The 72,089-nt window shown below is 40.3% G+C and overlaps 3 protein-coding genes and 3 long non-coding RNA genes across 8 annotated transcripts; 4 read left to right on the top strand and 2 right to left on the bottom strand.

The window, feature by feature from the left end:
* Nucleotides 1-3,793: 3,793 nt before the first annotated feature.
* LOC125380862 lies at nucleotides 3,794-6,224 on the top strand. 2 transcript variants are annotated; one of them, XR_007221510.1, is made up of 2 exons: nucleotides 3,794-3,948; nucleotides 6,000-6,224. It is a non-coding gene; the product is annotated as an uncharacterized LOC125380862 (long non-coding RNA). The 2 variants fall into 2 exon arrangements; XR_007221511.1 differs by having other exon boundaries at nucleotides 5,990-6,224.
* Nucleotides 5,931-10,192, bottom strand: LOC125380863. The gene is made up of 3 exons (XR_007221513.1): nucleotides 9,644-10,192; nucleotides 7,569-7,571; nucleotides 5,931-5,964 (listed from the first exon to the last, which is right to left on the bottom strand). It is a non-coding gene; the product is annotated as an uncharacterized LOC125380863 (long non-coding RNA).
* Nucleotides 10,193-15,929: 5,737 nt separating this feature from the next.
* Nucleotides 15,930-18,240, top strand: LOC125371718. Its single transcript, XR_007221512.1, has 2 exons — nucleotides 15,930-16,036; nucleotides 18,025-18,240. It is a non-coding gene; the product is annotated as an uncharacterized LOC125371718 (long non-coding RNA).
* A 4,209-nt stretch (nucleotides 18,241-22,449) lies between these two features.
* LOC125380861 lies at nucleotides 22,450-24,829 on the top strand. The gene is made up of 3 exons (XM_048396606.1): nucleotides 22,450-22,592; nucleotides 23,013-23,065; nucleotides 23,272-24,829. The coding sequence occupies exons 1-3, from the start codon at nucleotides 22,568-22,570 to the stop codon at nucleotides 23,527-23,529; spliced, it is 336 nt and encodes a 111-aa protein (XP_048252563.1). The 5' UTR covers nucleotides 22,450-22,567; the 3' UTR covers nucleotides 23,530-24,829.
* A 3,979-nt stretch (nucleotides 24,830-28,808) lies between these two features.
* On the bottom strand, nucleotides 28,809-40,005 carry LOC124142092 (zinc finger protein 93-like). Of its 2 annotated transcripts, XM_046510364.2 has the most exons (7): nucleotides 39,901-40,005; nucleotides 37,394-37,421; nucleotides 36,521-36,698; nucleotides 35,599-35,742; nucleotides 33,632-33,723; nucleotides 31,706-31,805; nucleotides 28,809-30,517 (listed from the first exon to the last, which is right to left on the bottom strand). In XM_046510364.2, the coding sequence occupies exons 1-7, from the start codon at nucleotides 39,969-39,971 to the stop codon at nucleotides 28,977-28,979; spliced, it is 2,154 nt and encodes a 717-aa protein (XP_046366320.2). In that variant the 5' UTR covers nucleotides 39,972-40,005; the 3' UTR covers nucleotides 28,809-28,976. The 2 variants fall into 2 exon arrangements, with proteins under 2 accessions (XP_046366320.2, XP_048252562.1); XM_048396605.1 differs by lacking the exons at nucleotides 35,599-35,742; nucleotides 36,521-36,698; nucleotides 37,394-37,421; nucleotides 39,901-40,005 and adding an exon at nucleotides 34,352-34,811.
* A 4,656-nt stretch (nucleotides 40,006-44,661) lies between these two features.
* Nucleotides 44,662-65,752, top strand: LOC124142093 (protein phosphatase PTC7 homolog). The gene is made up of 6 exons (XM_046510365.2): nucleotides 44,662-45,018; nucleotides 55,903-56,082; nucleotides 57,287-57,485; nucleotides 57,860-57,983; nucleotides 62,560-62,689; nucleotides 64,884-65,752. The coding sequence occupies exons 1-6, from the start codon at nucleotides 44,796-44,798 to the stop codon at nucleotides 64,943-64,945; spliced, it is 918 nt and encodes a 305-aa protein (XP_046366321.1). The 5' UTR covers nucleotides 44,662-44,795; the 3' UTR covers nucleotides 64,946-65,752.
* Nucleotides 65,753-72,089: the final 6,337 nt, after the last annotated feature.

The following is a 72,089-nucleotide window of genomic DNA, read 5'->3' as shown; positions in this document are numbered from 1 at the left end:
GGTCCTGACCACCCGATCCTCGTTAGTTGCCTTTTGAAAGCTTGTTTGCTTGTTTGTTTGTTTTCTTGTTTGTTTGTTGTTTAACGCCGCACTCAGCAATATTCAAGCTATATGACCGCCGTCTGTTAATAATCGAGTCTGGACCAGACAATCCAGTGATTGATATTATGAGTATCCTTCCACGAAATCGGGATACGATGACATGCATCAACAAAGTCAGCGAGCCTGACCACCCGAACCTGTTTGTCGCCTTTTACGACAAGCATAGTCACCTTTTACGGCAAGCATGGGTTGCTGAAGACCTCATCTACCTCGGATCTTCACGGGCCCAGATTACATTGAATCCATGCATATACAAACATGTACTATCAACACAAGACTTGTAGTGCACATGTACGCAAGCACTGGCACTACTTACTGTCATCCAAATGAAAATCCAATTCTTCAGAAAAAATGTGTTCTGTCTAATCGCTGTAGATGAGATTTCTCTTGAAAACATGATGTCACCATTAGATGATTTCACTCATAGTGGTATGTGGGGCAGCCAATTGTCTGAATCCCTCGCCCGTTAGCCTGAACAACTTGGTTCCATTATTTGTAATATGGGTATACAGCGGTAGAAAGTAACAGTTTTAGTGATATAACTTATAATGATAACATATAGAAAAAACCTTAAAAATGGAAAATTTCTACTAGTCCTTATGATACCTTAACTATTGGGCAGTTTGGCAAGGACCACGGGACTAGTGCCAATTTGTAACGCTGGGTTTATCAGAAAAGTTGGCAATTTCAACTCCTACTAAAATGCACTGAAAGGCAAAGGAAAGAAGCCACCAATTTCGAGGACAAATAAAGTAAAAATTTCATTCGGTAAATATTAAACCTGTTTAATTCATAGACAAAACAGGTTCTTACAGGATCACAATAACTAATTTTGTCTCACAAGCCACAATCTGTCACTGTTTCATTGAAGGTGATGAAAGATGGCAGGGTCTTGAACAGAAGTTCAACAAAAACAACCAAGTAGAAGTTTTAAGCTCAACAATGTCATCTTCTCCAAAATCAGACTTCGTTCCTGTTCTGGCGTTATAGTCTCCGCCACAAATAACAATAGCATCTCTTAATTCTGATAAAATGTCCCACAAACTGTTTGGAAATATTATGATGCCATTTTTACAATCAACAGATAAAATGTTATAACAGCTAGATCCCTCAAGATGGATATAAACACATGCATATGATACGTCAGATTGACGGCAGCGCAAGGAATTATCTATATATATATATATATATATATATATACACACACACACACACACACACACACACACACATACAATTTTCCGTTATTTTACATCGTTTAATATATTTTGTAGTTGCTTCTTTACAAGTACTGTTATCACACCTGAAAGTCTGCCTGTCTTAGACAGCCTATCAGCATCTTTAATATAAAGGGTAAAGTCTGTGAAAGTGACCTTCACATCCTCTACATTCTCCAACCAAGTTTCGGTTACACCAATTATATCAAATTTGTTCACATATTTGACAACGTCATTATCTGTTAACACATATATTATGCCTGAGACTTTCCAGAAGAGAAAGTTAGTGAAGCTATTATTACTGTCGCTTCTCTCACTTGATGGGTTCTCTTGATGAGCAGTAAAATCAGCGTATAGGCCCTGGCCACACCCCTTTCTCTGTCTCCCTACTGCTGACCTCTGTGACCTCGAGCGCGTATCCTGTCTCTCATCCTGTTGTCTTTCCTCTCTCTCACCCTCTGTGCCTCCAGATATGCTTTCCTGTGCAGCTTGGGGGCACGGGTGGCCCAGTCGTCTAAGGTGCCGCGATTCGCTGTGCAGAGTTGCGTCCCTCGGACACGCCAGAAACCTATTATCGTAGGTTCGAATCCCGGTTCACCCCGATTATGTTTCTAGGTTTGTCAGCACCATACCCCGTGCTCGTCGGTTTCACCGAAGTGGTAAACGTCTTAGACCTGCATCACTTCGGGCTTTCCTCCCACATTAAGCTGACACGCCGTGATATAACTGGAATAATGGTAAAAGTGGTGTTAAACCCAACTCACTCACTCACTCACTCCTGTACATCTTCATCTTTTCTAGTATCTCTCCTCTCTTTGGCTTCCCTCACTAATTTCCCTTCTTTGTAGTAGAACCGTGTGTCTGGTTCGTCTTTTCTGCATTTTAGTAATTCCTGTCTCTGATTCAAAGTCAAGTCATTAGAGATGCCATATCCTTTATCTTTAAGGACGATCCACATTGACACAGCTTGCATTTTGTCGTCCCAGTGCAGCATCTTCACGATAAGGTTTATTAGGCTTCTTCGTCGGCATACGATGTGCACGTTTCTACATCTCTGGAATTGAGCGGGGGAATTTCTTCTCTATCTTCAGTACTTCCAGAACTTTCTCCTTACACACCATATATGATTCATGTTGTAATTCAGGCACTCCATATAATATTACATTATTTTTCCTGTTTCTGCGTTCTTGGATTCATAGTAGATGTATTATAAATTCACAAAGTTTTGAGGGAATTGTTCAATAAGCATAACTTAAAAGTTGGGTGGGCCCAGTCGCCTAAGGCGCCACGATTCGCTGTGCAGAGTTGCGTCCCTTTGGCACGCCAGAAACCTATGATTGTGGGTTCGAATCCCGGTTCGCCCCGATTATGTTTCTAGCTTTGTCAGCACCATACCCGTGCTCGTGGGTTTCACCAAAGTGGTAAACGCCTGAGACCTGCATCACTTCGGGCCTTCCTCCCACGTTAAGCTGACATGCCGCGATATAACTTGAATACTGTTAAAAGCTGCGTTGAACCCAACTCACACTCACTCACTCACTTAGAAGTTGACGGATGACAATGTACACACAATTTATGGATAACAACTTCTTTATTTTACTGTAACATCGACGTTTCGGTATAGATCCTTATACAGTTGTCAAGCAAGGCTGAATAATGAAAATGGTACAAAATATATATAGAAGGTGGAGGATTAACAGTAACAAACAATTGCATACATGAAAGAGATAAACATGAGTAAGTTAAATAATACACATGATAAGGAAGCCATTTAAACAGGATAAGGATACATAGGAGGGGTCGTTATTGTTTAATGAGTTCACAGTAGGCTGATAGGATGCAATGGCCTTGATCTCTGTTGATTGATGGTTGTGGCGGCGAATGTGGACTGCTTCTCTTTGTTTGCTTTTTGTGAAGTCCTTGAGTTGTTGGAGAGGATTTGGGCGGTTCATGTTGTGATTAGGGCAGTTGCTGATATGGTCCGAATGGCTGATTTACTGTCAGATTTGATGGTTGAAGTTTTGTGCTCTTTGATTCTGGTGTTGATGGGGCGGGATGTTTCACCTACATAGGATTGCCCCATATCATCAGCCTTCAACCCCAATATTGACCCCGACTTCGCCAGATCAACCCCCCTCAATTCTCTAAGAAGGGACAACGGCAGAAACACAACTAAACGCCAAGAACCTAAAGGTGTAGTTCATAAAATTGAATGTAACTGGACAGTCCTATATAGGGAAAACATCCCGCCCTATAACTGTTTGCATTCATCTAGCACCCCCACATTTCTAAAAAGAAAACACGAAAAAAAGATTCAATAATTGTAGCCTTTTCCTGTTCACAAATCCTAAAGTGGACACTCATATATTAATTCGACTATGAATTAATTAGTCATAGAATATTAAATACACGTAACGCCACATCAAATTAGCGGTATTAACTTATACTTTGAAACTGAGAGTTATCTCCCTTCCGTTAGTGCCGATCGTTGCCAAGCTACCGATATCAGCAAAACGACGCCATTTTATGCTGCCGCATCTGCTGTCTCTTTGTTCTCAATCTATAACCTGCCTTGGATTTTGAGCATCGCTTGAGTTTTTAAACATGCAGTCAAGTAGCTGTGTTCAAGGTACCAATGTGTCACAGTTTTATGTTGATTACGTTTCACCGTGTGGTTATATAATCGGCTACCGTCAGGTTGATGCTAATGTTTCATCACTAAGGTCTATAACTAGGCCTGTAGAAATCTCAACGTACTTCTACGTTTCTTAAGATATACTATACGCGTTTCCTCGCATTTTATATTTCTTTTTGGTACTTAAATTTCCTCAATGGCCAATGCTTACATAAATAGTGATTTTGTCCTGACCCCAGGTGAAGCGCACTAACAAATAGAATAAAATAAATACAACTGACACGAACGTGTATACATAAGATGATACCTATAAGGTATATACTTACAAGCTTACGTTTTTAATCAATGACTTTACAGTGTAAATAAGAATGTGCATGTTTTATTTATTTTCACTTCTCCCCCACACAGAGAGGATGTTTCACCAGGCTTTCACCCCTGCTGCCACCCCTGTCCCACGTCGAGTAGGTGTGCTAGGGTTGTAGAAACAGAATATGACTAACTTTTACAACAGATCCTTGTCTAAATCTCAGTGAGTCAAAGTGTTGATGTTCCATAACCTACTGTATTTCCACTTTCCTAACTCAAGATACACCACACCCTACCTATCACTAGTATCAGTATCACGTTTGTCTCATCATTTCTCTCTTTCCACTTCCCTCCCCACCAGCGTCCGTGTGTGTACCACCCTGAACCCCTGTCCACCCTCCCCACCTCCTACACCTCTGTCCCCGACCCAGCCCCTGTCTCTGTTTCTGTCAACATCACCGGCCACGTCATTATGGTTGACACCGACTTTGTGGAGATCGATCTCGGCCGTGAGGAAGACACACAACCCCTCCCACCCCAGTCCTTCCTGAGAGCCTTGCTGTCCCGCTTCATCCATCTGGTCAAGAGAGTCTTCTCCTTCAACAAAAACGACGCTTAAAGTGATAATTTGTAACAATCTGAGAAGTCCCCTTTCCTCTTTTTTTATGGTCACTTTAGCAAATTAGTTATCATTCCCATTTGGTTGTTCTTTCATTAGCATGATTAGTAAATTTTGTTGTTGTTCAAATTGTTGTTGGTTGCTTTATTCTATTATTAGTGTAGGAGCCTCCTTATGTATGGAACAAACTCAAACATAACCTGAAGCTACGAGTCACATTACACAATTCTGCATTCTGATTCTACATTTGTAGATCTGCTTAGGTCTGTGACAACTTGGCGAATATCGTATGCAATAGTTACAACAATAGGTTTAACAAGTTACTCGAACCAGAAATCGAACCTTGATCAGGGTGTGACGAGCGAACACTAACTGCTGTGCCATCCTTCAGTCAATCTGTTTTCAGATTTGCCAGTTTAAATGTTCAAATATTATGGAACACTAAATGAAAACCCCTCAAAAGATTACTAGCCGAGTGTGTGTAACTATATATGGAATAAAAAAATATATAATGTGAGCTCAGCAATTTGTTTGTACAAACCTGAGGACAATTATTTCCCCCACCCCAAATTCAAACACGTGTTTAAAATAGGGATGGTAAGAACATGAATATTGATGTATCAGGAAAGTTTTTGAAGAGAAGTCCTAACTCAGTAGACTATGGGCCATAAGACCTGGACATGATTTTCAGCACCTGTCTCCCTGGTCTTGAAACAAAATTGTATTTAATGTGCTCTTGATGCTGATTTTGTGGAACATCACAGGCCATGTTATTATGGTTGCTCGGTAACAGTATGCTATGAAGTTCTCAAACAATTTCTTACCAAAACAGGCCTAGGCTTCCTAACATTGAATTGAATTTGGTGAAACAGGTCAATAATATACTGGTATACTATATACCTGCAGAACTAATTACAGTTTACAGGATAATTATGATAATAATTTGTGTAATGTACCAGCAAAATTCAATTCGGAAATATTTAGGAAATATTTCTTCCTTGCCAATTATTTCCTAGCTTTCATAACTTACCTATGAATAAATTGATTCAATCTTTGTGATGGTCATGACAATATTATGGTTGACACTAACTTGAGACTGACTTATTTGAGATTTTGGCAGTGAAGAAGAAACAGAAACCCTCCCAGCCGTCCTTCCTGAGAAGCACGATGTCCCGTCCCGTGTCATCCGAGTGGTCAAAAGCGCCTTCACCTCTAGCAAAAACGTTTAATTAAAGCTTTCCTTGGAACAAGTTCCAGGATATTTTGTTGGGTTCATGAACTTTTCATCTTGTTAATTATTTCCATATGGTTTCAGTTGTATGAATAAATGTTTTTGTTGTTCAAACTGTTTTTTGCTGTTATATTTTATCAATGTTAGTGCCTCCTAAATTATCAAAAGCGTGAATAACATCCTAAAACGATGCTACAGAATTCTGGTTCTTGTCTAGTAGTAAGTCTAGGTTAGATCTAATAACCAAATAGGTTTATACATTATGAGGTATAGATTAGCGCATCTTTTTATATTGTATGCACAATCATTGACGTTATTTTTTATGAAATATCATCAAGAATGAATTCCACCTCTGAGGACAGGGATGATTTTGAAATAACTAAAGTGCTTGACAAACCTAGCCTGACTCTAGATATTGAATCACAGCTCTTTATTAAAAGAATGCGACCAGACGATATTGACACTTCTAATGGAATGTCTTCATTAAAGAAGGTTTGTCGCCATTCCAAATGAACCCTGTAGGAAACTAGGAATTCCACAGAGTAGAATAGGTCCTTGGTATCCATTGCTGGCCATAAGAGCCAAAAACAAGATTCTTGCTCATGCTTTCAGTCACTGGTTTGTGTGATCATGACTTGATATCATATACAAGCCGGCGTGATACAGCTTACTTTCGTGTGGTCACAGATATCAATGTATATTTTCCGTTTACGAGAGTAAATAAAATGAGAAATTTGCAACACTGTTCAACCTCAATAGTTTATGCTTCGAAAAGCTTGAAGCTTCTGTCATAGTTATCACAAGTGACAATTGTCCTATCTGACATTTTATTGAAAAAAGTCCAACTATTCTTTGGCCATACTTTGTATTGTTGATTTTTTGTTTTGTTTGTTCTTTAACGCCGCACTCACCAATATTCCAGCTATATGACGTAAGGTATATGACATGTAAATAATCGAATCTGGACAAGACAATCCAGTGATTGACATCATGAGCATCGATCAACGCAATTGGCATACAAAGACATGCATCAACCAAGTCAATGGTCCTGACCACCCGATCCTCGTTAGTTGCCTTTTGAAAGCTTGTTTGCTTGTTTGTTTGTTTTCTTGTTTGTTTGTTGTTTAACGCCGCACTCAGCAATATTCAAGCTATATGACCGCCGTCTGTTAATAATCGAGTCTGGACCAGACAATCCAGTGATTGATATTATGAGTATCCTTCCACGAAATCGGGATACGATGACATGCATCAACAAAGTCAGCGAGCCTGACCACCCGAACCCGTTTGTCGCCTTTTACGACAAGCATAGTCACCTTTTACGGCAAGCATGGGTTGCTGAAGACCTCATCTACCTCGGATCTTCACGGGCCCAGATTACATTGAATCCATGCATATACAAACATGTACTATCAACACAAGACTTGTAGTGCACATGTTTGCAAGCACTGGCACTACTTACTGTCATCCAAATGAAAATCCAATTCTTCAGAAAAAATGTGTTCTGTCTAATCGCTGTAGATGAGATTTCTCTTGAAAACATGATGTCACCATTAGATGATTTCACTCATAGTGGTATGTGGGGCAGCCAATTGTCTGAATCCCTCGCCCGTTAGCCTGAACAACTTGGTTCCATTATTTGTAATATGGGTATACAGCGGTAGAAAGTAACAGTTTTAGTGATATAACTTATAATGATAACATATAGAAAAAACCTTAAAAATGGAAAATTTCTACTAGTCCTTATGATACCTTAACTATTGGGCAGTTTGGCAAGGACCACGGGACTAGTGCCAATTTCTAACGCTGGGTTTATCAGAAAAGTTGGCAATTTCAACTCCTACTAAAATGCACTGAAAGGCAAAGGAAAGAAGCCACCAATTTCGAGGACAAATAAAGTAAAAATTTCATTCGGTAAATATTAAACCTGTTTAATTCATAGACAAAACAGGTTCTTACAGGATTACATGACCAATTTTGTCTCACAAGCCACAATCTGTCACTGTTTCATTGAAGGTGATGAAAGATGGCAGGGTCTTGAACAGAAGTTCAACAAAAACAACCAAGTAGAAGTTTTAAGCTCAACAATGTCATCTTCTCCAAAATCAGACTTCGTTCCTGTTCTGGCGTTATAGTCTCCGCCACAAATAACAATAGCATCTCTTAGTTCTGATAAAATGTCCCACAAACTGTTTGGAAATATTATGATGCCATTTTTACAATCAACAGATAAAATGTTATAACAGCTAGATCCCTCAAGATGGATATAAACACATGCATATGATACGTCCGATGGACGGCAGCGCAAGGAATTATCTATATATATATACACACACACACACACACACACACATACAATTTTCCGTTATTTTACATCGTTTAATATATTTTGTAGTTGCTTCTTTACAAGTACTGTTATCACACCTGAAAGTCTGCCTGTCTTAGACAGCCTATCAGCATCTTTAATATAAAGGGTAAAGTCTGTGAAAGTGACCTTTACATCCTCTACATTCTCCAACCAAGTTTCGGTTACACCAATTATATCAAATTTGTTCACATATTTGACAACGTCATTATCTGTTAACACATATATTATGCCTGAGACTTTCCAGAAGAGAAAGTTAGTGAAGCTATTATTACTGTCGCTTCTCTCACTTGATGGGTTCTCTTGATGAGCAGTAAAATCAGCGTATAGGCCCTGGCCACACCCCTTTCTCTGTCTCCCTACTGCTGACCTCTGTTGTCTCATCCTGTTGTCTTTCCTCTCTCTCACCCTCTGTGCCTCCAGATATGCTTTCCTGTGCAGCTTGGGGGCACGGGTGGCCCAGTCGTCTAAGGTGCCGCGATTCGCTGTGCAGAGTTGCGTCCCTCGGACACGCCAGAAACCTATTATCGTAGGTTCGAATCCCGGTTCACCCCGATTATGTTTCTAGGTTTGTCAGCACCATACCCCGTGCTCGTCGGTTTCACCGAAGTGGTAAACGTCTTAGACCTGCATCACTTCGGGCTTTCCTCCCACATTAAGCTGACACGCCGTGATATAACTGGAATAATGGTAAAAGTGGTGTTAAACCCAGCTCACTCACTCACTCACTCCTGTACATCTTCATCTTTTCTAGTCTCCTCTCTTTGGCTTCCCTCACTAATTTCCCTTCTTTGTAGTAGAACCATGTGTCTGGTTCGTCTTTTCTGCATTTTAGTAATTCCTGTCTCTTATTCAAAGTCAAGTCATTAGAGATGCCATATCCTTTATCTTTAAGGACGATCCACATTGACATAGCTTGCATTTTGTCGTCCCAGTGCAGCATCTTCACGATAAGGTTTATTAGGCTTCTTCGTCGGCATACGATGTGCACGTTTCTACATCTCTGGAATTGAGCGGGGGAATTTCTTCTCTGTCTTCAGTACTTCCAGAACTTTCTCCTTACACACCATATATGATTCATGTTGTAATTCAGGCACTCCATATAATATTACATTATTTTTCCTGTTTCTGCGTTCTTGGATTCATAGTAGATGTATTATAAATTCACACTTGAGACTGACTTTTTTGAGATTTTGGCAGTGAGAAAGAAACACAAACCCTCCCAGCCATCCTTCCTGAGAGCCATGATGTCCCGTGTCATCCGAGTGGTCAAAAGAGTCTTCACCTCCAGCAACAATGTTTAAAGCTTTCCTTGGAACAAGTTCCAGGATATTTTGTTGGATTCATTAACTTTTCGTCTTGTTATTTATTTCCATATGGTTTCAGTTGTACAAATAAATGTTTTTGTTGTTCAAACTGTTGTTTGCTGTTATATTTTATCAATGTTAGTGCTTCCTAAATTATCAAAAGCGTGAATAACATCCTAAAACGATGCTACAGAACTCTGGTTCTTGTCTTGTAGTAAGTCTAGGTTAGATCTAATAACCAAATAGGTTTATATATCATGAGGTATAGATTAGCGCATCTTTTTATATTGTATGCACAATCATTGACGGGTTTTTTTATGAAATAACATCAAGAATGAATTCCGCCTCTGAGGACAGGGATGATTTTGAAATGACTAAAGTGCTTGACAATAGGGCTGGGACGAGTCCAAATTTACTACCCAGGTACCCACCCCCCCTATAACCCGACCCTACCCGGGTACCCACTGTAAGTCTCAGGAGATGTCACAAAATGTCCGAATGGGAACATTTTTAGCATAGCCCTGGCAAAACGTATTAAGATACATGTATTGAACAATCTGGTCATTCATACACTAAAGTTTTAACTTTATTCCACCATATGAAAAATCAGAAGGAATGGGTTCATATTCAGAAAGAAATGCGAACATTAGTGGCTTGTAGTGTAACCATAGATAATTTTTTCATTAAACAATATATCACGTGACTAACCACGGGTCCGGGTAGTCCTGTGGGTACCCGGATCCTACTCAGTACCCACCTGACCCGGGTACCTGAGTTACCCATCCCAGCCCTACTTGACAAACCTAGCCTGACTGTAACTATTGAATCACAATTCTTTATTAATAGAATGCGACCAGACCATAATGACACTTCTGATGGAATGTCTACATTAAAGAAGGTTTTTTGCCATTTCAAAAAACCCTGTAGGAAACTAGGAATTCCACAGAGTAGATAGGTCCTTGGTATCCATTGCTGGCCATAAGAGCCAAAAACAAGATTCTTGCTCATGCTTTCGGTCACTGGTTTGTGTGATCATGACTCGATATTATATACAAGCCGGCGTGATACAGCTTACTTCCGTGTGGTCACAGATATCAATGTATATTTTCAGTTTACGAGAGTAAATAATATGAGACATTTGCAACACTTTTAATCCTCAATAGTTTCTGCTTTGCAAAGCTTGAAGTTTCTGTCATAGCTATCACAAGTGACAATTGTCCTATCTAACATTTTATTGAAAAAAGTCAATATCCATTGGCCATACTTAGTTTTTGTTGATTTTTTGTTTTGTTTGTTCTTTAACGCCGCACTCACCAATATTCCAGCTATATGACGTAAGGTATATGACGTATGTAAATAATGGAGTCTGGACAAGTCAATCCAGTGATTGACATCATGAGCATCGATCAACGCAATTGGCATACAAAGACATGCATCAACCAAGTCAGCAATCCTGGCCACCCGATCCTCGTTAGTTGCCTCTTGAAAGCTTGTTTGTTTGTTTGTTGTTTAACACCGCGCTCAGCAATATTCAAGCTATATGACGGCGGGTCTGCAAATAATCGAGTCTGGACCAGACAATCCAGTGATTGATATTATGAGCATCGATCCACGAAATTGGGATACGATGACATGCATCAACAAAGTCAGCGAGCCTGACCACCCGATCCCATTTGTCGCCTTTTACGGCAAGCATGGGTTGCTGAAGACCTATTCTACCCCGGATCTTCACGGGTCCAGATTACATTGAATCCATGCATATACAAACATGTACTATCAACGCAAGCATTTGTAGTGCACATGCACGCAAGGACTATCACTACTTACTGTCATCCAAATGAAAATCCAAATCTTTTGAAAAAAATGTGTTTTGTCTAATGGCTGTAGATGAGATTTCTCTTGAAGATATGAGGTCACCAAAAGATGATTTCACTCATTAGTGGTATGTGGGGCAGCCAATTGTCTGAATCACTCGCTCGTTAGCCTGAACAACTTGGTTCCATTATTTCTAATATGGGTCTACAGTGGTAGAAACTAACAGTTTAGTTTAGTAAATTATAATGATAACATATAGCAAAACCCTTAAAAATGGAAAATTTCTACTACCTTAACTATTGGGCAGTTTGGCAAGGACCACAGGACTTGTGCCAATTTCTAACGCTGGGTATATCAGACAGGCCAAAGAAAGTAGCCACCAATTTCGAGGACTAATAAAGTAAAAAATTTATTCGGTAAATATTAAACCTGTTTAATTCATAGACGAAACAGGCTCTTACAGGATCACACGATCAATTTTGTCTCATAAGCCACAATCTATCACTGTTTCATTGAAGGTGATGAGTGAGTGAGTGAGTGAGTATGGTTTTACGCCGCTTTTAGCAATATTCCAGCAATATCACGGCGGGGTGAAGGCGATGAAAGATGGCTGGATCTTGAACAGAAGTGCAACAAAAACAACCGAGTAGTAGTTTGAAGCTCAACAATGCCATCTTCTCCAAAATCAGACTTCGTTCCTGTTGCGGCGTTATAGTCTCCACCACAAATAATAATAGCATCTCTTAATTCTGATAAAATGTATAACAAACTGTTTGGAAATATATTGATGCCATTTTTACAATCAACAGATAAATAGAGGTTATCACGCGAGTGTGTTCGGGGATAGTAAATATCCTGCATTAGGAATAAACATTGTATTTAGCGGGCCTTGGCCAGCTAAATACATAGTGTTTATTCCTAATACAGGATATTTACCATCCCCAAACACACAAGCGTTGATAACTTCTTCATCATATAATGTCATTCTTTAATTCTGTGCTTCAAAATCGCTTTCCCTCTTTCACAAACATTACCTAAACATTGCGAGTTTTCCTTGAATGCGCGCATTAATATATATTACGTCACAGGGTAAGTGATGTGTCAGTCGGACAGTGACAGTAGCCAATATAGTTCCAACTGAAATCTCTTTCTTAAACAGTGGCGAAGCAACATATACTCAAAACAACTATTGTTTTTAATTGCCTTTCGCGACAATCCATCGGTCTGTCCGCTAGAGTAACTGCCCTTTGTCAAAGGGAAGCTACTCTAACCCTAGCCTATGAGACGTCACGGCCACGGTCAGACGATGTTGACAGTCGGTCTGTCCTGTCATAGTTAAGAAGTGTAGTCAGATGTACACAAAGCGTCAAAACGAAACAAGGTAACAATACAAACATATTTCGGCCAAATCCAACTGTTTTAATTTGAGGGGAAGGTTTCAAGCCGCAGAGGTCTACAAACACAGATGTGCCCTCGCAAAATTGTTTGCTAAATTTATATCTCCAAAGTTGCCAAAACTTATAAAATGCCTTAGCTACATTACAGTTAGACACTGATTTTCAGTATATTAGACTGTTCTTTTGATAATGATAGCAATTATCCCTGTAGTTTATCCAGATTCCCGATGGTTAATTCTGACTCGATCGCCGAATGACGAGGGCGATGCCATGTTTGTTTATAAACAGTGAAAATAAGTCCCTACTCGACCTTTGATATTTGTATCTCTATCCGCATATGACCCCAACGGATATCGTTTTTATCCGTTGGCTTTATCCTGTCGAGAAACCTACCCATTATATGATAAAATGTTATACGAGCTAGATCCCTCAGGATAGATATATACACATGCATATAATACGTCGGATTGACGGCCGTGCAAGGAATTATCAATATATATATAATTTTACGTTATTTTACACCGTTTTATAATATATTTCTGTAGTTTCTTCTTTACAAGTACTATTATCCCACCTGAAAGTCTGCCTGTCTTAGACAGCCTATCAGCATCTTTAATATAAAGGGTAAAGTCTGTGAAAGTGACCTTCACATCCTCTACATTCTCCAACCAAGTTTCGGTTACACCAATTATATCAAATTTGTTCACATATTTGACAAAGGCATTATCTGTTAACTTAAATATTATGCCTGAGACATTCCAGGAGAGAAAGTTAATGAAGCTACATGTATTATTACTGTCGCTTCTCTCACTTGATGGGTTCTCTTGATGAGCAGTAAAATCAGCGTATAGGCCCTGGCCACACCCTTATCTCTGCCTCCCTACTGCTGACCTCTGTGACCTCGAGCGTGTATCCCGTCTCTCATCCTGTTGTCTTTCCTCTCTCTCACCCTCTGTGCCCCCAGATATGCTTTCCTGTGCAGCTTGGGGGCACGGGTGGCCCAGTCGTCTAAGGCGCCGCGATTCGTTGTGCCGAAGTGGTAAACGTCTTAGACCTGCGTCACTTTGGGCTTTCCTCCAACATTAAGCTGACATGCCGTGATATAACTGGATTAATGGTAAAAGCGGCGTTAAACACAACTCACTCACTCACGCACTCCTGCGCTGCTTCATCTTTTCTAGTATCTCTCCTCTCTTCGGCTTCCCTCACATATTTCACTTCTTTGTAGTAGAACCGTGTGTCTGGTTCGTCTGTTCTGCATTAGAGTAATTCCTGTCACTGATTCAAAGTCAAGTCATTAGAGATGTCATTTCCTTTACCTTTAAGGACGATCCACATTGACACAGCTTGCATTTTGTCGTCCCAGTGCAGCATCTTCACGATAAGGTTTATTTTAGGCTTCTTCGTCGGCATCCGATGTGCACGTTTCTACATCTCTGGAATTGAGCGGGGGAATTTCTTCTCTATCTTCAGTACTTCCAGAACTTTCTCCTTACACACCATATATGATTCATGTTGTAATTCAGGCACTCCATATAATATTACATTATTTTTCCTGTTTCAGCGTTCTTGGATTCATAGTAGTGGTATTATAAATTCACAAGGTTTTGAGGGAATTGTTCGATAAGCATAACTTAAAAGTTGGGAGGGCCAAGTCGCCTAGGGCGCCGCGATTCGCTGTGCAGAGTTGCGTCCCTTTGGCATGCCAGAAACCTATGATTGTGGGTTCGAATCCAGGTTCGCCCCGATTATGTTTCTAGCTTTGTTAGCATGATACCCGTGCTCGTGGGTTTCACCGAAGTGGTAAACGCCTGAGACCTGCATCACTTCGGGCTTTCCTCCCACATCAGAGACCATATCTATTATATGGTCTCTGCCCACATTAAGCTGACGTGCCGTGATATAACTGGAAGACTGTTAAAAGCTTCGTCAAACCCAACTCCCACTCACTCACTTAGAAGTTGACGGATGACAATGTACACACAATTTATGGATAACAACTTCTTTATTTTACTGTAACATCGACGTTTCGGTATAGATCCTTATGCCGTTGTCAAGCAAGGCTGAATAATGAAATGGTACAAAATATATATTGAAGGTGGAGGATTAACAGTAACAAACAATTGCATACATGAAAGAGATAAACATGAGTAAGTTAAATAATACACATGATAAGGAAGCCATTTAAACAGGATAAGTATACATAGGAGGGGTCGCTATTGCTAGATGAGTTCACAGTAGGCGGATAGGATGAAATGGCCTTGATCTCTGTTGATTGATGGTTGTGGCGGCGAATGTGGACTGCTTCTCTTAGTTTGCTTTTTGTGAAGTCCTGGAGTTGTTGGAGAGGATTTGGGCGGTTCATGTTGTGATTAGGGCAGTTGCTGATATGGTCCGAATGGCTGATTTACTGTCGGATTTGATGGTTGAAGTTTTGTGCTCTTTGATTCTGGTGTTGATGGGGCGGGATGTTTCACCTACATAGGATTGCCCCATATCATCAGCCTTCAACCCCAATATTGACCCCGACTTCGCCAGATCAACCCCCCTCAATTCTCTAAGAAGGGACAACGGCAGAAACACAACTAAACGCCAAGAACCTAAAGGTGTAGTTCATAAAATTGAATGTAACTGGACAATCCTATATAGGGAAAACATCCCGCCCTATAACTGTTTGCATTCATCTAGCACCCCCACATTTCCAAAAAGAATACACGAAAATAAGGTTCAATAATCGTAGCCTTTTCCTGTTCACAAATCCTAAAGTGGACACTCATATATTAATTCGACTATGAATTAATTAGTCATAGAATATTAAATACACGTAACGCCACATCAAATTAGTGGTATTAACTTATACTTTGAAACTGAGAGTTATCTCCCTTCCGTTGGTGCCGATCGTTGCCAAGCTACCGATATCAGCAAAACGACGCCATTTTATGTTGCCGCATCTGCTGTCTCTTTGTTCTCAATCTATAACCTGCCTTGTATTTTGAGAATCGCTTGAGTTTTTAAACATGCAGTCAAATAGCTGTGTTCAAGGTACCAATGTGTCACAGTTTTATGTTGATTACGTTTCACCCTGTGGTTATATAATCGGCTACCGTCAGGTTGATGCCAAGGTCTCTATACTCTCATCACTAAAGTCTATAACTAGGCCTATAGAAATTTCAACGTACTTCAACGTTTCTCAATATATACTAAACCCGTTTCCTCGCATTTTATATTTCTTCTATGTACTTCAATTTCTTCAATGGCCAATGCTTACATAAATAGTGATTTTGTCCTGCCCCAGGTGAAAAGCACACTAACAAATAGAACGAAATAAATAAATACAACTGACACGAACGTGTATAGATATATATAGACCTACCGGTATATGGTATATACTTACAAGCTTACGTTTTTAATGACTTTACAGTGTAAACAAGAGTGTACATGTTTTATTTATTTTCACTTCTCCCCCACACAGAGAGGATGTTTCACCCGGCTTTCACCCCTGCTGCCACTCCTGTCCCACGTCGAGTAGGTGTGCTAGGGTTGTAGAAACAGAATATGACTAACTTTTACAACAGATCCTTGTCTAAATCTCAGTGTGTCAAAGTGTTGATGTTCCATAACCTCTTGTATGTCCCAACTAAATATACACCGCACCCTATCTATCACTAGTGTCAGTATCACGTTTGTCTCATCATTTCTCTCTTTCCACTTCTCTCCCCACCAGCGTCCTTGTGTGTACCACCCTGAACCCCTGTCCACCCTCCCAACCTCCTACACCTCTGTCCCCGACCCAGCCCCTGTCTCTGTTTCTGTCAACATCACCGGCCACGTCATTATGGTTGACACCGACTTTGTGGAGATCGATCTCGGCCGTGAGGAAGACACACAACCCCTCCCATCCCAGTCCTTCCTGAGAGCCTTGCTGTCCCGCTTCATCAGTCTGGTCAAGAGAGTCTTCACCTCCAACAAAAACGATGCTTAAAATGATAATTTGTAACAGTCTGAGAAGTCCCCTTTCCTCTTTTTTTATGGACACTTTGGCAAATTAGTTATCATTCCCATTTGGTTGTTCTTTCATTAGCATGATTAGTAAATTTTGTTGTTAAAATTGTTGTTGGTTGCTTTATTCTATTATTAGTGTAGGAGCCTCCTTACGTATGGAACAAACTCAAACATAACCTAAAGCTACGAGTCACATTACACAATTCTGCATTCTGATTCTACGTTTGTAGATCTCCTTAGGTCTCTGACAACTTGGCGAATATCGTATGCAATAGTTAAATATCGTAGTCCAATAATAGGTTTCACAAATTACTCATGTTAGAAATCGAAACTGATCAGGGTGTGACAAGCGAACACTAACTGCTGTGCCACTCTTCAGCCAATCTGTTTTCAGATTTGCCAGTTTAAATGTTCAAATTTCATAGAACACTCAATAATAACCCATGAATATATATATATAGGGACACATACACACACACACACACACACACACACACACACACACACACTAAAATAGGGATGGTAAGAACATGAAAAGGAAAGTTTTTGAAGAGAAGTCCTAACTCAGTAGACTATGGGCCATAAGACCTGGACATGATTTTCAGCACCTGTCTCCCTGGTCTTGAAACAAAAATGTATTTAATGTGCTCTTGATGCTGATTTTGTGGAACATCACAGGCCATGTTATTATGGTTGCTTGGTAACAGCATGCTATGAAGTTCTCAAACGATTTCTTACCAAAACAGGCCTAGGCTTCCTAACATTGAATTGAATTTGGTGAAACTGGTCAATAATATACTGGTATACTATATATCTGCAGAACTAATTAGTTTACAGGATAATAATGATAATAATTTGTGTACTGTACCATCCAAATACAATTCGGAAATATTTAGGAAATATTTCTTCCTTGCTAATTATTTCCTAGCTTTCATAAGTCATAAATAAATTGATACAATCTTTGTGATGGTCATGACAATAATATGGTTGACACTAACTTGAGACTGACTTATTTGAGATTTTGGCAGTGAGGAAGAAACACAAATCCTCCCAGCCATCCTTCCTGAGAGCCATGATGTCCCGTGTCATCCGAGTGGTCAAAAGAGTCTTCACCTCCAGCAACAATGTTTAAAGCTTTCCTTGGGACAAGTTCCAGGATATTTTGTTGGATTCATTAACTTTTTGTCTTGTTTATTATTTCCATATGGTTTCAGTTGTATAAATAAATGTTTTTGTTGTTCAAACTGTTTTTTGCTGTTGTATTTTATCAATGTTAGTGCCTCCTAAATTATCAAAAGCGTGAATAACATCCTAAAACGATGCTACAGAACTCTGGTTCTTGTCTGGCAGTAAGTCTAGGTTAGATCTAATAACCAAGTAGGTTTATACATCATGAGGTATAGATTAGCGCATCTTTTAATATTGTATGCACAATCATTGACGTTTTTTTAAATGAAATAACATCAAGAATGAATTCCGCCACTGTGGACAGGGACGATTTTGAAATGACTAAACTGCTTGACAGTGGACAAACCTAACCTGATTGTAATTATTGAACTACAGCTCTCTATTAAAAGAATGCGACCAGACCATAATGACACTTCTAATGGAATGTCTACATTAAAGAAGGTTTTTCGCCATTCCAAATGAACCCTGTAGGAAACTAGGATTTCCACAGAGTATAATAGGTCCTTGGTATCCTTTGCATGCCATAAGAGCCAAAAACAAGATTCTTGCTCATGCTTTCGGTCACTGGTTTGTGTGATCATGACTTGATATCACATACAAGCCGGCGTGATACAGCTTACTTCCGTGTGGTCACAGATATCAATGTATATTTTCAGTTTACAAGAGTAAATAATATGAGACATTTGCAACACTGTCAACCTCAATAGTTTCTGCTTTGAAAAACTTGAAGCTTCTGTCATAGCTCTCAAAAGTGACAATTTTCCTATTCTTTGGCCATACTTAGTTTTTGTTGATTTTTTGTTTTGTTTGTTCTTTAACGCCGCACTCACCAATATTCCAGCTATATGACGTAAGGTATATGACGTATGTAAATAATGGAGTCTGGACAAGACAATCCAGTGATTGACATCATGAGCATCGATCAACGCAATTGGCATATAAAGACATGCATCAACCAAGTCAGCAATCCTGACCACCCGATCCTCGTTAGTTGCCTCTTGAACGCTTGTTTGTTTGTTGTTTAACGCAGCACGCAGCAATATTCCAGCTTTATGACAGCCGTCTGTAAACAATCGAGTCTGGACCAGACAATCCAGTGATTGACATGATGAGCATCGATCCACGAAATTGGGATACGATGACATGCATCAACAAGGTCAGTGAGCCTGACCACCCGATCCCGTTTGTCGCCTTTTACGACAAGCATAGTCGCCTTTTACGGCAAGCATGGGTTGCTGAGGACCCATTCTACCCCGGATCTCCTCTTGAAAGCAAAGTAGCCTCTTACTGCAAGCATCAGTTGCTGAAGAGTATTTCTTACCTGGATCTTCATGGGTGGGTACATCGTCATGGATATTAAATGTTACCTGACATACTCCTTTATAATGTTTATGAACCTCCAGTGTAACATTTCCTGCAGTTCTTTCCAATCTCAAATCTTGATATATCCATTTGATACCATTACATATTTTACCATGCATCGGCATGCAAAGAGATCCCGATCTCGTTAGTCGCCTCGTACGACAAGCTTATTCTCCTTTTACGGCAAGCATGGGTTGCTGAAGACCTATTCCACCCCGGATCTTCATGGGTCCAGATTACATTGAATCCATGCATATACAAACATGTACTATCAACGCAAGCATTTGTAGTGCACATGCACGAAAGCACTATCACAACTTACTGTCGTCCAAATGAAAATCCAACTCTTCTGAAAAAAAATGTTTTCTGTCTAATGGCTGTAGATGAGATTTCTCTTAAAAAGATGTCACCATTAGATGATTTCACTCATTAGTGGTATGTGGGGCAGCCAATTGGCTGAATCCCTCGCCCGTTAGCCTGAACAACTTGGTTCCATTATTTCTAATATGGGTAAACAGCGGTAGAAAGTAACAGTTTAAGTGATATAACTTATAATGATAACATATAGCAAACCCCTTAAAAATGGAAAATTTCTACTAATCCTTATGATACCTTAACTATTGGGCAGTTTGGCAAGGACCACAGGATTAGTGCCAATTTCTAACGCTGGGTATGTCAGACAAGTAGGCTATATCAACTCCTTCTAAAATGCACTGAAAGGCAAAAGAAAGTAGCCACCAATTTCGAGGACTAATAAAGTAAAAATTTCATTCTGTAAATATTAAACATGTTTAATTCATAGACAAAAAAAGACTCTTACAGCATCACATGACCAATTTTGTCTCACAAGCAACAACCTATCACTGTTTCATTGAAGGTGATGAAAGATGGCTGGATCTTGAACAGAAGTTCAACAAAAACTACTGATTAGTAGTTTTCAGCTCAACAATGTCATCTTAGAAAGTCTATCAGCATCTTAAATGTAAAGGGTAAAGTCTGTGAAAGTGATCTTCACATCCTCTACATTATCCAACCAAGTTTCGGTTACAACAATTACATCAAATTTGTTCACATATTTGACAAAGTCCTTATCTGTTAACTCATATATTATGCCTGAGACATTCCAGAAGATAAAGTTAATAAAGCTATTATTACTGTCGCTTCTCTCACTTGATGGGTTCTCTTGATGAGCAGTAAAATCAGCGTAAAAACCCTGGCCACACCCCTTTCTCTGTCTCCCTACTGCTGACCTCTGTGACCTCGAGCGCGTATCCCGTCTCTCATCCTGTTGTCTTTCCTCTCTCTCACCCTCTGTGCCCCCAGATATGCTTTCCTGTGCAGCTTGGGGGCACGGGTGGCCCAGTCGTCTAAGGCGCCGCGATTCATTGTGCAGAGTTGCGTCCCTTGGACACGCCAGAAACCTATGATTTTGGTTCGAATCACGGTTCACCCTGATTATGTTTCTAGGTTTGTCAGCACCATACCCGGTGCTCTTGGGTTTCACCGAAGTGGAAAACGTCTTAGACCTGCATCACTTCGGGCTTTCCTCCCACATTAAGCTGACACGCCGTGATATAACTGGAATAATGGTAAAAGCGGCATTAAACCCAACTCACTCACTTACTCACTCACTCGTGTGCAGCTTCATCTTTTCTAGTATCTCTCCTCTCTTCGGCTTCCCTCACTAATTTCCCTTCTTTGTAGTAGAACCGTGTGTTGCGTCCCTTGGGCACGCCAGAAACCTATGATTGTGGGTTCGAATCCCAGTTCGCCCCGATTATGTTTCTAGCTTTGTCAGCACCATACCCGTGCTCGTGGGTTTCACCGAAGTGGTAAACGCCTGAGACCTGCATCACTTCGGGCCTTCCTCCCACGTTAAGCTGACACGCCGTGATATAACTGGAAGACTGTTAAAAGCTTCGTCAAACCCAACTCCCACTCACTCACTCACTTAGAAGTTGACGGATGACAATGTACACACAATTTATGGATAACAACTTCTTTATTTTACTGTAACATCGACGTTTCGGTATAGATCCTTATGCCGTTGTCAAGCAAGGCTGAATAATGAACATGGTACAAAATATATATTGAAGGTGGAGGATTAACAGTAACAAACAATTGCATACATGAAAGAGATAAACATGAGTAAGTTAAATAATACACATGATAAGGAAGCCAATTAAACAGGATAAGTATACATAGGAGGGGTCGCTATTGCTAGATGAGTTCACAGTAGGCGATATGATGCAATGGCCTTGATCTCTGTTGATTGATGGTTGTGGCGGCGAATGTGGACTGCTTCTCTTAGTTTGCTTTTTGTGAAGTCCTGGAGGTTGTTGGAGAGGATTTGGGCGGTTCATGTTGTGATTAGGGCAGTTGCTGATATGGTCCGAATGGCTGATTTACTGTCGGATTTGATGGTTGAAGTTTTGTGCTGTTTGATTCTGGTGTTGATGGGGCGGGATGTTTCACCTACATAGGATTGCCCCATATCATCAGCCGCCTCCTTCAACCCCAATATTGACCCCGACTTCGCCAGATCAAACCGCCTCAATTCTCTAAGAAGTGACAACGACAGAAACACAACTAAACGTCAAGAACCTAAAGGTGTAGTTTATAAAATTGACTGTAACTGGACAATCCTATATAGGGAAAACATTCCGCCCTATAACCGTTTGCATTCATCTAGCACCCCCACATTTCCAAAAAGAATACACGAAAAAAAGATTCAATAATTGTAGCCTTTTCCTGTTCACAAATCCTAAAGTGGACACTCATATATTAATTCGACTATGAATTAATTAGTCATAGAATATTAAATAAACGAACACCACATCAAATTAGCGGTATTAACTTATACTTTGAAACTGAGAGTTATCTCCCTTCCGTTAGTGCCGATCGTTGCCAAGCTACCGATATCAGCAAAACGACGCCATTTTATGTTGCCGCATCTGCTGTCTCTTTGTTCTCAATCTATAACTTGCCTTGGATTTTGAGCATCGCTTGAGTTTTTTAAACATGCAGTCAAGTAGCTGTGTTCAAGGTACCAATGTGTCACAGTTTTATGTTGATTACGTTTCACCGTGTGGTTATGTAATCGGTTACCCTCAGGTTGATGCCAAGGTCTCATCACTAAGCTCTCTAACACGGACAATAGAAATCTCAACGTACTTCAACGTTTCTCAAGATATGCTAAACCCGTTTCCTCGCATTTTATATTTCTTCTATGCACTTCAATTTCTTCAATGGCCAATGCTTACATAAATAGTGATTTTGTCCTGCCCCAGGTGAACAGCCCACTAACAAATAGAACGAATTAATAAATACAACTGACATGAACGTGTATAGATATATATAGGCCTACCGGTATATGGTATATACTTACAAGCTTACGTTTTTAATAACTTTACAGTGTAAATAAGCGTGTGCATGTTTTATTTATTTTCACTTCTCCCCCACACAGAGAGGATGTTTCACCAGGCTTTCACCCCTGCTGCCACTCCTGTCCCACGTCGAGTAGGTGTGCTAGGGTTGTAGAAACAGAATATGACTAACTTTTACAACAGATCCTTGTCTAAATCTCAGTGTGTCAAAGTGTTGATGTTCCATAACCTACTGTATTACCACTTTCCTAACTAAAGATACACCACACCCTACCTATCACTAATATCAGTATCACGTTTGTCTCATCATTTCTCTCTTTCCACTTCCCTCCCCACCAGCGTCCTTGTGTGTACCACCCTGAACCCCTGTCCACCCTCCCCACCTCCTACACCTCTGTCCCCGACCCAGCCCCTGTCTCTGTTTCTGTCAACATCACCGGCCACGTCATTATGGTTGACACCGACTTTGTGGAGATCGATCTCGGCCGTGAGGAAGACACACAACCCCTCCCACCCCAGTCCTTCCTGAGAGCCTTGCTGTCCCGCTTTATCCGTCTGGTCAAGAGAGTCTTCACCTCCAACAAAAACGACGCTTAAAGTGACATTTTTGTAACAATCTGAGAAGTCACCTTTCCTCTTTTTTTGTGTGGACACTTTGGCAAATTAGTTATCCTTCCTATTTGGTTGTTCTTTCATTAGCATGATAAGTAAATTTTGTTGTTGTTTAAATTGTTGTTGGTTGCTTTATTCTATTGTTAGTGTAGGAGCCTCCTTACGTATGGAACAAACTCAAACATAACCTGAAGCTACGAGTCACATTACACAATTCTGCATTCTGATTCTACGTTTGTAGATCTCCTTAGGTCTGTGACAACATGGCGAATATCGTATGCAATAGTTAAATATCGTAGTCCAATAATAGGTTTCACAAATTACTCATGTTAGAAATCGAACCTTGATCAGGGTGTGACAAGCGAACACTTACTGCTGTGCCACTCTTCAGCCAATCTGTTTTCAGATTTGCCAGTTTAAATGTTCAAATTTCATAGAACACTCAAAAATTACCCCTCAATATATATATATATATATATATGTGGAATAATAAAATATATAATGCGAGCTCATTGAGGACAATTATTTCCTCGAAAAAACTTCGAACATTGTGTTTAAATTAGGGATGGTAAGAACATGAATAGGGATGTATCAGGAAAGTTTTTGAAGAGAAGTCCTAACTCAGTAGACTTTGGGCCATAAGACCTGGACATGATTTTCAGCACCTGTCTCCCTGGTCTTGAAACAAAAATGTATTTAATGTGCTCTTGATGCTGATTTTGTGGAACATCACAGGCCATGTTATTATGGTTGCTCGGTAACAGCATGCTATGAAGTTCCCAAACGATTTCTTACCAAAACATTGAATTGAATTAGGTGAAACATGTCAATAATATACTGGTATACTATATATCTGCAGAACTAATTACAGTTTACGGGATAATTATGATAATAATTTGTGTACTGTACCATTCAAATACAATTCGGAAATATATAGGAAATATTTCTTCCTTGCTAATTATTTCCTAGCTTTCATAACTCATAAATAAATGTATACAATCTTTGTGATGGTCATGACAATAATATGGTTGACATTAACTTGAGACTGACTTATTTGAGATTTTGGCAGTGAGGAAGAAACACAAATCCTCCCAGCCGTCCTTCCTGAGAGCCATGATGTCCCGTGTCATCCGAGTGGTCAAAAGAGTCTTCACCTCCAGCAACAATGTTTAAAGCTTTCTTTGGAACAAGTTCCAGGATATTTTGTTGGATTCATTAACTTTTCATCTTGTTAATTATTTCCATATGGTTTCAGTTATACAAATAAATGTTTTTGTTGTTCAAACTGTTGTTTGCTGTTATATTTTATCAAAGTTAGTGCTTCCTAAATTATCAAAAGCGTGAATAACATCCTAAAACGATGCTACAGAACTCTGGTTCTTGTCTGGCAGTAAGTCTAGGTTAGATCTAATAACCAAATAGGTTTATACATCATGAGGTATAGATTAGCGCATCTTTTTATATTGTATGCACAGTCATTGAAGTTTTTTTTAATGAAATAACATCAAGAATGAATTCCGCCACTGTGGACAAGGATGATTTTGAAATGACTAAAGTGCTTGACAATAGGGCTGGGACGAGTCCAAATTTACTACCCGGGTACCCACCCCCCTATAACCCGACCCTACCCGGGTACCCACTGTAAGCCTCAGGAGATGTCACAAAATGTCCGAATGGGAAATTTTTTAGCATAGCCCTGGCAAAATGTATTAAGATACATGTATTGAACAATCTGGTCATTCATACACTAAAGTTTTAACTTTATTCAACCATATGAAAAATCAGAAGGAATGGGTTCATATTCAGAAAGAAATGTGAACATTAGTGACTTGTAGTGTAACCATAGATAATTTTTTCATCAAACAATATATCACGTGACTAACCACGAGTCCGGGTATTCCTGTGGGTACCCGGATCCTACTCAGTACCCACCTGACCCGGGTACCCAAGTTACCCATCCCAGCCCTACTTGACAAACCTAGCCTGACTGTAACTATTGAATCACAATTCTTTATTAATAGAATGCGACCAGACCATAATGACACTTCTAATGCAATGTCCACATTAAAGAAGGTTTTTCGCCATTCCAAATGAACCCTGTAGGAAACTAGGAATTCCACAGAGTATAATAGGTCCTTGGTATCCATTGCTGGCCATAAGAGCCAAAAAACAAGATTCTTGCTCATGCTTTCAGTCACTGGTTTGTGTGATCATGACTTGATATCATATACAAGCCGGCGTGATACAGCTTACTTCCGTGTGGTCACAGATATCAATGTATAATTTCAGTTTACGAGAGTAAATAATATGAGACTTTTGCAACACTGTTCATCCTCAATAGTTTCTGCTTTGAAAAACTTGAAGCTTCTGTCATAGCTATCACAAGTGACAATTGTCCTATCTAACATTTTATTGAAAAAAAGTCAATATCCATTGGCCATACTTAGTTTTTGTTGATTTTTTGTTTTGTTTGTTCTTTAACGCCGCACTCACCAATATTCCAGCTATATGACGTAAGGTATATGACGTATGTAAATAATGGAGTCTGGACAAAACAATCCAGTGATTGACATCATGAGCATGGATCAACGCAATTGGGATACAAAGACATGCATCAACCAAGTCAGCAATCCTGACCACCCGATCCTCGTTAGTTGCCTCTTGAATGCTTGTTTGTTTGTTTGTTTGTTGTTTAACGCACTCAGCAATAATCAAGCTATATGACGTATATGACGGCCGTCTGTAAATAATCGAGTCTGGACCACACAATCCAGTGATTGATATTATGAGCATCGATCCACGAAATTGGGATACGATGACATGCATCAACAAAGTCAGCGAGCCAGACCACCCGATCCCGTTTGTCGCCTTTTACGACAAGCATAGTCGCCTTTTACGGCAAGCATGGGTTGCTGAAGACCTGTTCTACCCCGGATCTCCTCTTAAAAGCCAAGTAGCCTCTTACTGCAAGCATCAGTTGCTGAAGACGTTCTAACCTGGCTCTTCATGGGTGGGTACATCGTCATGGATATCAAATGTTACCTGACATACTCCTTTATAATGTAAATGAACCTCCAGTGTAACATTTCCTGCAGTGTTAGTTTTGTTGTTTCAAATTTCAAATCTTCATATCCATTTTATACCATTACATATTTTACTATGCATAGGCAAGCAAAGAGATCCCGATTCCGTTAGTCGCCTCATATGACAAGCATAGTCTCCTTTTACGGCAAGCATGGGTTGCTGAAGACCTATTCTACCCCAGATCTTCACGGGTCCAGATTACATTGAATCCATGCATATACAAACATGTACTATCAACGCAAGCATTTGCAGTGCACATGCACGCAAGCACAATCACTACTTACTGTCATCCAAATGAAAATCCAATTCTTCTGAAAAAATGTGTTCTGTCTAATGGCTGTAGATGAGATTTCTCTTAAAAAGATGAGGTCACCATCAGATGATTTCACTCATTAGCGGTATGTGGGGCAGCCAATTGGCTGAATCCCTCGCTCGTTAGCCTGAACAACTTGGTTCCATTATTTCTAATATGGGAATACAGCGGTAGAAAGTAACAGTTTTTGTGATATAACTTATAATGATAATATATGGCAAAACCCTTAAAAATGGAAAATTTCTACTAGTCCTTATGATACCTTAACTATTGGGCAGTTTGGCAAGGACCACAGGACTAGTGCCAATTTCTAACGCTGGGTATATCAGACAAGTAGGCTATATCAACTCCTACTAAAATGCACTGAAAGGCCAAAGAAAGTAGCCACCAATTTCGAGGACTAATAAAGTAAAAATTTCATTCGGTAAATATAAACCTGTTTAATTCATAGACAAAACAGGCTCTTACAGGATCACCAGACCAATTTTGTCTTACAAGCAACAATCTGTCACTGTTTCATTGAAGGTGATGGAAGATGGCTGGATCTTGAACAGAAGTTCAACAAAATCAACCGAGTAGTAGTTTTAAGCTCATCTCAGAACGGGGTGTTGTTTGTCAATACAGACAGTGCAACATCCTTTCATAGAGTTCACTAAAATGTGGAAGAATCCCTTGGGTATTGCCGTCCACCCCATGACCAGTCCTGCCACTGTAGCACTCCCTGATAAGCATAGATTCCCTGTCCAAGTTCTTCCCAGACATGCCCAATGAGGTACATATCCGTCAAGAGTGTTTGTTTGTTTAATGAGCACTTGTCAATAGTCCAGCTATATATATGACACATGGTCTGTAAATAATTGAGTCTGGACCAGAAAATCCAGTGATTGACATCAAGAGCATCAATGTACGTGATTTGTGATGTTTGTGTGATTGCAACCACTACATCAATTGCTAGGTGCACAGCAGGATGTTAAACTGTTACCATAACACAATACACCTTTGATCTGTTCTGCAAAACCTATGGCTTAACATCTGGGTCTAAGTTTTTTTTAATGTGGAGGTGGTGAATTTCTTTGTCCTTTCAGTATAGTTCTCACTTTGAGTATAACACATTAAGGACAAATGGACCTGTGTACATCAACCATGGAATGTTCATAATAGGTGAGGTGAAATTGGGTTTAACGTCTCGTCCAAGATTATTGCACTTATATAGCGACGTGCATGTACGTGTATGTGTTTGTGTGGCTGCTTGTACTAGTCCAGACTGATGCCGATTTATAGTGCAAACTGAGATTACCGTGCCGCAGTTCAACATGAATACCCCACTCAGACACAGTATGCTGACTCCGAGCCGACCAGTCCTTGTTTTAGCCCCTTAATGCCGAGCGCCAGACAGGGTAACAACAAGTACCATCTTTTAACGTCTTCTGGTATGATGCGGCCCGGGATCAAATCCCGGACCTTCCGCTCTCCGGGTGGACACTCTACCACTAGACCACGGAGACAGTTCATAATAAAATAATTCCAACAAGTATAGTGAGTGAGTGAGTTGGGTTTAACGCCGCTTTTAACAATATTCCAGTTATATCGCGGCGTGTCGGCTTAATGTGGGAGGAAAGCCCCAAGTGATGCAGGTCTCAGACGTTTACCACTTCGGTGAAACCCACGAGCACGGGTATGGTGCTGACAAACCTAGGAACATAATAGGGGCGAACCGGGATTCGAACCCACAATCATAGGTTTCTGGCGTGCCCAAGGGCTGCAACTCTGCACAGCGAATCGCGGCACCTTAGACGACTGGGCCACCCGTGCCCCCTCCAACAAGTATAAATACATTGCTTGACAATATATAGAAATAACCTATAGAAATGAATAAGTACTTTATCCAGTTGATAAAGAGTGAGTGAGTTTGATTTTACACCGCTTCTAGCAATATTCCAGCAATATCACGGTGGGGGGCCACCAGAAATGGGCTTCACACATTGTCCCCATGTCAGGCATCGAACGCAGGTCTTCGGCATGACGAGCGAAACCACTAGGCTACCCGACTGCCTCCAGTTGATAAGGAGGAAGAGTCATCAAAGTGAAGAAGCTTCATGTGTCTGCGAAGGTAAGCTGATCGCAAAAATGCTCTCTCACACACACTACACTTATGGGGCTTGATGCCTCTGTGACGCTTCACGTGTCTCAGCAAACTACCTGATTGTGTATATCGTTTGCCACAGTCCTTACACTTATAAGGTTTGGTTCCACTGTGACATGTCATGTGTGTCTGCAGGTCACATGATTGTGCAAATGCTCTCTCACACACACAACACACAAAAGGCTTGTCACCACTATGACACCTCATGTGTATCGTGAGCGCCATTGACTGGGCGAATGTTTTCCCACACACACTGCAGAGATGAGGCTTGAGGCCCCTATGACATCTGAAGTGTCTCTCCAGGGTGCCCGATGCTGTGAATGATCTTCCACATTCACCACATTGGTAAGGTTTGATTCCACTGTGAGACCTTGTGTGGGCAAGCAGAGTATTTGATCGCGTGAAGGTTTTCCCACACTGTTTACACTCATGAGACCGGGTCTTCTTCTTGCGTTTCTGGGCATTGCCAGTTCCTACAGATACTCCCTCACATTCTGTATCCTTTGAAGCAGTATCACTTTTTCTCTTCTTCTTGTGTTTCTGGGGCTTGCAAGTTGCCATGGTTACTATAAATGCTCCCTCACATTCTGTATCCTTCAAAGCAGTAGTGCTATTACTCTTCTTCTTGTGTTTCTGGGGATTACTAGTTACCATGGTTACTATAGATGCTCCCTCACATTCTGTATCCTTTGAAGCAGTATCACTTTTTCTCTTCTTATTGTGTTTCTGGGGCTTGCTAGTTGCCATGGTTACTATAGATGCTCCCTCACATTCTGTATCCTTTGAAGCAGTATCACTTTTTCTCTTCTTATTGTGTTTCTGGGGCTTGCTAGTTGCCATGGTTACTATAGATGCTCCCTCACACTCTGTATCCTTTGAAGTAGTATTACCATTACTCTTCTTCTTGTGTTTCTGGGGCTTGCTAGTTGCCATGGTTACTATAGATGCTCCCTCACATTCTGTATCCTTCAAAGCAGTAGTGCTATTACTCTTCTTCTTGCGTTTCTGGGGATTACTAGTTACCACGGTTACTATAGATGCTCCCTCACACTCTGTATCCTTTGAAGTAGTATCACTTTTTCTCTTCTTCTTGTGTTTCTGGGGCTTGCTAGTTGCCATGGTTACTATAGATGCTCCCTCACACTCTTTATCAATTGAAGCAGTCTCGCTATAACTCTTCTTGTGTTTCTGGGGATTGCTAGTTACCATGGTTACTAGAGATGCTCCCTCACATTCTGTATCCTTTGAAGTAGCATCACTATTACTCTGTTCCTGGCTTTCAGTTTTCTCTGTAACATCTTGGATGCTACGGGTCTCATTGTCTGCACTAAATCTAGAAGTCACGTTTTTTACTTCATGTTTTTTCTTCAGATGTATCCTTGACAACACCACAGATGAAAGACTCAGGTCACGACTGTCACATGGGTACATGTCTGGAGAGAAATTTGAAATACAAAAAAAAGTGTTTGAAATTGATGTTTGATCCCAAACAGTGTGAACTGAATATACGACATTATGTTTAAGAAACAGCAACATATTTTCAAAACAATGATAGGAAAAACTGTCATTTGTTCTCATAATGATGATTTTGAAACTTCCACTTATTCTCATAACTATGTAAAGTGTATTGAGGTATTTTAATCAAGTGCCCTTGGCAGGCAAATTAGGACTCAACAATTGTCCAGTTATATGAGGGTTGCCTGTAAATAATCGAGTCTGGACCAGACAATCCAGTGATTGATATCATAAGCATCGATCCTTGCATTTGGGGTCGATGACATGCATCAACCAAGTCAGCGAGCCTGACCACCCGATCCCGTTAGTCGCCTCTTACGACAAGCATAGTCGCCTCTTACGACAAGCATGGGTTGCTGTACCCCGGATCTTCACGGGTTTGATGTAGCTGTGATAAAGCAATGATAAAATCATAATATAACTATGATAAAGCGATGACATGAGACACACTGGTGATAAAACAGATGACCTAGCTGTGACAGAGGTATGAGAAAAGTGTGGTAAGCCCTGCTCAGTGAGATGATGTGTCTTGACTATTGAGTCTACAGTAAGTGCTGTTGTAGACTCAGTAGTCAAGAGCCTGTAGAGAATTCTTCACATCAATGACCAATTTTTCATTAGTGAGTGAGTTTGGTTTAGCGCTCCTTTGAACATTATTCCAGTTATATCGTTGGCTTAATGTGACAAGAAAGCCTAAAGGGATGCAGGTCTCAGACGTTTACCACATTGGTAAAACCCATGGTGCTGACAAACCAGGAAAAAAACCAAAAAAACCAAAAAAAACTGGGGCCAGCCGGGATTTGAACCCACGATCATCGGCTTCTGGCGTGCCAAGGGATGCAACTCTGCATAGCAAATTGTTGTGCCTTAGACAACTTGACACCTCATGCCCCACAATTTTCCATGACATGATACAGGCACTCTGATCATGCTCACTGCTCCTGACATGTTTCAATGGACTCCTACAAACAAGTTACAGATGTCCCATCTCCAATTTCAAGCTGTCCTATAGATGGCATGGCTATCACACAGTGATAGCGTAACATTGGACGAACACCATTCATTTGCGTATCCACATTAAAAATATCTTTTCTGGACAAACTTACCCAGAAAACAATCATTAGCCTGCATGCCAACGTCCATTTTATTATCCTGGGGTCTCTTCACCAGAGGAAGGTTTTCTTCATAAGGGTCCTTTTCGGTCACCTGATCATGATTCCTAAGAATAACTATTCACTCAAATATAGAATATATCATAAATCATAAAAAAAATCTGTAGCTCACCTGAACATTTCTGAATCAAGTGAGGTGAAATTAACGTCGCGTCCAAGATTATTGCACTTATACAGCGACCTGCATGTACGTGTGTGTGTTTGTGTGGCTGCTTGTTCTAGTCCGGACTGATGCCGATTTAGAGTGCTAGCTAAATGAGATACCATGCCGCAGCTTAACATGAATACCCCACTCAGACACAGTATACTGACTCCGAGCCGACCAGTCCTTGTTTTAGCCCCTTAATGCCGAGGGCCAGACAGGGTAACAACAAGTACCATCTTTTAACGTCTTTTGGTATGACGCGGCCGGGGATTGAACTCCGGACCTTCTGCTCTCCGGGCGGATGCTCTACCACTAGACCACAGAGGCGGTCTATTTCTGAATCATTTTACATTAGAAAGGTCAAGAGTAATGAATGAAAGCAATATATGGGTTACAAGTATACAAGAAAGGTTTTTTGTATTACATGCAAAAACAGAAGCAACCCCATACCAACCATTACCTAAATGTCCCCAAATCACTAGGAACATACATGTGCCTTTAACCATTTTGACTTTATCCAATCAGCTGACAGCTTACTTCGCCAATATCTGTCTTTTCACATCTTTGATCCCTACTCTTTTTGTTTTGTTTTGTTTGTTGTTTAACGCCGCACTCAGCAATAGTCCAGCTATATGAGGGTGGTCTGTAAATAATCGAGTCTGGACCAGACAATCCAGTGATTGATATCGTGAGCATCGATCCATGCATTTGGGGTCGATGACATGCATCAACCAAGTCAGCGAGCCTGACCATCAGATCCCGTTAGTTGCCTTTAACGGCAAGTCTTGCTAATGGTGTCAAATGCAGTACAGTCCTTTATTTGTGCAACACTAATAACAAGTTATGAGCACTTCTGGTTTAACAACATCACTTCCCGATTTACAAACCAAATGTTGTACAACTTAAAAGTCCCATGCCTTAGACTATCTTAAAAACAAAGTTATGAGCACTTCCAGTTCAAAAACTCCACTTCTGTTTTAGCTATAACCTTGTAGATGACCTTGACCCTTGACATGACAGTGAGTATGGATTTATGCCGCATTTAGCAGTATTCCAGCAATATCATGTCGGGGGATACCAGAAATGAGCTTCACACATTATACCCATGTTGGGAATCGAACCTGGGTTGTTAGCGTGCCGAGCAAAGGCTTTAACCACTAGGCTACCCCACAGCCCCTATAGTAAGGTTGAAGTAGTCATAAATATGACAATAAAACAAAATATAACATGCGTTAGTCATACCACAAACTAAATTTCATACTGATACATGTAGAATATTTTCAATATGACAGCCAGGTTTAAAATCTGATTGGAATTCTGTGAGTGTGTTTAGTGTCAGCTTGGTGGAACTTCATTGGCCTTGTAATTTCAGCGATGTCAAGTCAGTCTTTGACTTTAACCACTACTCTGAAGCCTGTGACTAGTAAAATTATGTTCTGTCTTGTTAGATCAGCTAACAATAGACCATGTGAAAACACTAATATGTCCACAAAATTTTGGCTGGGGGAGTCAAAAGTGTTTTGAATGGTGTAATAGTCATAACCATACTATTGACAATCATCTTCATAATGATAAAACTTTGATTAGTAAACAAAGCTCACTTGACTTTCAGTCATTATCTGATTCACACACAGTTTCAGCTATTTCATTTCTGATATTCCTCGACTAAGAGGATTCATTTCAAGATGTTTCCATAATTAACATGATCAAGATACCTTGGATGTTGAGTGGGTGTCATTCTTCTTCAGTTTTAGTCTGGATGTAAAGCTTGACACTGATGCATCATATGGAACAAAAGGCTTGGATGCTGAAATTTATAGCAAGAATTAGCAATATATCACCAGTACCACAGGAGAATGGGGAAAACAGAAAACAGGCGTATGTTCCAATGTTTGTTTGGTTGGTTTTTTTATTGTTTAATGCTTCACTCAGCAATATTCCAGCTCTATGACGACAGTCTGTAAACAATCGAGTCTGGACCAGACAATCCACTGATTGACATCATGAGCATCGATCTAAGCAATTGGGATACAATGACATGCATCCACCAAGTCAACGAGTAAAAAAACCATGAACCGCAAGCCATAAACATGGTTAGAGCACCTAAACGCAACTTTAACATTTGAAGTAAGACTGCAAGTTGTTTGGCGTGAATAACCGAATCTGTGTCCATTGGGACCATTGCTTGAACAGATGATCAACAATTCATGTCTTTGGTGCATGATGACACAACAATCATTTTTGTTTGTTTGTTATTTAACGCCCCACTCAGCAATATTCCAGTTATAAGACAGAGGTCTGTAAATAATTGAGTCCGGACCAAAAAATACAGTGACTGACAACATGAGCATCGATCCACACAATTATGAACAATGATATGCATCAACCAAGTGAGCGAGCCGGATCCTGTTAGTCACCTCTTACGACATAGTCACCTTTTACGGCAAGCATGAGTTGCTGAACACCTCTTCTACCATGGAACTTCACAGGTCTGATGACACAATCAGCCAGGTCAAACACTGTACACGTTGTAACCACCCAATCTTACAACAAGCATTGGGTACGGGAGATGCTACTTTCTTGGAATCCACATGGGGCACAACCTGCAGAAAAGATGTACCGTATTCAACGTAATAAGCACCCACGGCGATATTTGCTAATATAATGGCTAGTGAACAATCCCAATTGGCACCCCTTCCGATTGATCAATGTACACAAGACATATTTATTTGTGTATAATACGCACTCGTGTATTAAATGCACCGTTATAAATTGATTATAGGTAATTTAATTCTGGAAAATATATCTGTCGTGTATAATACACACAGACTTTTCTTTTGTATCATTGCAGGCTGACAGCATAAACCACGAAATGTACAATCTTTCAACTCTGTTTTCTTCAACAAAATAATATTCTAATAAGGGCCCCCTATTTTTAATTTTGAGAGCGCCTGGGCGTTTATTACGTCGAATATGGTAAACTTACCTCTGTTGCTAAAAGTGGCACTCTGCATCACACTCTGGCTTATATCAGACTGATCAGTGCACAGCGTGAAACTGGGCAACAGTCTCCTGTCAGAAATAATTCCAGGGAATCCCAGACGGTTATACAACCATTTGATTGGTTCTGAGGTTGTTAAAATTAGCTTCTCTAGCTACTAGTGGCATTCGCAATAACTTCTCCTACCGACACTCCTATTTATATCATAATACAAGTACCTGTGTTGCCAAGACAGGAGCATGTCCATCATGTGTCTGTGTGTCACTGCCGGAAGATCATTGTCTTTCACTCCGGGGCGTAACTGTGGATGGCAGAGACTGTGTCCCTATCTGAATGAGGTTCCTGCAGATGGTCTACCAGAAGATTCCCACAAGCTAAAGAATTGTGTACAATTATCCAAATGAGGAAGGGAGTTGACAAGTCGTCTACCATAATGGGCCGGTATTTGCTGTGTGCCAGTATCCTATGATTTCGCCCTGATAACAAACTTGTACAGGCTGTCAGCACCACAGCCTTGCTCACAGGTTTTCAAAGGCACCAAAGACCTACATATCGCTGTACATAAGTGAGGCTGACACTATGGGATTAAAAGTGAAATACCGTCCAAAGCATCATTAACGCTAACTCAATAATCATTATTATGGACTAATTAAAATTGGTCTATATTTTACACATTCATACCTCGAACACTCCTTCTGACAGTAGTTTGATGAGCCAACATGTCATCAGTATCAGAGGAAACAGAAGCAACGTCATCGTACTTCATCATCCGTTTCTTTTCCCTTTTAGGAGTCTTCATGAAATCAGGCTTCATCACCGGCATACCTTCAACCATGAAACATTGGGAATGTCCTGTGTCATTCACTTGTTCAGTTTTCTTGGTCTTTCACGGTCTTTTGAATGGGAGACATTTCAAAAGCATTAACAAAGGGAGATAACTTTAAAAACATTACCAAAGGGTCATACAAAGTGCAGCCCACTAGAAACTGTAAAAACTTCACGAATTACTATGTTTTAAATGCAATAAATTTTCGAACGTTTTACTTTGTCCTGTATGTCTTGGAGAAATAATTATCATATTTCCTTGGATACTTCCGTTGAGCGATGTGCTTGATAAATGGACGTCAGTCAACCATATTTGGTCTGGGCCATTGGAACTATATAGTTGTTAGTCAGTAAATAAAAATATATATCCCCTATGACCACTAACAAGTTCCTCTAGTCTGAGCTCACATGCACAAAGCCGCAAAGACCATCATAACTCCCACATATTAACATAGACGTCATTATCTTAATGCTGCCCATGCATTGCTGTGTTTGTTCGTTTGTTGTTTAAGGCCCCACTCAGCATTATTCCAGCTATATGACGGTGGTCTATAAATAATCTGGCGCAGACAATCCAGTGATTGACATCATAAGCATCGATCCCCGCAATTGGGATACGACGACATGCATCAACTAAGTCAGCGAGCCTGACCACCCAATACCGTTAGTCGCCTCTTACGACAAGGATGGGTTACTGAAGACCCATTCTACACCGGATCTTCAGGGGTACTGACAAATAGTGCACAGAAATGACATATATACAAAATCAGTGAATCACCTAGAAGTGCCATCATTTCATAGTTTTTCCTCATGTTTCTCAGTCTCAGCTTTTCATAGTCGGACAATGCTGCCATTTCTGGTACAGTGAAGAACTTGTCAATGTCGGAGGACACTTTGCTCTCCATTTCTCTGAAATTAGCAGCCCGCTTTCCAGACCCTTTTAAGGATGGTATTGCCTGAAACAAGTATTGTATACAACAAAAAACAGTTGGCTCAATCAGCCCTCTAAATATCTTCTGTCTGTGACAAATGTCTGTATATACTTTATACAGTGTACTTAACCTAGACAAAGCTCTTGAGAATATATTACATTTTAAAGCTTCATTAGACCTCTGTAGCAATACAGGTATTATCACGAATGACCCCGGTTCACCCCGATTATGTTTCTAGGTTTGTCAGCACTATACCGTGCTCGTGGGTTTCACCGAAGTGCATCATTTCGGGCTTTCCTCCCACATTCAGCTGACACTCCGTGATATAACTGGAATATTATTAAAAGCTGCGTTAAACCCAACTCACTCACTCAATTATCACTAATTAAGAGCCACAGTGATCCAGTTGTCCAGGCAACTCACTGTGCATCCCTAAGGCGTGCTGGAAACCTATGATCGTGGTTTCGAATTTCATTCTCTGTGTTTATATTTAAGATTGTCAGCTCCATAACCAGCCCCTGGCTTTCACCAAAGGGGTAAACGTCTAAGAAAGACCTGCATCACCTCGGGTTTTCCTTTGACAAAGTCAGTGATATAACTGAATTACTGTTCAAAGTGGCGTAAACCAAACTCACTCACTCACTCACTGGTGATGTTTTATTTATTGGCGCCTGCATACTAACAAACATAAAATCAAACAAATTGTAATATGAACTTACTGGATTATCCATCTTGTTATAGGAAGTTCTGAAAAAGAGCAGTTACTACATTAAGAGGTTAACAGGCTACACAAGAGTGTTAAACATGTGATCATTGTGAACAGCCTTTGAACTGCATGCCGGAGCGGAATATTTGTTTGTTTGTTGTTTAACGCTGCCAGCTATATGACGGTGGTCTGTAAATAATCGTATCTGGACCAGACAATCCAGTGACTGACATCATGAGCATCGATCCACGCAATTGGGATCGATGATATGTATCAACCAAGTCAGCGAGCCTGACCACCCGATCCCGTTAGTCGCCTCTTACAAGCATAGTCGCCTTTTATAGCCAGCATGGGTTGCTGAAGATCTATTCTACCCCGGATCTTCACGGGTACAGAACAAACAGTCAGTGAGTAAGTGAATGTTGCTTTAGATGAGGTGAAATGGGGTTAAGCGTCGCGTTCAAGATTATGGCACTTATATAGGGACCAGTCCTTGTTTTAGCCCCTTAATTCCGGGCGCCAGATAGGGCAACAAGTACCATCTTTTAAGGTATTTGGGTATGACGCGGCCAGGGGATCGAACCCCGATCTTCCGCTTTCCGGGCAGATACTTTATTCACTAGACCACGGAGGCGTTCGAATATTGCTGTATAGGTCGCATCAGAACGTCTACAACCGTTCGCGGAGATATCTGCATGCAGGCGGAATTCTTTCTACATTGATTCAACATGGCGACAGGAACTACACACATTCACGACAAGCCCCTGCAAGGTCGCTGTGGATATTTTCCAATAATGTTAATGGATATGAATTATGTTTATTTATTTAATGCGAACAGCAATGTTATATCACAAAACAATCTACACGCGTGCTGATTAAATTATATTGATCATGGTTGAACGCATTTAGTTGTTATGCCAACATATTAAAGGATAGATGGAATATCTGAAAATGTGTGTTCAAACCGATAACAAAATGTACCATATGATATTGTGTATTAGTACAGAATATGTGTGTTCAGTTTAAAATATGATGACATGCAGTCTGCAGGGTTCCAGATAACGCTTTTAGGCAGTGAGTTTTTATTCACATGTTATCATTCACATAGGGTATTTCCACATCATTAGGGGGCACGGATGGCCCAGTCGTCTAAGGCGCCGCGATTCGCTGTGCAGAGTTGCGTCCCTTGGGCATGCCAGAAACCTATGATTTTGGGTTCGAATCCCGGTTCGCCCCGATTATGTTTCTAGGTTTGTTAGCACCATACCCATGTTCGTGGGTTTCACCGAAGTGGTAAACGCCTGAGGCCTGCATCACTTCGGGCTTTCCTCCCACATTAAGCTGACACGCCGTGATGTAACTGGAATACTGTTAAAAGCGGCGTTAAACCCAACTCACTCACTCCGCATCATCAGTTGACTTATTTTTGTAAAGTTCTGCTTGAAATGCTGTTTCACGTGACATCTATTTTGCATATGTTCGTCTGCTGTCCAGCATGTAGATAACAGTTGTATACTCGTCTAATTACACTAAGCGAGACGCAGCGCCTTTGTGAAGCGCGGTGTATATACTATTTTATTTTAAAAAAACTTTTTCAAAAACCTTTTGCGTGTTTTACGCAATCAACTCAACATCAATTGGGTGACGGTGAATTTTTTTTATAACTCCGACTTTTTTTACTCTGAATAAAATAATGAACAGCACTAATACAGTCCAAACATGTTGAGTAAAAACATACTCATTCACGTATCTAAATCTCTCTCTCTCTCCATTAATTCTGGCTATTTCTTTTCGTTACATAAGATATGATTTATATGGTAAGAAGCTTAAGGGTCATGGGTAGGTTTTGGTGTGTATGTATCATGTAATGTTTAAGTCGATATATATATATATATATATATATATATATATATATATATATATATATATATATTCACTCTGTGACCCGTTGACCTGTATTATATAGCAGACCATCAGCCAGTGTTTATGACCCCCGCAACGCCTGACCGCTGGTAGCCCCTGCGGGGTGGCTGTGACCTTCCTTCAGTCAAACACACGTATATAATATCAAATTGTGGTAGGCTTAATATGAGAGAGAGAGAGAGAGAGAGAGAGAGAGAGAGAGAGAGAGAGAGAGTATATGATTCATTAACAATTTCCTTTTTTATTCGACAGTGTGAGTAAATTATATATTTATTGATATTTTAGACCCCTCCCTTGGTGAATGCGCTCTTGTCTTTCTTTCGTTTGTGGGTACATTTTCGCCACAGTCATCAAAGCTCCATCTTTACAAGACAGGCGCACCAGTGGTCGATAACATGAGCAACAAACACATTATGGGTGTACGATAACACACTATCAGTCAGACCACCCATTGCCACCAAGCCGAGAACCAGGGTGTCCTTGACTGTCGGACATGGCCCTCGCGGCTCTCACCACCCGATCCCCAATAAGACTCATTACAATATCCCGAGGTCTATCATATCAAAGGACGGGGGTGGAAATATTAAACATTATTACCTTGTGTATATGCCTTGTGTTCTGTAGTAGGTATGCCATTGTTGTGTGATGCGGAAAATAACGGCGTACATCCATTTAGTCTGTATGCGCTCAGACTGAATCAAACCTAACTGATTCTTGTTCAGAGAGAGACGGTTGGTGATCATGCACGTGGACTTCGTGAAAATCCCGAGAAACGAAACAAGGCTGATGACACACTTCACATGTCTGTGCTGCACGTTCTGCACGTGCTTAGTGGTGTATTTCACACTTTACTGAATCCATGAGGGTCATTCATATGAGATTTTCACGTAATAGAAGCTTGATGTGCCTATAAATAGTTAATGCATAAACCTTTCTCAATCTCACCCCCCCCCCCCGAGACTTTATTGTTTCGTGGGTATGTCGATTTCCTGACGAAAATACCATATTTTCTCTTGGTACAAAATAAATGAGTAAAATCAGATTTCTTTTCTATATGGTATATTTGGTAAGGAAAACAACTTCCGAAATAAGTCGTATATCCGGGCAGGCAAGCTTAATGTTAGTTCTTGAGTGATTGAATTCGATTTTATGTCAGTAATATCACGGTGGGGGACGTGTGAAATGGTCCCCACACACAATTAAAGTACCAGGTGTGGGAGTCGAATCCGGGCCTTCCGTGTGACGAACGAACGCTTCTTTAACCACAACAGGATCTTGAAAAGAATATATTTTTAAATTAATAAGGTGTCATAAAACTGCCGTATTGCAGGCGGTAACCTCCCAATTGTCAGACATCCCATTTGTCAGACAACTTATACCAGGATTAGTCAAGGTTGGTTAGTCAAGCAATAGTTACCAGTTTACCTTTCATTAAAGTGGAACAGACCAGAAATCACGAAGTTTGAGGAATTTACAGGATAGGTTTATTATGCACTTTTAATCGTCAAATCATACCAGAAATCACACTTTTTGAAGTATTCATTACATTATTGCAAAAGACACTATATGCAGGTTGTTGTTTGTCCAAGGTCCTACTGTGTGGTGATGATTCCAAAGGGGGAGTCGGCAACGGGCGTCGTCGTCAACCCACGTCACCATGTAATCGTTAACATCTTTGGACCTTGCCACCTCAAGTGTCGCATCCATCGCCTCCAGCCAGGCTCCTTGCACCTCAGGAAGAGGAAGAAGGGGGAGTCCAGCTGCTCTTCGTATCCAGCTCTGCACCCGGGGATCTTCCTTCACTGGACAGCTAAACCAAGGTATAAGTCTTCCTCCATATAGCCTGGGTGTAGTGGAAAAAACACCCCTTGATGTCTGCTGTTGGGAATTCACATTCGATCGCTCGAATGACCGCCATCTCAAAGTCTGTCTGTACGGTAGCTGGTGAGAAGGGTCGGTTGGGAGTCTGCTGTGCCTCTGTTTTCAGCAAAGTGAAGAATCTGGCGTATGTCGTCTGTTGTCGGTTCTGCAGCAGGTTCCCCGGCCGCGTCATACCAAAAGACGTTAAAAGATGGTACTTGTTGTTACCCTGTCTGGCGCTCGGCATTAAGGGGCTAAAACAAGCACTGGTCGGCTCGGAGTCAGTATACTGTGTCTGAGTGGGGTATTCATGTTACACTGCGGCATGGTATCTCAGTGGGCTAGCACTATAAATCGGCATCAGTCCGGACTAGGACAAGCAGCCACACACACTCACACACGTGCATGCACGTCGCTATATAAGTGCAATAATCTTGGACGCGACGTTAAACCCAATTTCACCTCACCTATGCAGTATAGGACGAACGCAAGAGGGTACATGGTGTATCCACTGCGAGCATGTACAGTGTACACCTGGTTCCACAGGTGAGGACAGCAGGAAAACTACCATCCATGTAGACCGTATTGATCAACTTCAGCAAGACACCTCAGCTGCTCATCAGTGGAAAAGATCAGGATCTTGTCTTCTTCACCGTCTGCGCAGAGGAGGAATCTTCTGTCATCCCTTGTAGTAGTTTACAGCCCCTCAAGGTGTACATCAGCTCTGGTCTGTAGCAGGACAGGGATTGTTGTTCGGGGATGTCGATAGTGGGAACTCTTCAAGCTGGGGAACGGAGGAAGATGTGGAACGTTTTCTAGAGTCTGACGGCCTACTTCTGCATTGTAGCCAAGACAGGTGTTGCTTCTTCCCTGGTCCGTTTCCTCAAAGTACTGACAAACTTGTTACGTGTGTGTGTGGGTGGGTGGGTGCGGTTTGGCCCCACACACAGGCTCCTACGTACCTGCAGTGCAAAGACTCAGTGCTGAATATTTAAAGGGGGTCGTCTCAGACGTCGCAGTTCGCTTTGCAAGTTTTGAATTCCCCTGAATCGCCATCGTTTGTCGACACCGTTTCAGTGGTAGATATCTAAGCGCTGCATCGCCCCGGGCTTTCCACCGACATTGGGATGTGTGCTTGAGGCAGAATATTTTTGTCCGTCATAGGACCTCATGTCGACCCGTTATTTGTCGTGACTGGCGAGCTCATGCCCCCAGGCATATCACGTCGACATAAGCCTGCATATATACACAGTTTGCATGTAGGTTTATTTACATGCCTGACAAACACTTCAACATTGCCCTCCCCATAGTATTCGGCATGTACATAAATTAGCATATCTAACACGCATGTGTCCTATTTAACACATATATACTTTATCCACTCCACCGTTACATTGTTTCGCCATCCACGCGGACACAATATCTGCTTGTTTTAAACGGAACAACCATCGCTCGGAATGAAATATGTTTATTGCTGACTGCAATGTAATAGCTGTTAAAGTATCGTTATGAGGTGTGAAGTTGTAGATGTGTAAACATATATACCTTCAATAGCCGACATTTATTGCATGGTTATTGAATGGCGGATAGTTAAAACAGAACAGTATATAGTCATAGCCATATCGTCACCCGTATGCTATCCTTTCATGGATGGAATTCAACCCCCTTGAAGATTCCGGTCAGAACAGGCCCCCAGTTCCTTTTTGTCGCTGACGACGAGAATTAGTATCCAGCGCTGTTGTATATACAGTAGAACACGGATATAACGGACTACAAGGGACCAGAGAAATCAGTTCGTTATATCCGTGTTCTACTGTAGTTCGGGTGGTTTGGCTGATTGTGTGTTATCAAACCCCGATGACAAACATGAATCTGTACGGAAGCCTTTCAGGGCCACTTTTTAATGTTGTAAATTTCAACATACTAATTAAAATGCTATATTGAAATTTCAAGATTCTAAGTTGATATTTTAAGATACACGTAACATACGTTGAGATTTAAAGTTAAAATCTTGAAATTTCAACTTATTATCTTCAAATTTCAGCTTAGAATGTATCTTGAAATTTTCAATTTTCACCCGCAGTCAGCAATATCCACGCTATAAGACGGCTGCTTTCAAATAACAATCTGGGCCAGGCAAACCAGCGACTGAAATTACAGCACAGTTAATACAAAAGAATGCACGGCCTGTGTGATAACAAACAGAAGGGGCGGTCGGGTAGATTATGTGGTTAAGCAACCCATTCTTGCCGTAAAAGGCGACTAACGGGATCGGGTGGTCAGGCCACCTGGATTGGTTGATGCAGGTCATCGTATCCCAAATGCGTAGGTCGATGTTCATGATTTCAATCACCGGATTGTCTGGTCCAGACTCGATTATGTATCGAGACCACCGTCTTATAGCTGGAATAATGCTGAGTGCTGCGTAAACAACAAACAAACAAACAAACAATCCGCGAAGCCCATTTCCCCCGCCATGATATTGCTGAAATAGTGATAAAAGCGGCGTAAAACTATACTCACTCACTACAACCTAGAAGATTCCCTGCTTGGTGTGCATGGTATGATATATATCTCTGAAATATATTGTTTCGCCTAAAAAAGAATTCTTTAGGCGCATCATTGATCATCCATGTTTTTTCGTTACAGAATCGTACGCGTTGGGATGAAACGTATCTTACATAGACTGGTTATGGTGTATTGAAACGGAATTGTTAATTCATTTTTATCGAACGGCTCGCAACAGTGCTTTTCCTTTGTTTAACGCCGATATCATCACGTAAATAAAAATATCATACTTTTTTTTAATTTTAAAAATAGAACTCGCATGAAAATACAACTTGGATTAATGTTTTACTTAAGTTTAGTTTTCTAGCATCTCGCTGACATGGTTGACGCATGTCATCGTATTACAGTTGCGTATATCGATGCTCATGATGTCGATCAGTTGATCGTCTGGTCCATACCCGATTATTTACTGACCGCCGTCATATAGCTGGAATATGGCTGAAACAAACGGTTTGTTGAAATATATTCCATTTTCATTCTGAAAGGTTGAGAATATCGATTTTACTATATTTTATTTACTAAATTACGTACGCACATAAATTATTATATGTGATTCAGTAATGGATGCTAGCATAATGTGCCTAAACACCAAGCTTAATATGTTTTTCTACGTAATTGCTTATGAACATGCATGACATAACACGTGATGGTATATAAATATCCGTTCCATCACTCGTGCTTCTCAGACGCACAAATACACTTTATTTAGTCCCCTCGATTCCTTCGTGAAATGAATAAAAAAGATAGTGACGATTGTATTGACAAATAAAAACAGTTCATATGTGACATGAAATCGCGGGCGAATACACTCTTTTTATGTCTAATCTAACCGTATTCTTCAATTTTGTAACACTCGAAGAAAGTAGGAACAACCGCAGGAAAGTCTATTTGGCACACTTTACCTCCCTTTGGATCCAAAGGTCATGTGACGTCACGAAGGAGACAAAGATGGCGGTGACCAGCTGAGATAGGACATACACGCATGTGGTTAGTATACAGCGATAAACTCGTCTCAGGAGGATGTGACAGAGGAGGTTTTCATGGTGATGTGAAGACACCTTGTCATGCACTCGGTAGCGCTGTATGGCAGGCTTCTTGCCCGAGCGATCGCAACAGGAATTCACAGTGAACTACAGATTCAGAGAGAAAGAGCTAGGGAACCTTTACAATTGGTTACTGGATCCTCAGGATTTTCGAAGACAATAACCAAATCTACGAACACAAGAAAATGGGCATTTGGAGATGATGCTTATTTCATTTCAAGGAACAAAGCTGTCGATGTCATAGGTAGGTACCGAGCGTCTCGCATAACCGGCTCTTTGTTCACGTCAGTGATGATTGACAGACGTACACTTGTTTATTTCTTCGCCCACGTGCTCTTTGTTTTGGTTTGTAAACATGTGTAACGTATCTATTTCATCACACAAGCATCATTCACGTGCGTAATCAAGGTTATAGGCACGCGCGGTCGTGCTGGCACATTCTGCATTTTGGTAAGCGAAACCATGGCAGGTGACTGCGAGATGTCGGTGAAGAGGGTCGTACATGATTTGTTTTCAGTGTTATTACGTACATACAGTCATTTATCATTGGAAGACTAGACGTGTCTTATATGACCACAATTACTACTTTGTGCTCGCTGTGTATGAACTGTGGGAAACTTCAGGTATTAGACATGTCAGATGGATGAAAAGTTTAAATTTGTTCGATCTTTGAAGTCAAAGAGCTTACATAATATGAAACTCATGCACTATGACTGCGGTATGTATTTATTTTATGAAACAAAACTAATCTAGATATATGTACAAAAGCAAGTCTATCCAGCTCTAGCCAAATTGGCATTAGGAAAATTATTTGTTTTTATTTTAGAATAGACAGTGATAGAGGAATGTATTGTGTAATAAAAGATTTCATAGACTGTATGTTAGTCTGTGATGTGTGTAACTATGAAACTAGGTTTCACTGTCCTTTGCCCATCCTTCTAGGACTAATCATTATAATTAGAATCATGTCAGAATCTGAGCAGTGACTGGATGATAAGGGTAGGTTGATCTATTTTTATGCAATTTGAATAACAAACTTCATCACCATGGTGACTGTGAAATAAATATTAAACATTATTACCTTGTGTATGTGCCTTGTGTTCTGTAGTAGGTATGACATTGTTGTATAATACGCTATATAACGGCGTACATCCATTTTGGCTGTATGCGCTCAGACTGAATCAAACCTAACAGATTCTTGTTCAGAGAGAGACGGTTGGTGATCATGCACGTGGACTTCATGAAAATCCCTAGAAACGAAAGAAGGCTGGTACAAAATAAATGAGTAAAATCAGATTTGTTTTCTGTAAGGTGTGTTTGGTATGGGAAACATTTTCCGTAATAGCTGTATATCCAAGCAGGCAAGCTTAATATTAGTTGTAGATCTTGTGTGATTGAGTTCAATTTTATGTCAGTAAGATCACGGTGGGGGAACGTATAAAATGGTCTTCACTCAAAGTACCATGTATGGAGGGAGTCATCATACCAAGGCAAACGTGTCCACTAACCTATATCAAACTTCGTAAAGACTTTGATAAAAAGACATTTTTAGCTCAATAGGAATAGGGTCTATAGTCTCATTAAATTGAACATGCTGAAGAGAAATTAGTCTAAGGAAGTTATTGTGGTGGTGTGCTGTTATCATGGTTATCACAAATTTGAATCGATATGCAATGTTTATTATTTCTAATTCAGTCTATGATAATGGGTTACTCTAATTTATAGCTTTTTGCTGTATACACAATCGTCATTAAATAGGAGATGGTTGCATAGTCAATCCTAGTCTAGTGGAAAACCATTCACTTATCAAACGGAAGACCTGGGTTCAAGTTATTGCTTGTAGGCCATTTCTAGTGTCCTCCCTCCATGATATTGTTGGAATATTGCTGAAGACTCATAAAACCAGACTCTCTTATTCCTTATTAAATAGAATGTTTATATCTTGGCTTTATCACGTTGATAATGTGCAAACATGCACATGAGCATAGGGCAACAAGAGCATGGTTTATGTTAGACACATGTAAAAAGAATTAGAAGATGTGTTATATAACCAACTAAATGTTTATCAGTGTTTATATCAGCTGTGTAAGTTATACTTCTAATTCTAAATGTCATTATTTTGTTTTACTCTCCTCTTAAACACATTAAAAAACTATTATTCCTAAACCAGGTGGTCTATGAACACAAATTTAAAATTTCATTAAATTTAGTTCAACATCCAGAATTACCAGGGAAAAGCTTTTCGAACATGTGATTTTTGTTACTTTTTGCTGGTAATATTATCATGATTATGCATGTTAAAAAGATGGATAAAGTCTATTTGATCGTAGGTTCAAATCCTGGTTCACCCTGATTATGTTTCTTGGTTTGTCAGCACCATACCTTTGCTCATCATATGCTCATGGGCTTCACCACAGTGGTAAACGTCAAAGATCTGCATCACTTCAGACTTCCTCCCACATCCAGCTGACGAGATGGGTTATTACTGGAATTCTGTTCAGTGGAGCGTTAAACCCAAACTCGCTCACTTTGTCACCATGTTCCTTTTGTATCTCACTGTGATGAGAAGGAACATCTTTTTTTCTTTTTGTTGTTGTTGTTGTTGTTGTTGTTATTATTGTTATTAATTTATATACCGCTTATATCCAGGTTCTAGTATCTGCTCAAATGCGATTTTATTTGTTTATTTGCATTCCAATTATTATTCTCAACTCCTGGGGAGTATAAACCCCAAGCTGCCTAGAGGCGCTAGAAGGTTTATAATCCATCTCACATATCGGGTACCCATTCCCTGCTGGGTGAACAGAGGCACATTTGAACTAAGTCACTTGCTAACGGTGACACCACAAGTTTTGACACTTGTGTTTTGGGTGTATGTACGTATTTGTGTTTTCCACCATCTGGTCATCTACCGTCGGACGAGTGGGTTCTTTAGAGTGCACAGGGTGTATGTACTGTACACTTTGTTTCGTAAACCTTATGGTATCCTAAGCTTAAATTAACTGAATATTGCAATTTGGAAATTAGGCATGTAAAAGGGTGTTCTGGGCCCTTTTGATTTTCCCGGCGAGAATTTGCGTCCGTCATGTCGATGGATCCCTAAATCTTTAATGTTGAACATTAGAGTTAGGATATTGACCCTTTTACTTTCGTGCTTACTGGGGCGGTCGGGTAGCCTAGTGGTTAAAACATTTGCTCGTCGCGCTGAAGACCCGAGTTCGAATCCCGACATGGGTACAATGTGTGAAGCCGATTTATGGTGTCCCCCGCCATGATATTGCTGGAATATTAGTTAAAGCAGCGTAAAACCATACTCACTCACTCACTTATGCTTACTGGCCATCTACCCCCTACAACTCCACCCCGGTTAAACCGCTGATCATCTATAACGTTCATCAATTATTTAGACCCCAAAGGTAGCCTTGTAGCAAGGGATCACTGTATTAAGAACACAGGGTACAATGACGACACCTAAGTCATGGAGTCTGACAACCCTGTCCATTTTGTATCATTGTGCACATGTTGATCAACTGATGTAACCCAGAGTCCTACCAGGGTGGGGCAGTCGGGTAGCCTAGTGGTTAAAACGTTAACTCGTCACGCAGAAGACCTGGGTTCGATTCCCGACATGGGTACAATGTGTGAAGCCAATTTCTGGTGTCCCCTGCCGTGATATTGCTAAAAGCGGCGTAAAACTAACCTCACTCACTCCTACCAGGGTGCTAGAGGGAGGGAGTGAGTGTGTACAGTTAGTTTAATGCTGACAAGGCAGCCCTGGACTAATCCATGGTCAGCAGTATCAGTGATGAGCCTCTCTGTTTGAAGGTCATAATGAGTGAATGAGTGAGTTGGGTTTAACACGCTTTTAACAGTATTACAGTTATATCACGGAGTGTCAGCTTAATGGGAGAGGAAAGCCCGAAGTGATGCAGGTCTCAGATGTTTACCACTTCGGTGAAACCCACAAGCACGGGTATGGTGCTGACAAACCTAGAAACATAATCGGGGCAAACCAGGATTCAAACCCACAATCATAGGTTTCTGGTGTGCCCAAGGGACGCAACTCTGCATAGCTAATCACGGTGCCTTAGACGATTGGGCCACCTGTACCCCTTGAAGGTCATAGTGTTACAGCTGGCCATGTCTGTATATGAGGGTCTGGATGGGGTATGCTGTTTAGCATAAAACAAATATGGAACTGTCATGAACATAAGATGAGTCACCGTTTTATCATGAATATGTACATAAAAATAATACTTAGCATAAACATGGTAAATGAAAACTCAACAGTTGACATGATGTTTGGTATTTGAAAAACTCAAATCGTGGTAATGAAACAAATGCCGGACCAGCTGTTCCCATGTTTCGCCACAAGTGACTGGCGATCCGCATTTGCATAGAGATGACTGCATTTTAAGTTCAACTTGACATCTTGTTCACTATTTTCATGTTTTTTTTGTACTGACTGAGTTGAAAAAATAAGGACCAGTGACTATTGGCACTTAGAGTTTACTGACGACTCTGGGTGGGGGGTATTTTTTTTGGTTAAAGTGTTTGTCGAAAACTTGAATATGATTCCCCACCCAATTCTGGTGTAAGTCTGGCCAATACCCGTCACTATTACAATCAGTCAGTCCCATGGCCCTAATGGATTGAACAGTTCATATTTTTTAGTGGTGTGGTAGTGTAGTGTTTAAAGTGTTGGCAAGTCACGCCAAAGACCTTGGTTCAATTCCCCACATGCGAACAAAATGTGAACCTTTTTCTAGTGTCCCCCATACTGACATTGCTGGAATATTACTAAAAGAGGTGTAAAATCATACTCACTCCCTTCAATATTTTATGGTCCCGTATATACTTTCATTCATTCCAGTAATAACAAGCAGACAATATCATGTTTATGTGTCATCATGATGATGAGGGATGCCGTGATTATTGATTTGTCCAGTGCCAATTTCAAGCACTGGTCATTATTGCATTAACTATAACTATAAATAATAAGGTTACCATGGTTACATATATCTGATCACAAAACTAATATAGTGGAAATTAAGTTTTTTTATTTTGATAGTTTTAATGTCATATGTTATGACTATAATAATTAACAATGATATTTATGCTATTAATATGATCATTTGCGAGTAGCAACTGTAGTCCTTGGAACTCAGTAGTAGCAGATGTTCAACTAATGTCGCCTAGTGACTGTTTAATAATGGAATCCACAGATATGGTCATCTTCAGTTATAAATATGATTATGTACCTAATAACGATTAACCAGCCTCATTCTGATCATACTGACAGAGTTGACTCGGTCAGACAGTTTTGTCTGTCATCAACTGTACGTCAGTGATCTTCCACATCACCTACAAATGTACTAGTCCAATGAAGCCTATATCTAGTAAACTATATTTCTATAGGCTCAGCAAAAACTGTCCATATGTTAGTACTAAAATCTACAGAAATAATGCTGTGGTGGTGTTTGTGGTTAACTATGTGTTACAAATCTTATAAAAGATTTTTCTATTTGTAGTATTTTTAACATTTTATGGACCCCCTGTTATTCAATGCCTGTTCACACAACTCAGGCAATAATTTCCATTGTTCTTTAAGGATGTTTTCTGGGTAACTACCAGGACATGGTTAGTATGTCACGTGTAAGTAACCAAGCAGTGCAAATGCAACCGGGCTACAAATGCTATCTGAGCATGTCCAAGTGGAGATGGGGTGTCAAGTCGCTGGATCGTCATTGGGTTCATCATGTTCATCAATCCCAGGTTGTGTAAGACAGTTTGTGACCTGTCTTCCGTGCTGTGGGCGTCCAGCAGAGCCAGGTCGATAACCTTCATGGTGTATGTGACAATGAACAAGGGACAACTGAGATGAGGAAGCGGAAACTGAAACCAGACCAGGATGCTGCAGTAGTAATGGCGTGTATGTTGTAGGATCATGGTGACTTTCATTGAACATGTTGAAAATCATGTCTAAATTCTTACCTGTTACTTGTTGCAAAGGAGTCTGCAAAAGTCTTGCAAAAGTCCCTAAGGCAATAAGGCTATACGTTTTCCCTATAAAATACCAGCTTCTTGTACTGTCAGCTTATCTAGACTTCTCCACTATTACTATTGATAAGACTCTACCCCTATCCCCCTCCTCTCCCCCTATCAAAAACATGTATAGTTGGAAGAAACACGCTATATCTTAATATATATAACTTTTGGAGTGGGATACGGACGAAAGGCTTTCCTTACTTTAACTATATCTAAGTGGTTTGATCCCCTGACACCTTATGCCAGATCATTTTTTTTCTTTTTGCCACAGTGTGGAGACATGTTATGAAGTAGAAAATACATATATTTTTTTATTGCTTCTGGTCGTGAGTCCACTATCTCCGGGGAAATCTCTTGTCATCTACGTCTGAGAAGTGCTCGGTTCTACCTCCAAAGTCTGGTGCTTCTGGCATTCTCTGACCACCAGGTGAAAGTCGTCTTTCATTGCCTTCACGGATGGCAGAGTTTGACCTGAAGACATTGTCCTGCCACGTTCTACGTCCTCTCTCCAGGTTCCACCGGTTCTATCGGCCACGGCTACTATCGACTCTTCCTGTGTGACTTCAGCATCATCTACTGGAATTAGGGGTAGGGAGTGTTCCTGATCCGCATCAGACGATTTACAGGGGAAGAATCACCAGTCCAAGGATCAACATTCCAAGGATCGACCACTAATGATGCAACACAAGGGTCAACATTTGAAGGATCGTTCTTTCAAGGGTCGAGATTCCAAGGACAGACGTTCTAAGGATTGATACTCTTCCGATTGATCATCACAGGTTTAGGGGCAGTCAGGTAGCCTGGTGGTTAAAGCGTTCGCTTGTCACGCCGAAGACCTGGTTTCGATTTCCGACATGGGTACAATGTGTGAAGCCCGTTTCTGGTGTCCCCTGCCATGATATTGCTGGAATATTGCTAAAAGCGGTGTAAAACCATATTCACTCACTCATGGATTTGACCATCTGAGTATCAGCTATGATCTTCAGATTGACCTCATAATAAGCAGATGTCTCAGGGAGATGAGACTTATGTCGACACTTCTAAGTATCGTCACTCTACAGATCAATCTTCCACCTACAAACGTATTCGCTCCAGTTCTATCGACCGACATCGTCATCCAGATCAGTCGTGATCATCTTACTCTGACACTCAACAACGCTCCCATCGACACTCATCAAGAAGCTACAGATACAACAGAGATCATGATTGGACTTGATACACTTCTCAGTGATATCGACATATGTGGTACTACCCATTTGCCTCTCCTGATCAACACAGGTACCACTGATACCACCCTTACTCGGACTAACGATCGGTGCCAGATTACTATTAATATGCGCCTCATGAGGATCGACATTGACCTTTTTTTTCTCGTCCATGTTCTACGTGTAGGGCCAGATATGGTCCAGCAGATCGCATCTCGATCTCCCCATACAGCAACTTCTACTAGTATGGTCTAACCGGCTTCTACACCTCGACCTCCCCATACGGCAACTTCTACTGGTGTGGTCTAACCAGCAACTGCATCTTTGCCGACTTTGTGAGATCCTAGAGATGAGACTACCTTATCGACTTCGGACTTTATTTCCCTTCTACATCTTTGTCTGTGGCTCTTCAGTGCTCCAGACAGTCGACATTACCACCCAGGGACTGTACAACTGCAACTGCATCTCAGACGGCTCCTACTATGCCGGCTGCCATGGCTACAGCTCGTTTCGACACCACACCTATGCAACCGGAAGCTACCTCAGACAGTAAAACTTCACCTCTTTCATCAATTATGAAGTCCATATGAGGATCCATAATAATAAATTTGTCTCGATACAGCATCAGCGTTACAAATTTATTAACACATTGAAATGAGATGACATCCTACTATTATTGTGAGAGGACTTTTAGTGTACATGTGTTCCTTTGCCATGTGGGGCGTTCAGGTAGCCTAGTGGTTAAAGCGTTCGCTTGTCACGCCGAAGACCCGGGTACAATGTGTGAAGCCCATTTGGGGTGTCCCTCGCCGTGATATTGCTGGAATATTGCTAAAAGCGGCATAAAGCCATGCTCGCTCCTTTGCCATGTTTACTGGTATCACACTTACACGAACTCACTGCAATAAATAGTGCACAAGAGTGATTCATCTCGCATATTGTAACTTAGACATATCGCTGTGTTTGAAGAGATGAGACGTGTCACCCACTTGGGCCTGCACAGGAACAAAAGTAGCATTTTAAGCAGAATTATTAACAATGATTAAAAAAGGATCTTCCCATGAGTTCAACACACCCAACAGATTGGGACCAAGGGAGAAACAAAATGTTTTCTTTTTCACCATGTTTACCGTGTTTACTTACAACATGTACAATGAATATACGATGCTGGTCTGTTTTGCAGACCTTGAAACTCAATGTCTGAATAAATTAATCTGAATATGTAGAAACCATCACAAGACTGCTGTAGTGTAATGAATGTCAAACATGCATGATATACTAGTTTATCATTTAACTAAAGCATTTATCCATGACATAAGCTTATGACATAAAAACATGTATGTCATACCCCAATGACATAAGTATGCAAATTAGCGAAGGAATATGTCATAAAGGAGTTAAGAGGTTGTATATTTTGGTTTACACGGCTATGGAAAACATGTATCACTACGCACGATCTATACGTAAGATTTAGACAAGTTGCTGATGAAAATGTTAATGCAATTATTCCTTAAAAGGGAAGCAAAAATGTGAAAATGATAAATAGAATTCATCACTCGTGCTTTTTAATATGGGAAATATCAACCTCGTCCCGTTAATCGGTATTTGCCTCGCCAAAGGCTTGGCAAATACTGATTAACTAAGACTCGGTTGATATTTCCCATATTAAAAAACAATTGTGATGAATCCGCCTTATACCACTTAAAAGTGTCATGCCATGACAGACTTACTCTGGTAATAAGAAAGAATCAGGTGGTCCTTAACCTATTTAGAATAGTATATACCGTATTCGACGTAATAAGAGCCCAGGGCGCTCTCTAAGTTAGAAATAGGGGGCACTTATCATGCTTATTGGAATATTATTTTGGTGGAAAAAAACAGAGTTGAAAGATACGTTTCGTGGTTTATTCTGACGGCCTGAACTGTTAATATACGACAGATATATTTTTCCAGAATTTAATTGCCCATAATTAAGGGTGCATATAACACACGAGTGCGTATGATACACGAATAAATACGTCTTGTGTACATTGATCAATCGGATGGAGTGCTAATTGGGATTGTTCACTTGCCAATATATTAGCAAATATTGTCATGGGCGCTTATTAGAGCGGGGCGCTTATAACGTCGAATATGGTATATCAACAGGGCTCCAGATATTTTTGAAGCCATTGCATATTTACTCAACATGCTCAAAGGTTATCATTCACATTGGTTATTGAAAGTTTACATAGGGTATTTAAGACATTACTATTTCCATGACATCCTATTCCAGGGTAATACTTTATTGCCAAACCATGTTTGCTGAGGGCCAGGTGTCACTGACGAATAATCTGTCAGTTATTTTAACACCTGTCAGTGATCAAGGGATGAAATTGACCAGTCATTATGATATTTGCTAATGTGTATTGACGCTGTAACTGATTAGTTTATCTTATCACATCTAGCCTGTCTAGTGTGACAGAAACATCATTATCATCATTATAGTATAGATAGCAGACAACTGCAAGTCATTCACATCAGATCAGCTTCTTGGGTGGTCGGGTAGCCTAGTGGTTAAAGTGTTCGCTCATCTTGCCGAAGACCCATGTTCGATTCCCAACATGGGTACAATGTGTGAAGCCCGTTTCTGGTGTCCCCCGCCATGATATTGCTGGTATATTGCTGGAATAGTTTAAAACCATACTCACTTACTCACCTTATCCATACTTGCCGTAAAAGGCGACTATGCTTGTCGTAAGAGGTGACTAACAGGATCAGGTAGTCAGGCTCCCTGACTTGGTTGATGCATGTCATCATATCACCGATGCTCATGATGTCAATCACTGGATTGTCTGGTCCAGACTTGATTATTTACAGATCACAGTCATATAGCTGGAATATTGCTGAGTGTGGTGTAAAACAACCAACCAACCTTATCAGTGTGTTATTGATTAGAAGATGAAAGTGAAAGTTCTTATTATGTGTGTTTAGTGAAGCAAGAGGCATAGGCCTAAGGTGTACTGCATTCAACATTAGCATGATTAGGGAAGTTGAATAGAGAAAAACATTGTTTAGTCAAAATCAAAATGGTTCATGATGAATGTTTCTTCAGGAAGGTTTGGGGGCATTCAGCATGTTAAGGAAAAGGTGGGGTTGGGTAGGCTAACATGAGTTCCAGAAATGAATCTTATTTAAATATATATATATCCAGTCTATATCTATATAAAGTAAAAGGTAACTATGAAATGGAGCCCAGAACAATGCTTAATTTCAGAGCAATCGAGAGACTTGCTAGACTTGAGTTGGATTGTTTTCTCTTTGTTTATTCTCTAGACAGACTCAGGTTGGCTGCTTCTGTCTTTACCTGAAATATTAACACCTTTTTTGTTCTCACGGTGTTTTTGATTATAAAGTGACTTTGAACATTTCCAGTAATCATAGGAATTTTTTGTTGTTGTTTGATAAACTCAGTCTGTTCATGCTCAGTGCAGTGCAGTGTAGTGCATCGCAGTGCAGTGCAGTGCAGTGCAGTGCAGTGCAGTGCAGATGTTAACATATGAGAGTACTGTGTTCCATGGACTGTATATATACTTGCTGTATATTTCTGAAATAGTGTAACTACTGCACTGCACTGTTGCCAACTTGCCATGGTAATTAATTCAGCAGCAGATGTCAAACCAGACGGCCATTGTTTGGTTCTAAAACAACCACATCATTTGAAAATATGTGCTGGTACCTGGAGGTTTGCAATCTCCTAAGTGAGGATGTAAATGTCACTTCCTAATTTCATTAATTAGCAGTGTATTATTTCATTACCCTGTGGTGACGATGTTTCAGATTCAGTGCATTATTTGCATGACAATTGATGCTTATCACTCTCTCTCTCTCCCTAGGGGTAGCCGATGGCGTTGGTGGGTGGCGAAGTTATGGCATCGACCCCTCAGCGTTCCCCCGCACCCTCATGGCGACATGTGAACGCATGGTCCAAGAGGGTTGCTTCCGTCCACAGGCTCCGGCCACGGTCATCGCCGCCAGCTACCAGGAACTCATGGAACAGAAAGTGCCGCTTATAGGTGGGTTGTTAGCTCAACTGGTTGTCATGTTACCAGGAACTCATGGAACAGAAAGTGCCGCTTATAGGTGGGTTGTTAGCTCAACTGGTTGTCATGTTACCAGGAACTCATGGAACAGAAAGTGCCGCTTATAGGTGGGTTGTTAGCTCAACTGGTTGTCATGTTACCAGGAACTCATGGAACAGAAAGTGCCGCTTATAGGTGGGTTGTTAGCTCAACTGGTTGTCATGTTACCAGGAACTCATGGAACAGAAAGTGCCGCTTATAGGTGGGTTGTTAGCTCAACTGGTTGTCATGTTACCAGGAACTCATGGAACAGAAAGTGCTGCTTGTAGGTAGGTTGTTAGCTCAACTGGTTGTCATGTTGCCTGGAACTTACACACTAGTAGTTATCACTTATAATATTGGTGGGTTGTTAGCTCAATTTGATATTTCATATTACCAGGAACACTTGCATCAGAAGTTTTTACTTTTAATATTGGTGGGTTGTTAGCTCAACTGGATATTCCATGTTAACAGGAACTCATGCATCAGAAGTTATCACTTATGATATTGGTGGGTTGTTAGCTCAGCTGGGTGGATAGAGGTTGGTGGTTCGATCCCCTGCCCAAGTCACACCAAAAGATGTTAAAAGATGGTACTTGTTACATTGCATAGGCCTGTGAAGATCCGGGGTAAAATAGGTCTTCAGCAACCCATGGTTGCGACTATGCTTGTCGTAAGAGGCGACTAACGGGATGGGGTGGTAAGGGTCGCTGACTTGGTTGATGCATATTATCGTATCCCAATTACATGGATTGATGCTCATGATGTCAATCATTGAATCGTCTGGTCGAGACTAGATTATTTACAGACCGTCATCATATAGCTGGAATATTGCTGAGTGCTGCGTTCAACAACAAACATACCCTGCCCTGCAAACTAACCCTGGATCTTGTTTGGCAGTAAGGGAATAAAACAATGACTAGTGGGCTTGGAGTCAGTATGCTGTGTTTGAGTCAGGTATTCATGTTAAACTGTTGCATGGTATCTCAGTGGGCTAGTGCTAAAAAAAACACCATGAGTTCGGATTAGTAGAAGCAGCCATACACCGCAGCCACACACAATAATATAAACTTGAACATGATGTTAAACCCCATTCAACACACCTTACCTTTGTGGAAAATATCCAAGTTATCTTAAGAAAATGTTGTGCTTGGTGCAGGAAGTAGTACTGCCTGTTTGGTGGCACTCCATCGAGAAGAGAGGACGATATACTCTGCCAACCTTGGGGACAGCGGCTTCCTTGTCATCCGTGAAGGCGAGGTGGTGCATCGGTCGCTGGAGCAACAGCACTACTTCAACACCCCCTTCCAGCTTGCTGTCGCCCCACCCAATCAGCAAGGACTTGTCCTCAGTGATAGGTAGGTGCACGGTGTGATCAGCTTCAGCGATACAGTTTTTCAGTTTACGGACAGGAGATAAAAATCAGAATATCAGATGGCCCGATCTTTGATGGATTAGAAAGATTTAAACACACTTTTTAATATTAATCTAATTGATCAAAGCATTATATATAGTCTCTGTCCACTGCAAACCCTTTTACTTTTTTCAAACCTAAAATCTTAACCCATAAGGCATAATGGGATGAAACCTTTACATAGATCATCTCAGCAGTCATATTGAAATTGTTGTTTGCAATGACAAATATTGAAAACATGATAAGTACCATTTCTGGACTGACTTTTTATCTATTCTTTCCATTTCTTGTCAGTGAAGAAACTATTTTCTATTTCAGCCCCGAGGTTGCAGAGAGTACATCATTTGGAGTTGAAGAAGGAGACATAATCTTGTTAGGAACTGATGGTCTTTTTGACAACATGCAGGAAGACATGTTACTGGAGTATATCTCCAAGGTCAAGGTGAGTTCAAGGGTCAGAGATCTCACTAATGACATGTTACAGGAGTATATCTCCAAGGTCAACGTGAGTTTAAGGGACAGGGATCTCACTAATAACAAGTCACAGGCGTGATTATATCTCTAAGGTCAAGGTAGAGGTCATAGGTTGGAGATCTCACTAATGACAGGTCACAGGAGTGATTATATCTCCAAGGTCAAGGTGGAGGTCATAGGTCGGAGATCTCACTAATGACATGTCACAGGAGTGAGTATATCTCCAAGGTCAAGGTGGAGGTCATAGGTCAGAGATCTCACTAATGACATGTCACAGGAGTGAGTATATCTCCCTAGGTCAAAGTGGAGGTCAAAGGTCAGAGATCTCACTAATGACATGTTACAGGAGTGAGTATATTTCCAAGGTCAAAGTGGAGGTCATAGGTTAAAGATCTCACTAATGATGTTTTATTATATATATCTCCAATGTCAACGTAAAGGTCATAAGTCAGGCATCTCATAATATGTTTTTATATCTCCAAGGTAAAGGCAAGGTCATAGGTTCGGGATCTTACTGACATGTATATCTCCAAGGTCAAGGTGAAGCTATATGCCTGGGATCTCACTGTTTTCACTTATTTATAATGGGAACAGGCCAATGAACTTCGTTTCAAGATACAGAAATCAGATATGCTTGTCAGAATGCTTCACTCATTCGTACCATGAATTTAGAAGCTTTGATGCTGATTGGCTGATTAGGAAGTTCATCTGACACAACCCCCTACCCTAATGGAGATGGCCTCAGATCGTCATGCAGGGAGATACTGTATCAGGAAAAAAAGATCAGATTTGATTGAGACTGGGGTAATCTTTAAATATTTCAATGATATACACATAAAATATGACTTTACGGACTAACAGAAAGGTGTCAGTTTCAGATATGAATATCATGGTGTTGCTGCACTATTGTTTCTTATTTAATGCCACACTCAGCAGTATTCCAGCTATGATGGCGGCCCGTAACTAATCTAACCTGGACCAGACAATCTAGAGATATGAGCAACGATCCATGCAAGTCCCCACAGGGTGCTATACCAATGCTGTATCTGCCTGATGAAAGAACATTCTCTTTCACATTACTGTCAATGATTAAATGTTTTTCGCTATCTGAACACTTTCCCTGGCATTTCAAGAAGTAACAGTGTACACAGTTTGAAATTCTATTAATTGATTTGGGTATGTTTTCCCACCAAGTCAGTTTACACTGAAGTGGAATTGAGGGTGCAAAATAAGATATTGAATGTACTGTACTCAAGGCTGTAGTTAATAAGATTATTCATTTCTTATTGAAGTTAACTTTCACAAAATCCAGGAGGGCAACTGCCCCCCCCCCCCCCCCCCACCCCCCCCACCCCCCCACCCCACCCACCCCCCCACACCCCCACACCCCCCCACCCCACCCCACCCCCCCCAGCTGGCTACGGCACTGGTACTGGGGATTAGTCATGGTCGGAGTATGTGAGGCATGTTTTAGTGACTTAAGCCTGTGTTACACTGTGATGGCAGATTGTTGTGTTCTCTGTACAGCTTCAACTGTTAACACCTTGCTACTGGTTCACGTCTTTGTTCTGCTTATAATACATTGCAATGCCTGATTGATTCCCACATGCAGAGCCGTTGGTTTCTGTGACAAGGCGCTGTAAATCAATTGTGTGTAATCAATGTACAACATAACCCAGACACGGTGACATGATAGTGTGCAAGTACTGCAGTGAGGGACTGACTGAGTGACTGACTGACTGACTGATGGTCTGACTGATGGTCTGACTGACTGACTGACTGACTGACTGATGGTCTAACTGACTGACTTACTGACTGACTGACTGACTGACTGACTGACTGATGGTCTGACTGACTGACTGACTGACTGATGGACTGACTGACTGACTGACTGACTGACTGGTTGATGATAGTCTTTTGCTGTGCACACAAAAATTCACTGAAACATGTGGTATTTATCATGTTTATTGGTCATATTTCATTACCATAATCATGATAATAAGCATGATAAGATTAATGGTGGCACATAAATTTTTTATGTTTATGTTATTCGATGTTTTTTTTATAGAATAGGTTCCTAATATCCTTGGTGTTATATATGTATATGCTACGTAGGTCTATTATGTACTTGTATTGATCAAAATATCACAATACACATTAAGACATGTAAGGAATGACTGTGTATCACTGACTCATTGTGATACTGGGTTGACTCCAATGTAAGAGGTGGGGTGAAATGGGAATGTACGTCATGTTCAAGATTATTACACTTATTCAGTGACCTGTGTGCGTGCCTTAATGCCAAGCACCAGGAAGGGTAACAACAAGTACCATCTTTTAGCATCTTTGATGTTGCCAGGGATCGAAACCAAGACATTCAACTCTCAGGGCAGACGCTCTACCACCAGACCAAGGAGGTGGTCTCCATTGTAAGAGATTATGACGAATATACATTCGATTATACCAGATATGTCTACCAGGAAAGGTTAACCAGTCATAAGTCCTAGAGAAAATCAGGAAGGATGTCTCGTGTTCTACTATAATCTAGTTATGTTACATAGAACACTAGTCATAATCTGGGGTAACTCATTGCACAGTGTTCAATAATATTTTAAAATGACAGCACTGTGGGTAAAGCATTTGCGCCTCATGCCAGTGGCCTGGGTTTGATTCCCTGTTTTTGTACAAAGTATGAAGCCCATTTCTAGTTTCCCTGACTGTGATATGGTTGGATTAAAGTTGAGAGTTGCTGATTATCTTATGAACATATTGCAAGTACCTTATTCGATGTAATAAGCGCCCGGGGCGCTCTCAAAATTGCAAATAAGGGGCTCTTATTAGAATATAATTTTGGCGAGAACAAAAACAGAGTTGAAAGATTGTAAATTTTGTAGTTTATGCTGACAGCCTGAAATGATACAAAAGAAAAGTATGTGCATATCATACACGACAGATATAGTTTCCAGAATTTAATTGCCCCCAATTAAGGGTGCATATAACACACGAGTGCGTATTATACACGAATCAAGTCTTGTGTACTTGATCGATCGGAAGGGGTGCTAATTGGGATTGTTCACTTGCAAATATATTCGCAAATATTGCCATGGGCGCTTATTAGAGCAGGGCGCTTATTACGTCGAATATGGTATGCTACATGTTTAAGTGGGCAGGCAGTTACCAGGTGTCCAGCCCACGAGGTGGAATGTGAATCGCTTCCTACTGTGTAGTCCTGCATGGTGTTAGTTACAGCTCTTCATCCTGGTGTTTACATCCTGGAGTCAGGAGTGATGTAGGCATTTGTAGTTAATCCACCTGCTATGTCGGGACTGTCCAAGCTGATACCAGGCTATCAAAATGTTGCATCAGCATTCTTTTCTTATGTTGAATCAGCATGTTTAAAACCTCAAGTTGCTCTAGCTATTTCAACATGTTCAAGGTTACATGTTACATGTTGCTTCAACTTCTTATATCAGTGTCTAGGAGCCAGTTTTTCAGTTGTTTAGGACCCAGTATTTCAGTTGTTTAGGACCCAGTTTTATAGTTGTTTAGGACCCAGTTTTTCAGTTGTTTAGGACCCAGTATTTCAGTTGTTTAGGACCCAGTTTTTCAGTTGTCTAGGACCCAGTTTTTCAGTTGTCTAGGACCCAGTTTTTCAGTTGTTTAGGACCCAGTTTTTCAGTTGTCTAGGACCCAGTTTTTCAGTTGTTTAGGACCCAGTTGTTCAGTTGTCTAGGACCCAGTATTTCAGTTGTCTAGGACCCAGTATTTCAGTTGTCTAGGACCCAGTATATCAATTGTCTAGGACCCAGTATATCAATTGTCTAGGACCCAGATTTGTTAGGCAACTGATATAATATCAGTTGTCTATGACCCAGTGTATCAGTATTCTAAGACCCAGTGTATCAGTATTCTAACACTGTGTATAATACAGTTGTCTAAGACCCAGTATATCAGTTGTCTAAGGCCCCAGTATATCAGTCTTCTAAGACCCAGTATATCAGCTCTCTACGACTTAGTATATCAGTTGTCTAAGACCCAGTATATCAGTCTTGTAAGACCCAGTATATCAGCTGTCTATGACTCAGTATATCAGTTGTCTAAGACCCAGTATATCAGTCTTCTAAGACTCAGTATATCAGCTGTCTACGACATAGTATATCAGTTATCTAAGACCCAGTATATCAGTCTTCTAAGACACAGTATATCAGCTGTCTAAGACCCAGTATATCAGTTGTCTGGGACCCAGTATATCAGTCTTCTAAGACTCAGTATATCAGCTGTCTACGACTTAGTATATCAGTTATCTAAGACCCAGTATACCAGCTGTCTATGCCTCAGTATATTGATGTCATTGACCCAGTATATCAGTTGTCTAAGACCCAATATATCAGGCTCAGACTTCATTGCTTACAGGCTGCCTTGCAACTTGAATATTGCTGACAGCAGCATAAACAAACAAAATTATAACCTGAAAAAGTTTTATTTTCTTGTGGTATGCGCTTGGTGTGACTACTGAATTATCTCCCATGTATTTATTTTTCCAGGATCACAAGGAGGAGACCGTACAGACCACTGCCAGTAATATAGCTGAGAAGGCCTACCAGCTGTCCTTCGACCCCGAGTACATGTCACCATTTGCTATGTCGGCAATGGATGCTGGGATAGAATTCAGAGGTATGTATTTGTTCCGAATCATGTTTTTAGCCCCAAATCCCACAATACATGGGCACATGTGTCCCAGGGCCCTGTTCCACAAAGCAATTTTAGTGCCAAGGTGGTTGTAACTACCATTTTTCAACATCGGCTCACAATTATCTTAGTGCTACGATCGCTTTGTGGAACGGGGTCCAGTTGTGTAAGGTGCTGCAATTGAATTAGCTGTGTAGTGATTGTGTTTCTTCATTTGTCATCACCATACCTGAGCTTGTGGGTTTCACCAGGGGTCCGGAAACCGTCATATGCGCCGGACATGTCCGTTTCGGAATCTCAAATGTCCGTTTTAAAATATTGCTTACCGGACATTTTAAAAAGTATTGTCCGGACATTCTTAAATTTTGACTGGACATGATCAACAGTTAGGACTGAGAAGTTTCTGTCTGCAGTTGCAACACAATGAAGATTAACTACACTGACAAGCTTTGTTTGTTTTGATTGCTGTAAATACATCGTACCTACATGATAGTCCAATCGGTCAATCACTGTAATAGGCAATAAACTGAGTTGACACTGATTAATCGAGGATTTATTACTGAGAACATCTTGTTAATTTGAGTGAAAGGTGTTTACAACTGTACATTAATACCTTGCATCCTCATCCTCATCGATGTACCTCATTATCCTCACAATGCTACGATACGTAACCTCAGACAAGAAGCAAAAGCGTGACGACAGCCAGTCGACCGATGCAGATCAGTCGAGCGGATCTGCCAAACCCTCAAAGTCTGGACGATCATTTTGTAAGTCGTGACTAACGACTTTCACTTGGTTGACATACAATGAGGATTTGCAGATTTTATTGTTTTCAGGAGCTAGTCGTAAATTGAATCTTGATTGACCGCCATTTTGCTTTCTCGGACGATCGATATCCAATTTTTTTATGGTCAATAAACAAGTACAGATGAAAAAAGTATTCAAATAACTATTGCTATCAACGATATTTTAGTATTTGTGATTAAATTATCTGTCTTGTTTTTAAAAAAATCTTTATTTAAAACATTTCCCGTGAGGTCACGTGATAACCAAATATGGGATAATAGTCTCGATCCAAATGTTACAATGCGTACACTTGAGCAGACTCATGAATATAACTCATGAATATTAATTAGACCGTTCACTACGTTAACAGATCGTTATTATAACAGAAACAAACGTATGTTTTCCATGTAAATCTAAAATGATATTATTTGTTATTAATTGTCCAGTGAATTAAACAATTTAAATTGAAACAATTCATAATTCATCATATTATGAATACGTAAACTTGTAATGTGTGTGAAAAGTCGTACTAAAATACGCTATTTGAAGGGGGCGTGGCCTAAATGCAAATGTCCGATTGGGATTTAAAATTTTCCGGACCCCTGGGTTTCACCAATGTGGTAAACGTCTGAAACCTGCATCACTTTGGCTTTCCTCCCACATTAAGCTGACACGCTTATAACTGGAATGCTGTACAAAATGGCATTTAAGCGACTTCACTCACTACTGAAACGAAGCCATGGTGGTGAATATCTATCATAGCAGAAGGGACACAAGATGGATAATCAAGGCTTGCACTGTTAGTTGCCCAACCCCAGTCAATTGTGCTCGTAATGTTGAAGGAGTGTGTGGAATGGGGTCCATTTGTCTAACGTGCTGCAATTATCTTTGTAGTGATTGTGTTCCTTCATTTGTCATCACCATACCTGACCTCATGGGTTTCACCAATGTGGTAAACGTCTGAGACCTGCATCACTTTGGGCTTTTCTCCCAGATCCAGCTAACACGCCATGATATAAATGAAATACTGTTCAAAGCGGCATTCAATCAAACTCGTTTACTCACTCAATCATCATACCAACAATCATGTCATGTCAAATGAAATAACCAGAAAAACAGCTGTAAACCATTAACATGACTAAATAAGAAATATATAGATAGATATCAACAAGATTTATACATTTGAGCTGCTTGTCAGTTTATTGGTAGAACTAAAATGTTTTACAGCATTAAAAATTGGCACTAGTCCTATAGTCCTAGCCAAACTGCCCAATATTAAGGTATCCTAAGGACAAGTAGAAATTTGCCCTTTTTAGGGGTTTTGCTATATGTTATCATTATAAGGACTAATGGGCTAAAACTGTTAGTTTTTACCTCTGTTTTATGTTTACAGGTGGAAAGCCCGACGATATCACAGTGATAGTAGCAAGGGTGACAAGTCTTGGTGAAACCTAGCAGTGGGCTCCGTACACTGTCAGTTATGTCAGGAGTTTGTGTGGTGTGTGTTTGTAGTTGAGAGATAGAGCAGAGTGAGCCAATAGCATTCCATGTAACAAATTAGGTTATAGTATGTGTAATCTGATTGGCTACTATAGATCTGACTATGACCTTTTTGGGTCATGACCTGTTTACCTTCAGTTTCACAAGGTAGAGATTTTGTGCCAAAAACAAAACGAAAATACCAGGCAAGTACAAGATAGGCATGAGTAGTGTCTAGTGAAGCGATGACTCGTTTGAATTATGATTCTTTTGATTTCATATCATCAGTATTGGAGTAAATGCACAAATAAACAGCACAGCAACATTTTGTACTTAATTGTAATCAGTTGTAAGATATATGTTTTGTTTCTCCCACACAGTATTCCGTTATTTCAGTGTCACTATCATAATTATCATATTGGATGTGTTAGTCCTCACCAAGCAAACACAAATTGTTTATAAGTAGGGCTGATTGTTATATAACTTTTGTTTATAAGTTTATAAACTTTTGAACATACCATTTGTATACCACTCAACATTTCTTCATGAGTTCCTTAACATAATCAGTTTGGTATCCCTATCAAATGTTGAACAGTATATTTCACTACATCGTAAAGGTAATTACACGAATAAGAAAATGTTGAGGTCTTATCTTTATAAAGATTACCGTATTCGACGTAATAAGCACCCCGCTCTAATAAGCGCCTACGGCGATATTTGCTAATATATTGGCGAGTGAAAAATCCCAATTAGCACCCCTTCCGATTGATCAATGTACACAAGACTTATTTATTCGCGTATAATACGCACTCGTGTGTTATATGCACCGTTAATTATGGGGAATTAAATTCTGGAAAAATATATCTGTCGTACATAAACATTTCAGGCTGTCAGCATAAACCACAAAATGTATCTTTCAACCTTGTTTTTTTACCAAAAAAATATTCTAATAAGAGCCCCCTATTTCTAATTTTGAGAGCGCCCAGGGCGCTTATTACGACGAATACGGTAGTTGAATATTTGTTTTCAAAATGTATTGTGGGCTGATAGTTTATGAGGGCTTGTAATACATTGAATACGGTAATAATGTTATATTGGTCCATATGCTGGACAAAACATGCACATAAACCTGATTAAGTTTTTAGAGATTCATTTCTCAGTTAACACATGGTCTGAAATCGGCTGTTTTGTGTTGTCAGAGGTTATGCTTATGTAAGGTGGCCCAGCTGAAAGTGCCACTGCTCTGATGTCTGGGTTTGATTCCCCACATGAGTAACAGCTGTGAATGTTAGGTGCTATTAAATATTCCCAAAGGAGATTACATGTTAGAATTCCATAGAAAAATATGCAATTCATTGATCACTTTGCATAATCTGATCTCTAGTTTCATTTGGAATTGAATATCTTTATACTTTTCCATATCTAGAGGATTTTGTGAATGGGTTAAGTGAGTTAAGTAGAAATTGATACCATATTTCTTAAGAGAAATTTGTGTATCAATGTAATGTTGATGGTTTTCTTCAATTATTTACCTAAATTATATTTGTGTCAACCTCGCCAATCGTAAATGAAAGTTCTTTACAATGATTAAATGATCTTATAACATACGAGTTCCTATATTTATTATATATTTTGCTGTAATCATGTAAAATACTGCCATCATATTGCTTGAATATTGCCAATGCAGCATAAGACAACATTGATATAATCTTGAATTATTCCTGACATGCATTTCTTGATTTTCCAGCTATTTGTCCAGCTTAAAAAACTTAAGTTCTTAGTATTTAATGTTTGTGTTGGTAGTGTTATGATAATAACTTTCACTTTATCATGAGTTACGATGGTAACAAGAAAACACATGAAATCAATCAGCGTTCATATTATCAGATTCACATAGTAAATATTATTCAAATCTTTCTGAAATAACATGAAAATTGCTGCTTGGACACTTTTGAAAATTGCATCAGTCTTGACAAGGAGTATTTAGCCTTCATTATTATACACCATACCATCGCGACATATGTTGTTTCTACATATTTGTCACAGTCATTAATCATTTGTTTTTGCTCAAAATGCTCAGACATGCTTGGGGATATGTTATGCTACAATGTAACTTGTCTGTTTTTAACGAATTACTAAATTCTAATATTAAATGTTTAGTACAAGGCATGCTTCACAAAACAGTCTCAGCACTGGACTGTCTTTTTCCAGGTGAATTGGTTAGAATGAGGTCAAATATTTACAGCTGACCACAGATAACAAAATATAACTGGCCAAATCAAGCTGCTTATAACTGAAGTGAGGTGTGGGGGTAGCCTAGTGGTTAAAGCGTTTACTCGTCACGCTGAAGGTCCGGGTTCGATTCTCCACATGGGTACAGTGTGTGAAGCCCATTTCTGGTGTCCCCTGTCGTGATATTGCTGGAATATTGCTGAAAGCGGCGTAAAACCAAACTCACTCACTGAAACTGAAGTACTGTTCAGAGCAGCATTAAACCCAAACTTACTCGCCATTTTCTGTCTGTAGCACAATAAGATATAAGCTTTGTTGTTCTAGGATGGTTTTGTGGAACCAGCTAGTACTACTATAAAGTTTGACCTTGGATAAGATCCTCGATTCCTGTCTTGTTAGGTCATGTTTGATAAACACGAGATGCTGTGTAATCTTTTCTGTTTCTCATTGTTACTTGGGTGTGTCCCTTTTTAATGCATACATGTCATCGGTAACACCCATACATAGTGTCATGTCCACATGTCAGGGTTCACATTCTCATGTCATAGGTCATGGGTCATGGCCACATGTCATAGGTCATGGATCATGGTCACATGTCAAGGGTCACGTCCACATGGCCACATGTCATAGGTCATGGATCATGGCCACATGTCAAGGGTCACGTCCACATGTCATGGGTCACGCCCAGACATCATGTCATGGGTCACACTCACTTGTCAAGGGTCACATCTACATGTCATGGGTCATGCCCACATGTCGTGGATCACACCCACACGTCAAGCATCACGACCATACATCATGTCATGCCTAAATATCATGGGTCACACCCACATGTCATGGGTCACATCCACATGTCATGGGTCATGTCCACATGTCATGGGTCATGTCAACATGTCATGGGTCATGTCCACATGTCATGGGTCATATCCACATGTCATGGGTCATGTCCACCTGTCATGGGGCATGTCCACCTGTCATGGGGCATGTCCACCTGTCATGGGTCATTCAGTGGTTGCTTTATCTGGTCAGTATGTTGATACCTGTACCCAATGTAAGGAGTTGTGAAGTGCAGCATGACAATTTTGTTTCAGATTATTATTTGAAAGTGTAACAATGAAATTTTCTATATAATTTCTTTTTCTTCATTTTGTGAATGTGCTGGAAATCAACCATTTAATTTTCTTTTTAAATTATTCATTCTCTTTTCCAAATAGAATCTCATGGGACTGTTTTAGTCTACTCAAGAAAAGCTGTATCAAGTGTTTGCCTGATCCTCAGGTGTCATGGTCACATGGTGGAAGTGTCGATAATAAGTGAAAAATAACCATATTTCATTATCCCAAATGCAGGATTTTCTTGTTAAAGACTAATACTCAGCTGCAATAACAGATCAGGAATGTAAATATTCTTACAACTTAATGTATGCTAACGTCCTTTTCATCAAATAATGTTTTCAATATGAAGTGTTTGTTACCAGTAGTGCGACCATTGGGGTTGTCACATAAGACAAAACATTCAAAATGTTTAATTTAAATAAATGCTTTAACCCACCTCAATTTTTGGTGGGGCCCAGGTTGCCCAGGTGCCGTGGTTTGCTGTGCAGACTTACGTCCCTTAGCAGTGCCTGAAACATGTGATCGTCAGTTCGAATCTGATTGGTCCTAGGTTTTGTCAGCACTGAACCCATGCATGGGGGTTTCACCAAAGTGTTAAACATCTAATACCTGCATCATTTCTGGCTTTCCTCCCACGTTAAGCTGACACGCCGTTACATGACTGAAATACTGTTCAAAGCGGCGTGGGGCGGTCGTCACACCGAAGACCAGGGTTCGATTCCCGACATGGGTACATTGTGTGAAGCCCATTTTGGTGTCCCCCGCTGTGATATTGCTGGAATATTGCTAAAAGCGGCATAAAACCATACTCACTCATTCAAAGCAGCGCGAAACCAAACTCACATAATTTCAACATTGTGATTCCTTGAAATGTGACCATACTCTAGTTCATCAGGAAAATATCTGTCATGTCGATTTTTGTTGTTAAAGGCAGCAGTGTTGTCTCTGGCTCCTAGGGCCTACATGTACAACGTGACCTTAGCGCTAAGATCCCTTTGTGCATGTGGTCCCAGGAGTTGTCACATCAGCACCCTGTTTTCACACCTCATACACAGCCATACATAGACAGGTTCATTTCAGTTTCATCTGTTTAAGTGTGTAGCATGTCATATATATCGTTGTCTTTCAAAATGTTTATTTTCATTACTGATGTCTAACCAGGACCCTGTTCTACAAACCAATCTTAGCGCTACGACAGTCGTAAGTATTGGAGTTACGATCATCTTAGCACCTTGATTGCTTTGTGGAACTTGGCCCTTGTTTATTTATAGTTAGCAAGGTTGTAGATATTGCAGTATTCACAGATTCTCATACACAGAAGTACCAATGTGCATGTGAAAATTATTAGTTGGATATATTGGGAAGAGAGGACGAGGCAGGATAAGGGCCATTCTTGCCACATTTGAAATGTCCAAATTAATATTACTGATGAATTTTGTACGATATTATGGTACTGATTTTATCTACATCTGCTCAAGAAACTTGTTCAAATATTAGAAAAAACATTTTCTGAAAACATCTAAAATGAGCCTCTTTGACACATGTTATCCTCACCTATATATTTACAGTTGTTAGAAAAATTGACCGTGTAATTTCCAAAGGATTTGCCAATTTCTTAAATTATGCAGATCACACGGACCAAAATGAGCCCTTATCATGCCTTGTCTTTTCCAATGTCAAAGTGTATATTTTTTAATGACCAATCAGAATGGAGATCCTCATTCGTCTATTTGATCTTTGTTTGCTGTTTTCATTTGGCCATGGATCTAAATGAGATGATGTTTTTCCCTGACAGTACAAGTTTCTAATCAACCAATCAAATTCCTTGCACAGGCAATGGCAGAAAACCTCTATCTGTCTGATCGCTTAACCATGAAACACCCTCAGCTTTAAATGTATAAAAAAGAATCAGTAAGGTTCAAATTTTGTATAAATTGCGATATTGGAAAACTAGAAATACCTCTGAATATATTATTGTGAGCAGTATTCATTTGGAGTGGTGTTCCCTCGAACTAACATCTCCCAACTAGCCTCATTAGTACTTACACAAACTATGGACATATTGGACTTTATTGTCATATCAGGGTGCACGGTTGGCCCAGTCGTCTGAGGAGGTATCTTCAGATCTTCATGCAGAGAGGCGTATTGAAATATAAGATGTGGTTTTAGTGAGATTGGTTTTCTTTTGGAGGGGTGGTTAGTTATTTTCATATCATCTCGTTTAGATTCAAGGCTGAATTGAAACAAACTTTGACATAAATCAAACAAGTACTCTTGAGGTTTGTGAATTGTGAGAAAGCTTTTGTAGGTGTGATTGATGTTGAATATAAATTTTGTATTTGCACTTATGTGATACTTGTTTTCAGTAAAAAATGGATAGTGCTAAATTATTTTTGTCCCTTATCAAATTGTTTCCACCCAAATCTGCATTTTACATGCATATGGTCAAACTCTGAAGGTAAATGGGTTTTTTCAAAAATTATTTTTCTGCAATTATATAGAAACGTTCTGTCTCAAGTTCAGTTCAGAGTCTACCATAAATTGGGCATAAGATGAAAAGAGATATCCCTCTAAGCATATTTTATCAATCTTTATTTGAAGAGGGTATTCTCAGGAATTAACCTCGACTTAACCTACCATTTAAAAGAATTGTTTGATTTTTGGCATGTTGGCCGTAACAAGAAATTAAATGATGAATTCAATAGCTATACTGTTTGAAATATTTATAAAAATGTTTGAAAGAATTGGATATATCTGATTTTGAATGCAAGGTTCCTTCACTATGCAGTCCAATGCAATTAAGATGTCCAATAATCATGTTGTATCCAGGATTGATGCTGTGGAGCTGTACACAGTTGTGTCAGTAGTCTAGTTCATCAGTTGATGAGTTGCCATAGAAACTGATGATGTCATCATGGCGTGTAACATCTCACTAACCAGGAGAGGAAGTGGACATGGAAACTTAATAAGTTTCAATTGTAATATGTAAGAAAATGTCCTTAATTCATATCTAAAATACCTGCAATGTTTGAAATTGAGTATCAAAAGTTTAAAACTTGGGCTCTGTTCTACAAAGCGATCTTAAGATGATAATAACTCCTATACTATTAACATAGGGCTTATGATAGTCATAATGTGAAGACGGCTTTGTGGAATGGAACCCTGGGAACTGTTTCATAAGCGATCTTAGCAACAAGGCTCTCGCAAGGATAAATTACGCTTGTTGCGTTAAGATTGCTTTGTGAACATTTCCTGCACAAATTGAAAGGAGGAGGACCAAATTCTAGTGGGACCGTCCAAACTGTTACACAAACTCGGGACAGTGCTGGCACATGTCAATGCTTGCAGTTGAAGGATGATAAATGCACTGTATGGAGCTCCTTTATCCATGGATGAAGTACATGTTGAGAAACCCACTGGAAAACAACCATCTTCCTAACTCCCATCCAATCTTATTAAAATCAGACCTTAGTTCTCGCTACTGCTGAACAAAGATCTGAAGACATCCCATAAGCAGTCGCATCAGAACGACCTTTCATCCGACTAATCAGAGCATCGCTTACCAGATTATGAAAGTGACAGTCAGAATGGGATTTCTACCTCGAAATGCATAAATGCATAAGCACGAGAAAGCTCCCTTCTGATTGGTCAATCCATTGGTCGGTCAAAGTTCGCGCAAGGTCAGTCTGACGTGACCCGTAATGGGATGTCCTCAGATCTTTGTTTAGCGGTGATTGATTTTAATGAGATTGAACTCCCAGAAGAAGGGCTAT

Source organism: Haliotis rufescens, unplaced genomic scaffold, assembly GCF_023055435.1.
Source record: "Haliotis rufescens isolate VD_foot unplaced genomic scaffold, xgHalRufe1.0.p SCAF_158, whole genome shotgun sequence".
NCBI classification, from domain to species: Eukaryota; Metazoa; Mollusca; class Gastropoda; order Lepetellida; family Haliotidae; genus Haliotis; species Haliotis rufescens.
This window is presented reverse-complemented; position numbering and strand designations above follow the sequence as displayed.

Excerpts from the sequence above, each read along its gene's own strand:
- LOC125380861 (XM_048396606.1), top strand. The coding sequence starts at position 22,568 with ATGCAGTCAAGTAGCTGTGTTCAAG. Across the intron at positions 22,593-23,012 it reads GTCAAGTAGCTGTGTTCAAG|AGAGGATGTTTCACCAGGCT; the intron begins GTACCAATGTGT and ends TCCCCCACACAG. Across the intron at positions 23,066-23,271 it reads CCACTCCTGTCCCACGTCGA|CGTCCTTGTGTGTACCACCC; the intron begins GTAGGTGTGCTA and ends CCTCCCCACCAG.
- LOC124142093 (XM_046510365.2), top strand. The coding sequence starts at position 44,796 with ATGCACTCGGTAGCGCTGTATGGCAGGCTTCTTGCCCGAGCGATCGCA. Across the intron at positions 57,984-62,559 it reads AGTATATCTCCAAGGTCAAG|GATCACAAGGAGGAGACCGT; the intron begins GTGAGTTCAAGG and ends TTATTTTTCCAG. Across the intron at positions 62,690-64,883 it reads TGCTGGGATAGAATTCAGAG|GTGGAAAGCCCGACGATATC; the intron begins GTATGTATTTGT and ends TTATGTTTACAG.
- LOC124142092 (XM_046510364.2), bottom strand. The coding sequence starts at position 39,971 with ATGTACGCCGTTATTTTCCGCATCACACAACAATGGCATACCTACTAC. Across the intron at positions 37,422-39,900 it reads ACACAAGGCATATACACAAG|AACTTCCTATAACAAGATGG; the intron begins GTAATAATGTTT and ends GCTCTTTTTCAG. Across the intron at positions 31,806-33,631 it reads ACACCCACTCAACATCCAAG|GTGACCGAAAAGGACCCTTA; the intron begins GTATCTTGATCA and ends AATCATGATCAG.